Source organism: Taudactylus pleione, unplaced genomic scaffold (assembly GCF_031769625.1).
Source record: "Taudactylus pleione unplaced genomic scaffold, aTauple2 ptg000391l, whole genome shotgun sequence".
In the NCBI taxonomy this organism is placed as follows: Eukaryota; Metazoa; Chordata; class Amphibia; order Anura; family Myobatrachidae; genus Taudactylus; species Taudactylus pleione.
In genome coordinates, this window is record NW_028284792.1 from 7,536,828 (window position 1) to 7,608,916 (window position 72,089).

Consider the following 72,089-nt stretch of genomic DNA (forward strand, 5'->3'; position numbering starts at 1 on the left):
TGGAGTGAAGGTTTCCTGAGGATGGGTGAGAGAGGAGCGTGTTTAAAGTTTGAAGAGAAAATGGGAGTGGAGAGGGACATGTTTAAAAGGTAAGCTAGATGTTGGTAGAATGGGAGCAGATGAGGTGAGAGGGGATGAGGCCAGTGGAGCAGGTATAGGAGGAAGATGACAGAAGTGATGCTTTATGTTACAAAGCAACAGTTCCTACTTATTCTGGCAGCAGTACTTTGTCTAACACAAAGTCTCTATCCCTTCCTAGTCTTATCAGCTCCCTCAAACTTTGGTTCATCTTTCTCTCTTGGGATGGTCACATGGCAACTCCTCCAATGACGACTGACATCACTTTGATACTATTTTCAAATAGTTTTCACTATTTGAACTGCACTCTGTGCACCATAAAATGTCAGATTATTAGTTCTAATCCTATGCTCCAGTGCCTTGGTTTTAGTGTCTTAATATATTCTAACCCTGTCTTTATATATCCATTATTGTACCTGTGACCACTGCAACATTTGACTTATTATTTTTCATGATTCAGTATGTTACTTTTACATTAGTCTCTTCACAGTGCAGTTAGAGGGCCTAAGGGCTCCTGGTATCAATGACAATACCAACATGCAACAATTTCAGGTGAAGAACGGAGACTCCACACCTCAATACCGCTTTTGCCAAAAACTAAACTGGCAAACATAATAAACCTATATAGCCAGCTCATAACAGTATAATCTAAAGGAAAAAATGGATTCCACTGAGAACATCACTCTCAAGGATTTGCTCCAACACTTGATTTCCTTTAGGGAAAAGCAGCCGGCAACAGCGCATTCAGTGCATGTAGGGACTCTTACTACTGGAGGTGCAGAAGTCTAAGATGCTCCTCTACCAGACTACCTGCTGTGTCTCAGATTCTAATTCCTAAACATGACAAATCTTAAAACCTGTCAAGGGTTACCTGATCAGTGTTCCATACATTTAAAATTACTTCTATGAGTTTTGCATTTAAAAAAACTCAGTGACATTTATAATTTACTTTTTGTTTGGCCAAACCATGGCATAAGCATCTTCTCTTATATTGGAGTGTAATGATTCTCTTCTGTAAAACTACCAAGTCTCCTTGGAGGTTTTTCGACAAACATTTGACAAACCTGGTCAGGCTTCTTCAGTGGCTGCCAGTCAACTTCGGCTATGTCAGGATTCATTGTAGGATAATATGTTGTCCAATTTCAGTCTCTGGCTTCAGAAATCTAGAACAACAAAGGCTTAGTGACCATGTTAGGTCTTGCAGATAACTGAGAAACTTGGAACAAGGGTGTTGCCTTCTACAATTCATAGTTCTCTGTATTAAAGTTGACATTCGTTTTCATGAATGTACACAGGAAGTTGGCATGCTGCTAGGGTGTTCTAAACTATCTCTGGGGGAACGTGAGTCGACTCGCTAACCATCTTTGCTTGAACTGTGGTTCCCCAGCTCATGTAGTTGCTAAATGTCCTTTAAAACCCAGAGACTTCAGGACCTAGTTATTGAAAGGGAGACTACACTGGGTTCTTTATGTTGTTGCTCTTCCCAGGAACGTTCTCAGCATTTTTCCACATTAGTGTCTCTTGCTACCCTAAAAGTGGGTATTGAGCTTGAGACCTTTGTAGACTGCTGTAGAAAATTTTATCTCTGCTTCAGTGGTCTCTAAGTATGGTATACTCATATAATCACTCCTTCATTTGTATTAATCAGAATAGGGATCTAATGGATCTATCTATATCTGAAGAACAGGCCTGCTAACATGCAGACAGGAATTCTTCATTCTGAAACATCTCCTTTTAGTCAGTTCTACTTTGAATTGGCAGGAGAAATCTAAGCTTGTTGCACTGAATGCCATTGTTTTATTCTTAAGAGGGCACTTCCTGTAGAGACCATTTTGACCTCTAATACGGAATGAACAAAGATTATATCTGCCCAATCTGCTGCCTTTTTGGATGTATTCCATAAATGCCATGTACAAAGACTACCACCTTTTGGTAAAATAGGAAATGTGACTGTGCCATACAACTGGTACCAGACAAAACACCTCCCCGAGGCCAAGTCTCTTCTTGGATCTGTATCCCGGGTTTCAAGGAAAAAAAACTGTTGATACATATGGAGAAGACACACAGTGGTTACCACATAGACCTCCTGGTTTTCACTGCTGTGGGAAATGTGTTCTTTTACAGAAGCGCCATGATCATTGTGGTGGATCGCGCCAGAAATGTGCGCACGCATCGCGCTATGTGCCACAGTACGCAAATTTATTGAAAACCCTGTAGGCACTGAATGCTGCAGCAATGATATTGACATGGACACCGAGTATAGGGCCTGATTCAGACCCGCTCGCTAGATGCGATTGCTCGCATCCAGAGTATGCAAATTTGTCAAAGTGACGACATGGGAAGCGATCGCTCGCAAAGGCATAAGCACACCCACTTTGACTGTGGGAACAATCGCTCTGTGTATGCAGACACCCATTAGCGTATGTTGAGACACCCACTAGCGCACGTCATCTCCAGGAAGTGTATTAAAACATTGGTACATCGAGCACTATCGGTAGTGATCGCAGCGCTTGTGGTTGCCTTACCCCGCCGCAAGCACTGCGAGGACTTCAGTGTAAAAAACAGGCATGTAACGTGTACTATGACGCTGCCTGTTAATTATGCACGCTTTAAAAACGTTGTTGAAACACTGAGGTACGACTGTGTTCGCAACTCCACACCACCGTTATTAGTGTCCTGCCCCTGTTACCACCCACAAACGGCCTCTCCTGTCACTCATTTCACTGGGCTGTCTTTGCTGGGCGAGACAGCGGGCTGCAATCGCACAGAGTAGTTCACGCATGCACAGAACGAAGCGTGCACATGCGCGTTCGTAAACAATCAGGCCGCTTGCGAGCGCACAGCGCTAGCGAGTGGGTCTGAATTAGGTCCATAGAGTCATTCAAAAGGAAGGAGTGGAGTGAAGTTTGAAAAAAGTGTCCAGTTGTATAATAAATGGGTTTACCAGCTTGTATCAGGATGATTGCGGATCCTTGAATTAGTGATAGTATCACAATCAGTGAAGTTCCAACGCAAGGGATGTAGCCTCATAACAACCAGCGCTGGAAGTATTGCGCAAAATCTCAAATCCAATTCGGTGTTCCAATATAAGGTGCAGTGCTGGTATCCAGATGACAAATGCCAATAGCCAGGGGAAAAGACCACCAATGCATTTCGCTGCACAGGAGCAGCTTTTTCTATGGCGCATTCCCGATCACGGGAGGGCGTCTCCATTCTAACCTATGGAGAGGCTAATGCGTTTCTCCAATCGCGGGAGTACGTCTCGAGCTATGGACAACAATCAAGCTGGGCATATCTGTACATCTAAGAAAACTATAACAATACATATAAAGGATAAGGATTCATACACAATAACACACTTTATAAACTGTGACTCAACATATGTCATTTATTTGATCACTTGCGGGTGCAGCCTCCATTATGTGGGCCGCACCACAAGACCGCATAAGAGACGATTCATGGAACATTGTTGGAATATCCTTAATAAGGTCACTACACATACTCTTTCGTTACACTATCTTAAAGTGCACAATAGCAACCCTGAGTCATTGAATATAGTGGGCCTGGAATGAGTTCAGTCAACTGTAAGAGGTGGTAGGTTTAAAAATCTCTGCCGACACGAGGTCTTCTGGATGTTCAAATTGAACTCTTTACATCCATAGGGCCTCAATGAATCAATAGAATTGATTTAATTTCTTTGATCATAGTGGGCAATCTAGATCCCCATCACCTACATTCTGACCCCATATATGAATAGCATACATCATTTTGTTCCTGTTACGTAGAAATTCCTTTCTCTCATTATGAATGTATACAACAACACCTCAGTTGTATTCATTTTGATTATGCTTAATTGTGGTATGTACTCTGTGATTGTAAAGGCTGATTGAATTATGCTTTGATACATAGGATCTTGAATGAGTGTATAGATCAGTGTTGGCTAACCTTGACACTCCAGCCGTTATGGAACTACATAACCCAGCATGCACTGCTACAGTTTTGCTATTAGGGCATGTAAAACTGTGGCAGGGCATGCTGGGATATATAGTTCCACAACAGCTGGAGTGTCAAGGTTAGCCAACACTGGTATAGATTCTACATTGTATTTAACTACTAGATAACTATATACTGTATAATATTGCTATACATAGAATCTTTGAGTCTGAATATGTATACTTAATTCAATTTAGATAGTTTCTCAATATTTATATGAATTTTATAATAGTGTTTTATTAGTGTTAGGTATTCTCATATTAGAGACATCTTATTGGTCCTTTTTGTCCTGAGATCATTGAGTATTCTAATATGTCCTATTAGGATTGTTTTTTATAATTGTTGAAATTTGTGTTTCTATTGCAAAAAAGAAACCCATGTTCACATTATACTATATTTTAAAACTGAAGAAGATATATGCGGACACATGACATTGTTTACACCATGTGACCTCTTTTCCATTCTTTTCATATAAACACCCTGCAGCTGTCCTGTACGTGCAGCCTGACGTGATTGTTGACATCACGTGACAGACTACGACCAGTATGGCTCTCAATGGGCCAGATCGTGTCACGTGGTCGTTATATCTGTATTAGGATTTTCTCTGCACTTTGAAACTCTATGTTTCGATCCCCACAGTATATTATATATCTATATTAGACCCATAAGGGTCAATCCTATTCCGTGCGAAGGGTGCGACGTGCCATTGCAATGGCGTTAAAACGCTGGCAACGGACAGGCACATCGCACCCTTCGCAGGCCGACTTGACCCTGAATTCGCCAAACTTTGCTTGCTGCCCTATGGGGCTGCGAGCAAAATTTGTCGAATCCAGGCTGCCATAAAGTGCGGTCACTGCCACGATGACTCGCACTGGCGAGATCATCAAACGGAATAGGATTGACCCCATAGACCGTCACATAGTGGTTACATCATGTAATTTCCCACCATGCTTTGCCAGTACATACAGTATACTGTAGCTGTCTCATTTTGAATTCTGACGTGATTGTTTATATCACGTGATGATCCACGAACAGACTGGTTCCCAATAGGCCAAACAAAGTCACGTGGTCTCTACCCACATGTCAGATGCCGAGAACTGGCCCTAACAAATTGGTATGTGGTTCCCTTTGCTTTTATTCATTTTATATCCCAATTGCAATTATGATTGTGTGTGTGTGTGTGTGTATATATATAATATATATATATAATAAACTCTATTTTAGAATTAATAAATAGTATGAAATTGTATACAGCTTGGTTGATTGAATAACTAATTACATCACAGCTGCTGCTTGTTTACCTTCACTAAAAGGGTATATAAAGCCACCATTTTGGACTAAGGGGACTGTACTATTGAGGCAGTTGTGGGTTCTACACAACGAAACGCGTCTAGCACCCCATTAACATTGACTTTATCCACAGTGAGACCTCCTTTTGGACTTCCGGACCAGCAACATCAACCAGATTCCAGCAGCACCACTCCAACTCGACATCAATTGCAGTCATTGCAGCCTAAGGTTAGGATGTGACTGTGCACTTCAAGGCTGGTAATTCTATGCATAGCTGGACAATATCCCAGATTATTTATACTGAGGCCAATGACTGTACCTACAACCTAACAATTGCCATCTGGATTAGGACCTTTTAACCGGATACTACACAGGAACCTTCATTAATAATTTTTTGACATTATATTTAAATTTTTCTTTTTTTGTTTATTGTACTTTGTCCATTGCACTATATATTTGATACACGGTTTTATTTTCTACTTCAGGGTCCATAGGGTATCCACAGGATACCTTGGGGTAGAGGTGTGACGTCAGTCATCGGGCACCATAGAGTTAAGCTTTCAGCCTCCCAGGATGCACTAGGGTCCCCCTCCTATACCCCGGCCCGAGCCAAGGCACCTCAGTTTCGTTTGGTGCCCGGCCGGAGTTCGGTGCACTTGTTGGAGTGGGGGCTAGAAGAGCCCCTGAAGCTTTTTCTTCATGCAGCTGTGGCTGCACATCTGGATGAACAGCTTGGACAGTCAGTCCTGACGTCCATGCTGTCTTCCCTACACCCCCGCCGGTACCAGAACGCCGGTACCGATCCGGGGATGCTGGTGAGCATCTGGGGTCACAGCTAGCGGTGACCCCAGATGTTCCGGACCATGGCCGGATTGAAGGGGGACAGCGGGTAAGCAGCGGGGTCCCGCGGTGGGTCCCCGCTGTTACATGGTCCAGAGTCCCCAGGCAGGGGGCTCCCTGGGGACTGGCTGCAGCGTGGAGCCAGGTACTGAACCTGCGCTTCCACTACCCCCTGGGACAGCAGACCGCAGCAGAGCGGTAGTGCTGCGGCGTCCCGGGGGTTAAATGCATGCCAGGGGAGCGCGCCTTCCCTGTCTCACAGCCGGCGCCTCCCCCGCTGCACACAGCCGTCTCTGCACACTGCCAACTGGTCCTGTAACAGCGCTCCTCCCCCAGGCCAGCCTCCTCTCTGCTCCTCGGCGGCCATCTTTCCAACGCATGGTGAACACTGCTGGAAGCGCTGGACGGAAGCATCGTGGTCTGGGTCCCCCCGCATACCTCTCCTCCGATTTGGGTCAGGTCTGTGTATGCTGCGCTGTGTCCTACCAGGCCCTGTGTCTCCGTAGTTGAGTGATCAGCGCTGTTAGTGCAGGAATTGATTTTTTCTTTGCATTGTATATGACTGTGCTAGCGCTGCTGCCTGTAACTTTTCTTCTAACTGTCAGCTTTATTACTGTCCCTGTCCTTTCTGCTAAGCCCTTGCGGTGCGGTGCTGCAGGGTGGTCTCTCGCCTATTTAATTTATAATTGGTGAGAGGGGTCACATACTTGGTGCCATCATGTCTGAAAGTGATTTTCCTCTCCGCCTACAGTGTACTACGTGTAAAGTACCGTTAGCGGAGGGGGAGGGTAGCGCGGAAGGCCTCTGCCGGCAGTGTTTGTCTATGGCGCGGCCTATTACGGTTACAGCACCGGTACAGGAGCCGCCCTGGGCTTGTTTCGCTCAGGCGCTTACAACCTTAGTGGGCCAGTTAGCTCCGCAGCCCGCGTTTACGCCGATGGGTTTGTCCCAGCAGTCAGTGGTGTCGTCACCCATGCAGGGTTTCCCACGACAATTGGTGGTACCCCACAGTCTCCCTATTTCCCCGCTCCCGGTTTCTCAGGAGCCGGCGTGGGTTAACTCCCTGACGAGTTCTGTACAGCACTTGTCGGATGTGTTGCAAGGGGAGTCTGTGATGCGGCCACATAAACGGCCGGTGGCGTCTCTGTCGGTTCCTTATGAGGATGACGAGGGGACATCTGATGGGGAGATTCTGGATCCTTACGATCAGGAACCTCTCCATACTAAGGACGCTGACGCTAAGTCCAAGGTATATATTCCTGGACTTATTCGGGCAGTCCGCACAGCCTTGGTGATTGAGGACGAAGTTCCCCCAGCGGCTAAATCCAAGTATGCCTTTTTTAAAGATGTGAAGGGCGATGCCACAGTCTTTCCTCTTTCGGGTCAGTTAGTGGACCATTTAGAGGAGGCGTGGAAACAGCCTGGCAAAAGATACCAGCCGCAGAGGCGCCTGGCAGTGGCTTATCCGTTCGCGGATAATTATTTTGCAAAGTGGGAATCCCCTCCACAGGTGGATTCTCACGTGACCTATCTTGTCCGTAGCGCCACATTGCCGATGCCATCCATGTCCTCCCTTAAGGAGGCTACGGACCGCAAGGTGGAGATCTGCCTGAAGTCCGCTTATTCCCTTGCGGGGGGGCAGCACGGCCGGCTATGGCCATTTGCTGGGTTGCCAGAGCGATGGAGCGCTGGGCGGATTCATTAGAGGCGTCTTTTGATTCCGACTGTCCGGTCGAACAGGCGGAGTTGATTGGTAATCTCCGTGATTCGGCCACTTATATCAACGAGGCGGCCTTAGACATTAGTACTCTGGTGTCTAGAATTTCTTCAGCAGCGGTGGCTGCTCGTCGCACCTTGTGGCTGCGATCCTGGAAGGCGGACGCATATTCCAAGAAGGGTTTGGAGGCGTTGCCATTTACCGGAGAAGTTCTCTTCGGTCCGGATCTGGACAAGATTGTGGCCATGCTGGTGACAGCCAAATCGGCTTGTCTCCCGTCGGCCGCTGCTCCTTCTGGTTCTGGACCATCCTCCTTTCGGTTTTATAGGGCCCAGGGCAGGCCCAAACCACAGTCTTTTCCTCGACCGGCTGGCCCTAAGAAATCGGCCAAGCCCCGGAAGCAGGCATGGAGTACCAGACGTCCGGCCCCTAAGCCAGATGACAAGCCTGCGGCCTGACGGTCCGGGCCTCCTTTTGGGGGATCCCAAGGTGGGAGGCTGCCTGCTGCAGTTCGCCCAGTGTTGGTCGGTCACTACGACACACTTGGGTTCTCAAGGTGGTCTCCCACGGGTACGCCCTCTCTTTCCGGCGGCTCGATTCTTCACCACGGGTCTACCATCAGACCGGAACAAGGCTACGGAGCTGCGGAAGGTATTGCACACTATGCTCCAGGCTGGAGTTATAGTGCCTGTTCCATTCTCCCAGAGGGGCCAGGGTTTCTATTCAAATCTTTTTTTGGTACAGAAACCCAATGGGTCGTATCGTCCGATTCTCAACCTCAAAGCTCTCAACAAGTCTTTGCGGGTACCAAAGTTTCGGATGGAGACCCTACGGTCCATCATTCTGGCGCTGGAACCTGGGGACTACATGGTGTCATTGGACATACAGGACGCTTACCTGCATGTCCCTATTCTTTTGCGTCATCAACAGTTCCTCAGGTTTGTAATCCGCAGCGACCACTTCCAGTTTTGGGCGTTACCTTTTGGCCTGGCGACAGCACCACGTGTGTTCACCAAGGTGATGGCGGTCATGGCGGCTTCTCTGCGGCTGCAGGGAGTCCGCATGTTGCCGTACTTGGACGACCTTTTATTGGTGGCGGGATCTCCAGAGCTCCTTCTACGCCACTTGGACCTGACCATTGCGCTACTGCAACGGCACGGCTGGCTAATCAACTGGCAGAAGTCCACTCTAATCCCGTCTCGGCGGATTCTGCACCTCGAAGCCTTATTGGACTCGGAACAGCAAAGGATCTTCGTGACGGGGGAAAAGATCTCTGCTTTACAATCGAGGGTGCGCAGTTGTCTGCACAGCTGCCGGGTGTCTCTACACTCGGCGATGAGGTTACTGGGCTCCATGGTGTCGATGTTCGACATGGTGGAATATGCCCAGTTTCACTCCAGACCTCTGCAGCACCTGATCCTGTCCAAGTGGAACGGGCTGCCCCAGTCTTTGAAGTCTCAGACGATTGTGCTCACCCCGGAGGTTCGCCTGTCCCTTGCCTGGTGGTTACAGACGTCCCATCTCAGCAAGGGACGTCCGTTCTGGGTTCCAAATTGGGTCCTGTTGACAACGGACGCCAGTCTTCGGGGCTGGGGAGCAGTTTTGGGTCCACACTTGTTCCAGGGCAGGTGGACGCCGACAGAAGCGGAGCTTCCAATCAATATCTTGGAACTCCGTGCGGTCTTCAATGCTCTCCAGCAGGCACATCGGGTTCTCCAGGTTCGTCCGGTACAGGTCCAGTCGGACAACGCTACCACCGTGGCCTACATAAACAGGCAAGGAGGAACCCGAAGTCGGGCGGCTCTCGTGGAGGTCTCTCGGATCCTGGTATGGGCGGAGCACAATCTTCCGGCCATATCAGCGGTCTTCATTCCGGGAGTGCTAAATTGGGAAGCGAACTTTCTAAGTCGCCAGGACGTTCATCCGGGGGAATGGTCCCTGCACCCGGACGTTTTTCAACTGCTGGTGGACAGATGGGGTCTTCCAGAGATCGACCTCATGGCGTCTCGGCACAACAACAAGTTGCCGGTGTACAGGTCTCGCACAAGAGACAAAGGGGCGTCTCTGGTGGATGCTCTGTCCGTCCGGTGGACTTTCCGGTTCGCATACCTGTTTCCTCCGATTTCCCTTCTTCCACGGGTAATCCGGAAATTCAAACAGGAAGGAGGGATGCTCCTGTTGATAGCTCCCGCGTGGCCCAGACGGCACTGGTTCTCAGACCTTCAAGGTCTGTCCGTGGACAGTCCTCTGCGGTTGCCGCTACGACCGGACCTTCTGTCACAGGGTCCCTGTCTTCACCCGGACCTGACTCGGCTGTCTTTGACGGCGTGGCTGTTGAGACAGCCATGCTGAGGTCCAGGGGGTTTTCCAGCTCTGTGGTGCGTACCATGTTACGAGCTCGGAAGCCGTCTTCCGCGAGGATATACCATCGCTTGTGGCATACGTTCTTCCAGTGGTGTCGACCGAGAGGTTATGCACCGCGGGAATTTCGTCTGTCTCGGATACTCGCCTTCCTACAAGCGGGACTAGATCATGGGCTTCGCCTTGCTTCTTTGAAGGTACAAGTTTCAGCCCTGTCTGTCTGGTTTCACCGTAGGATTGCTACAATCCCGGATGTGTGCACCTTTATGCAAGGTGTTCTCCGCATTCAGCCGCCCTTTTGTTCCACCTGTGGCACCTTGGGATTTGGCTGTGGTCCTGAGGGCTCTCCAGGGACCGCCGTTTGAGCCACTGGACTCAGTGGATCTTAAATGGCTAACAGCTAAGACTGTTTACCTTCTGGCCATAGCTTCGGCCAGACGTGTTTCTGATTTAGGGGCTCTTTCTTGTAGACCCCCTTTCTTGGTTTTTTATGGGAACAGGGCAGTGCTCCGCACTTGGCCCGAGTTTCTTCCCAAAGTTGTTTCCCAGTTTCATGTTAACGAGGAAATCGTTGTTCCAGCCTTTAACTCACCTGGTATTTCAGTGGGTGAGGCCACTTTGGATGTTGTGCGGGCCTTAAGGACTTATGTTGACCGCACTTCTTCGTTTAGGAAGTCGGACGCCTTGTTTGTCCTCTATGGCTTCCGTAAAAAGGGTTGGCCTGCTTCAAAGCAAACTTTGGCAGCCTGGATCCGTATGGCTATTTCTGAAGCTTATCTTCATGAAGGCCTGCCGGTTCCTCCTTCTGTGAAGGCTCATTCCACTAGGTCTGTGGGTCCTTCGTGGGCAGCTCGACGTGTTGCCTCTGCAATCCAAATCTGCAAGGCTGCTACGTGGTCCTCTGTCCATACCTTCGTGAGGTATTACAGGTTTGACACCTTCGCCTCTCAGGATGCTTCCTTCGGGCGGCGGATTCTCCTTTCAGCAAAGGACGTCCCCACCCTTAAAGGATACTGCTTTGGGACATCCCCAAGGTATCCTGTGGATACCCTATGGACCCTGAAGTAGAAAATATGAGATATGGTAAGAACTTACCCTTGTTATCTCTATTTCTACGAAGTCCATAGGGTTCCACAGGACTCCCGCCCTGTCGCACCTGTGCTGCAGATGGGCTTTGCTCTGGTCACCGGTTTTTCCGTCTCCCTCTGGTGAGAATGTGATTCTTGTGTGTGTCCAGATCTTTTTTCTCTCTCTTCCTTCTCCTCCGGCCTATGGCTTGGTAACTAACTGAGGTGCCTTGGCTCGGGGGCGGGGTATAGGAGGGGGACCCTAGTGCATCCTGGGAGGCTGAAAGCTTATCTCTATGGTGCCCGATGACTGACGACACACCTATACCCCAAGGTATCCTGTGGAACCCTATGGACTTCGTAGAAATAGAGATAACAAGGGTACGTTCTTACCATATCTCATATTTTTATGCAGCAATCATTGAATATCTGCATTATTTCAACCCAAGCCGTTTACAATCATACTTTTATATATTTATAAGTGTATTGAATTTCAATTTTCATGTCATTTATTGATGCATATTGTTTTTGAATAAGGTGTTCAATTGACTAGATATAGTTTATAGATTTGCTCATCACTGCAGTAGCACGGTCTATCCCTTTATCCTTTCAATTCTGTATATGTCAGGAGGCTGACACCCTCCCTTGGACCATCGGCTCAATGACCGCGCCACTTTGAGCTTTGGTTTTTAATTATATATTCGGGCTACAGCTGAATACATCCAAAACTGAAATCATAAATTCATTATAAGCTGTGATAAAATGGGGGAGTCTGTCTTTATTTTGATTATAAATTCACTAACTGCATGACCATTAAGAGCTATTACGCTACTAAGGGAAGTAACTTCCCTTAGTATCTGAAATCACTGATCACTTAAAGGGTGCCCCAGTTTTTACCAAAAATAGACCTCCGTGGGATTTAAAACCAGATGTGAAACCTTGTTTAGTACAATTGTCAGTTATGAGTACTTTGTGATACCATTCAGGTTCAACAGTGAGTTAGTGATATTTAAGAGTTTTATTAACAACATTTTTATAGACCACTTAAGGCATCTTTCAGATGATCATGAATTTGCTTAATGTTTTCCTGGTCTACCACAGATAATTGGAATAATTTGGAGTTGCTAATTCAGGACAACAGATACACACAAATCAATTTACCAAAAGGACGTAGCCACGAACTGGGCTGCTACCATCTTTTTCAAAGCCACAAAAGTCTCAGAAGATTGTCTTTATACTATGCTGCTCATCTTTTTTGACTAAGGGCTTAATGATAAAAAGTAAAAGATGAGCTTTGCTCCAGAGAGATTCCCACTTACCTTGATGTCCTAATCTCCCTTTGCAACAAGGTGGATTTTTGTTTTCAGGAGCGGGTTTAGGAAAGGGATTCTGCACATAATTTTGGTTTCAAGCTTGCAATCTAGTTTCAAGATTTCTGTGACATCTCTTGAACCAAGTCAGTAAATTGACTCTACAACAATGGAAAAATCTAAAGTTCAAATAAACTATATCTTTATTATAGAACTAGCAGATTGTCTCATAAATCAGGAAACTGCAAAGCAGATACTAAAGGAGAGTCTATTCTAGGTTCACTTTGTCACTCTCCATCTTCAAAATCCTTACGTCAGGTTTCTATGATAGTATCCCTCATTACCATATTAAAACTATTCATCTCCATTACATTCTCATCCAGTTTATCTCCTGGTATTGATGGGAATAAGGTGTCTAAAGGTTCCATTCTCTCTAAAACAGAGCATACAAATAAGAGCCTCTTCATCAAGAGGCATTTATGTAATACCCAAAGCCACCAATCCAATTATTCTGGAGTTACCTTGGCATGAATTTAAGTGCCAAGCCTAGATTGGCAGATGGTATAGGTTTTGGGTCATTGCCAATGCTTAAGTGCTCCCATGCAGGTTGGTTATGGTTTGCTCTTTTTAGATCTAGTACCCAGTAAAATACCTTGTTGTGTAAATCCTTTACCAATACATAAGCCAAGTTGAGTATATTGCAGAGTCTTGAGTGTGGCTTATTTGCAAATCCTGCTTTCTGACAGGGGATAACTTTGTGTATAGATTTCAGTAGCTTCAACTCTAACACCAGGGCCAGACTGCCCATCTGGCACTTCTGGCAAATGGCCAGATGAGCCAGTCCAGCATTAAACCCTGCCCGAACAGCTCAGCTCCTGGCGCTCTGCTCAGCCAGGATACTGACAGAGGGGGGCGTGCCGCGAGGCCACCCCCCTGTGACTCGCGGCACGCCCCCTTGAGACGTAACCACATCCCTTTTGAGGCAAGGTCACACCATTTTGTGGGCGGAGCATGTGCAGGGGGATTGCCAGGGATCCGCAGCAGCCCAAGTCCGTCCCTGTCTAACACAATCATGTTGTTGATGAGGTCGCATCAAAGGAGACAAAATCTTCATGAAGACAAGCCTTTACAGTGCTTATAACCTTATTTGATTTAAATTAGAAGATGAGTCGAATACCAGATTCAATACTAGAGATGGTAACTATGAATACTTAACATCGCCCTTCGGCTTTTGAGGTTTTTCAAACTCATAAACGTAGATATCTCCAATGTAATTACTCGTATAGTGCTATTTTTCTCACCCAATCTCAGCTCACCAGGTCCATGTTCATAAGGTCCTCACTCACCTTAAGAAAAAACATATTTTCTGCAAACTGGAAAAATGCTTTTGAACAATTCTCTGTGCCATTATTGTGATATATTCTTTCCTGTTCCTTACTACAGTTGAAAGCAATAAAGTAAAAGTTAATAAAATCTGACCCCAACTAACCCACATGGAACCTACTCAAAGTTTTCTAGAATTCTCAAACTATCACAGGAAGTTTATTAAAGGATATTCTTCTTTGGCTTCTCCCATTATGGCCCTCATATGTATATTACCACTAGGATTTAGCTGTTATAGGCTAAAAAAGCCTTTAACATATTGAGACAAGCACTCCTTTCAGTTCCCATTCTGAATGAACCAAAAAAAACCCTACCATTTTTTGGAGAGGTGGATGTATCTTCATTTGAAGCTGGGGCAGTTCTGTCTCAATGTCAAGCATCTGGTAAAAGTATCTGTTTTATTTCCACAAAAAAAGTCAGAGTTTTTAGCAATTAAGCTGGCCTTGAAGAAGTGGAGGGTACCCCTTTAACCGTCTACACAGACAATACAAATCTTCTCTACTTGCAGTATGCCTAACTGCCCTGCTTCCAACAACAGAAAGGGAGATGCCCTTTCAAATCCCTTTGATTACACAGACATCATGAAACCTTCTGTAACTAAAAGGATAATAGAACCAAATAGTGCCAGGTTAGCTTCCACATTCCAGAATAATCACATTGCTCCTTCTGCTAAAAGTTGTTTACTTCCTCCAGCTTCACTTAAAACTCGTCAGGAGCTCATAGCTTCCATTTCTAATAACACTCTGGTGTCAAGAAACCATGGAGCATGTATCTAGGAATTTCTGCTGGTCTATTTTATGATATAACAGAATGCACAAGATCCCTCCACAGAAGCATATTTGTCTCATTCAGCCACTCCCTATTCTAGATAAATAATGGACACACTTGTCCATGGATTTTAATACTGATCTCCCTCTCTCTAATGAACACAACATGATTTGGGTCATTGCTGACCACTTCTCAAAAAATTCTAATTTCATACACTTCATATGGTTACCTTTTCTCTCTCTACCTTAGCAACACATAATGATATGTTCTTGTTTTCATGGTTGAATGCAGGGAATTGTCTGATCTGGACATTCATTTCACTTCCAGATTCTAGATTAGAAGGTTTTATGCACGTACATCAGGATTAGATCTCATTATTCGCTCAGTTCAGTTGATAGACTGAGAGGGTCGATCAAGATTTGGAAAAGTTCCTGTAATATCTCCACAACTCAATCTAATTATTATGAGCAATTTTCTCATAATACTCACTATCACAAGTCTTCTGCCATGACATCATTCTTCATTTCTTATAGAGTTCATACACAATTACTTCTTTGTTCCTTTCTTCTGAAGTCCCTCTTGTTAATTCTCTCCTTCGAGACTTTTGTTACTTGGACACAAAAATATACCCCTACAGCAATGAGCTATCCAAATAAAAACCACAAGTGCTGCATAATTAAATAATAATTGTATTAATAATAATTATAATAATTAGAATAGCATCAAAGAATTTTATTTATAAAATGTTAAAATATCAAAATTCTTGACATATGTTGACATTCGTATAACTAATTAATAGGAAAAAAAATGATAACTGGCAGTGTAAATCATATGAAGGACTGTTAGGCACACTATTGCTTCACTTGGAACCCTGGGCCTGATTCAGACCAGCTTGCGAGCGCACAGCGCTCACAAGCAGGTCGATGGTCCCCCACTGCGCATGCACATGCCGGAGCCGGCGCGTGTGAGCCCCGAAGCGAGAGAAATTCTCTCGCTCCGGGACTCACTACAAAAGGGGCTTGTTGATCGACAGCTCGACCCGTTTTGTAGGCGGGCCGGGGGGGTGGCTACACAAACTGAGGCGTTCCCGAAGGAACGCCTGCCATTTGTGGGCAGCCCTACTGACATCACTCGTGATGTCAGTAGGTGGATTTCCTGCTCTATTAAAGCAGGAAGTCCACTGGGGCTTGCGGCCACGAGATCCTACCACAAGGGTCTCGTCGCAAGCCCGATGGTCTTGACCATCGCGACCATCACGTGGCCGCTCGCATAAGCTGTGGGTGGTCACCCCCAGCTATGCGAACGGCCAGGAGGCCGTCTTTAAAAAAAAAAAAAGGACGCCCTGATTCAGAGCGAACGCTCTCAAAGAGCGTCCGGCTCTGAATCAGGCCCCTTGTTTGCAAAGACTTCCTGGTATGCGGTCAGAAACAATATGGAAAATTAAATAACCTGTGAGATGCAGGCATTGGCAAGATTCCAGCGAGTCAGCCTGTTTTTTTTTTTTAAAGTGGCAATAATTTAAAAGGCAAAACTAGTTTCATATTGCTTTTTTAAATTATTGCCGCTTTAAACAAATTGGAGTGGCTAGCTGGAATTGAGCCTATTCCTGCATCTTGCAGGCTCTTACCTTTCCCCCATTGAGGGGTTTACTTACTAAATTCAGGCAGTTCAAAATCCCCTATTATCAGAGTTTTTGCCAAGAGAATTTAAAGTAGCAATACTATGAATTGCAAAGAACAACTGCTTTTTGCTTAATAGTATTTGATCTAAATTCTGTGGACAAAAATGCTGATAATCTGCAGCTTTAGAACTCGACATTTTGTGCGGGCTGATGACTTTTTACTTTCTTACATTTGGTTTGGGACTGTCCACAGGTTCTACATTTTTGGACTCAAGTAATAGGAGTTATATTAGATACTGGAGTTACTAGGGCTGTATTTTTCAGCAAATGTGTATCTACTGGGCATAGCTGATGAAAATGGGCTGAATAGATACAATAACAATATGATATGAACTTATGCAGCCTGGCAAAAGTATGTATAGCCCGTAACCACACTTCCCACCATTTCATTATCAATTGATGGCACAACTATCTCCTCTAGCCCCAAAGTGCTCTGTCTTGGTGTTATGGTGCATATACACGGTCAGATTTTTCTTCAGATCTGAACGATAACGATTTAAAAAATCATTCATATCTGAAGGAAAATCTGACTATTCTGACATGTATGAACGATGTGCGTTCCCAATGGTCAGATAACGATATCTGACATCTGATGTGTTTGCAGTCAGATTTGGACGATTCCACTCATTTTAATGCAGTAAAAAATCGTTCATAGGCCCTGATTCAGAGCCGGACGCTCTGACAGAGCGCTCGCTCTGAATGAGGGCCGTCCTTCTGAATTTTTAGAGCGGCCTCCTGGCCGCTCGTATAGCTGTGGGTGACCACTCACAGCTATAGCGAGCGGCCAGGAAGATGGTCGCGATGGTCAAGACCATCGGGCTTGCGACGAGACCCTTGTGGTAGGGTCTCGTTCATCGCAAGCCCTGGAATACTTTTGGCTCTGTCAGAGCCGAAAGCACTCCCACTGACATCACTTGTGATGTCAGTGGGGCCGGCCCCAGACGGTAGGTCGTTCCCATGGGAACGCCTCCATCTGGCCAGCCACGCCCACCAAAGGGGGCGTGCTGTCACTCACCATCGACAGCACGCCCCCTTTGTAGCAAGACCCATAGCGACGGCTTGCCCGTCGCTATCCGGGTCCATCGTGCGCATGCGCACTGGCCCAACATCGACCTGCTTGCGAGCGGGTCTGAATTGGGCCCATAGTTCAATTCGTTGGTCAAATCGTTCATCTGACAAATCTGACCATGTGTATGCTCCATTATCCTGGACTCCTCCCCTTCCCATTCAAACAACATATCCATCTCTCGCAATACTGTCGTTTTCATCTTAAAAATATTTCCAAGATTAGACCCTTTCTTACCCAGGATTCCACTAAAACCCTCATACACTCATTGGTCATCTCCAGATTGGACTACTGTATCCTCCTCCTATCTGGCCTCCCCAACTCCCTTCTCTCCCCTCTCCAGTCTGTCCTCATTTTCCTCTCAAAACGCTCTGCATCTGTCTCCCCTTTCCTACAAACTCTCCACTGGCTCCCCTTCCTTTTCAGAACCCAATTTAAGGTTCTCACACTCACTTACAAAGTCCTCACCCATTCCTCTCCCATTTACATCTCTGATCTCATCCCCCTTCACTCTCCTGTCTGCCCTCTTCGTTCAACAAATTCACGCCGCCTCTCATCCCAATTGATTACTTCTTCCCACTCTCGCCTCCAAGATTTTGCCCGCACTGCTCCCCACATTTGGAACTCTCTCCCTCTTCCCATCAGACTATCCACCTCCTTCAAATGGGCTCTCAAGACCCACTATTTCATCAAAGCCTTCCAGCTCTCATCTTAACTTGCTGCTACATACTCCTTCCTCCCTCATCTGTGACACCTGTTTGTCTGCCCCTCCCATTTAGAATGTAAGCTCTTACGAGCAGGGCCCTCTACCCTCTTGTGCTTCTCCGTTCTCTACTTTCATCTACTTCTAAAGCTGCATACACACACAACGATTTTTTTAATGAACGATTTTAGTAAACGATTTTTTCCCTTGAAAAAATTAACTAAAATCGTTTACTAAAGTTGTTCATTTACTAAATGTCATGAACGATTTTTATGAACTACAAACGATTTTTGCATATTCCCTTAATGTAAATCGTTGAGTTGACAAGTCTGACTGAACGACAAACTACAAACGACAAACTACAAACGTGAACGCGCATGAACGATAATCGTTCATCGTTTGACTCAGAAAGTGAACGATTCTTGCCATCAATTATCGTTAAACGATATCGTTTAACGATAATCATTTAAAAAATCGTTGTGTGTGTATGCAGCTTTAAGGTGCATACACAAACAACGATTTTTTGAACTATCGTTAACGATATCGTTTAATCGTTGAAAAAATTGTTCGCTTTCTGAGTTAAAATGATGAACGATTATCGTTCATGCGCGTTCACGTTTGTAGTTCAGTCACACTGACCAACTCAACGATTTTCAGTAAGGGAATATGCAAAAATCGTTTGTAGTTTAAAAAAATCGTTCATTACATTTAGTAAATGACTGATTTTAGTAAATGATTTTCTTTCATTTTTCCCTTGAAAAAATTAACGAAAATCGTTTACTAAAATCGGCCATTTACTAAATCTTTGTGTGTGTATGCAGCTTCAAGGTGCCCATCCACTAAACAACTGCACAATTATGACATTGTAATCGTGCAGTTGTTTGTCAGGCTGTGATGAGCCTGCACTGAACGAGCAGTCATTCAGTGTAGGCTCATCAATCATCTGGAAACATGCTGAACCTGCTGAACGCATCGGTGGTCGTTTTAGACACTTTTGCAAATGATTGAACGACCGTTATCGTTCAACTTAATCGTCTAGTGGATGGGAACCTTTACTCCCCACTAGGGCACCTAATACTTGGTTGCTTTGCTCTGTTGCTTATCTGGGTGTTATGGTTGTGAATGTAGCAATGTGTATTATCCATGTCCTGTATTGTACTGTAAGTCACTGGTCAACCTATTTGTTTATGCAAAATGTTGGGAGTCGGGATCTTCGCGCTTCCAAAAAGGGGGTGTGGTCTGATGACATGCCCCCCATTTACATCTCCAAGATGCTGGGCAGCCTCGGGCTTCCCCCCCTACTCTGAATAGATGCTGTGCACATGCGCACAGCGTCTATTCTAGCTCTGCATAGACACTGCTCTGCATAGCAGAGCAGCATGTATGCTTCCCCCAACTTCCCCCCCACTGCGGGACAGTCCCAGAAAAACTGGACTGTCCCAGTTGGGAGGTATGGTTTATGAACTTTGTAAGGTGCTGCAGAACACTTGTGGCACTATATAAATGATAATAATAATAATTACAACAGTTGCAGCAGAATCCACCTCTGAATCAGACGCTAAACGACAGGAATTAAACTTGGTATGCGGTAAATAGAGGATATTGCAGCGCACAGGAAATGATGGACGCCCCGGGCCCTACTGCGTCCTGACAACAGCGTAACTAACGCGCCCACTCACTAGTAGTCACCTAAAGTAGTACACAACATAACTGTCATTTCCTTTCGGCAGTTATGAGAAGTTGTTGAACGTTGTTACGGCTTCTCTCGGATCTCGCGAGATAACAAAAAGCATGTGATGATGGCCGCCAATCACATGAGGGAGCCCCTTGCTCAGCCAATCATAGGAGACTGGGCGGTGAGTGCCGGGCGAACACGTTAGATTGTTCTGGAAGAGCCGGCCCCAGCCTCCTGTGATCGCGGCGTGTGCAGGGCTCGCTCATTGTCCGCCGCACACGAGATCTCCTGGGCGTCTCCCGAGCTCCCCGCTGCACCGCAATGTCTGCCGTCAAAGCGCTCAATCCCAAAGCCGAGGTCGCCCGGGCACAGGCGGCCCTCGCCGTCAACATCAGCGCGGCTCGTGGGCTCCAGGATGTCCTGAGGACCAACCTCGGGCCTAAGGGAACCATGAAGATGTAAGAGCACAATGTACCGTACTCCTGTAGTGTAACATGTGGTCCTGCCTACTCCCCACACAACGGCGCCCATTCATCCACGTGTGAGCTGGGGTCCCTGGGCGCTTCCTTATTTGGTAGCGGTCTCCATTCCCGTATATCCGCTCACATGGCGCTGTGATTGTGCGCCCATGTCTGTAGCATAGCATCGGGCTGTTGTGTGCTGGTTATATACATTACTCTGCTGCTCTCCTCTAGCCCTATATGCTGTGCATCCCTAATCCTCTGTGTGTCCCCGGCATAGGACGGGCAGCGCCATGTGCTGTATAACTAGGTCTTATGTTAGCAGATATTTTACCATACACCATATAACGATAGATCTTCCCCCTGCTGTATTTTTGCACCACTAAAGCCCATTTCCCCTTTCTTTCTGCCGTTCTCGCTGTCCTTATGATGAAGCCCTAGAACTTCATTCCACCTGTTGGGCTATTTACCCCCAGGTCAAGTTCTTACCTTCCTTCTCTTTCTAACCCAAATAACTACACCTGCTGCGCCTGTCACTGAATGACACTGTATTCTCTCCTGTTCTGATACAATAATCCATAGTAATGGGAAAGGAGAATAAATGGTGGAGGTGTCTAGAGTTGTCCTGTAGTGTAAAAAAACAAAACTTGTGTTATTACCACATCAGATACTATGGTTACCATGTAGGGGCTCCTCCATGTTAAACTCAAATCGCACATCTGCCAGGCCTCTTGTTTGCTTGATAGTCTGAAGATACTGCAATTGGAACTCGAAAGCCTTTCTGTGTTTGGGTGCAGGATGGCAAGTCCCTGATCTGTCCTAATTTATGCTGTTGTTTTGAACTAGTAGTATTATCATTTAATATTTACAAGCCACAATTTTAAAGGGAGTAGTTATGGTCATTGTCAGGCAATGGTATTACCCCAATATGATCATCAAATTGCTTAAAAGCATTATATGATGAATGGACATTTGCCTAGGATATCTGCCCAGCACATTATTCAGCTTCCTTTACCAGCCTGTGCCCTCATAATAAGCATTGCACACTAGCGTATACCTCCACAAACATTATGCTGTGCTTCTAGGAAAGTGTATTCACCAAAATAATAAAGAATTTGTATTTCACCAAATATTACCCTCCCCTTCATCCTTTTTGGCCTATTCCAATATTTCCCCTGTCAGAATGTGCTCAGACTCCACGTTGACCACAGTGCAACACCATGTATACTACTGCTGACTAAAGGTGCATATCCACTACACGAGTGTAGAACGACTGTACGATTACATTGTAATCGTTCATCATCCTGTGCAGTGGATAATGTGCCCACACTAAACAATATGTCGTTCAGTGCAGGCACCCTCCCTCATACCCGAACATACACAACCTGTCGATATTGACAGGATGGGCAGCATATTCAGACGATGACAGTTGCCAACAACAACCAGCGGGAGTGCACATCGCTGGTCGTTGCCGGCATATACACTGCATGATTAATGAACGATAACTATGTCGTAATCGTTTATCGTGTAGTGGATATGCACCTTAAGCTGTCCTTGCTCCTCTAGGAAGCCTCATGTCACCTGCTTCCCTCATGATTTAATCCATCAAAGGCAGAATTTATTGTTTGAATAAATGATTTCCCAACTTTTTGTATATCTTTCCAATAGGTTGGTCTCTGGTGCTGGAGATATCAAGCTTACCAAAGATGGCAACGTCTTACTACATGAAATGGTGAGTGTAGTGTGTGGAATGCTTTGGACCTTCGCTTGCTCTTGCAGTGATATACTTTGTTCTTTCAAGTTGTAGCCTGCTGTGTCAGAAAATAGAAGAATAAATGCATGAGAACATTTCTTGTGCTACAATAATCTATTAGATTAATTTTGAAGAAAAGTGGAAATACCAGTCCATTCACTTGTCATACAAGGTGCATTTGAGAGCTGACAAGATGTGTACACACGCAAAGTATATTGTACTATGATTTAAAATAAAAAAAGTTGCATGCACAAACAGTGGTTGGCAATGGCTTCACAACATTAATTGCATTTTTAACGATTTTCTCATCGGGTTTTACAGTCTTGAAAATGTAAAACTGAGGAAAAAAAGGGTTCGGTTTAGCGCACCCGGGGGGGGGGGGACTTGGGGTTAGGCACCCCCACCCCCCCCTCCCCCGGGAGAGTTAGGGTCAGGCTAGGGGGAGGGAGGGTTAGGGTTAGGCACTTACAGGGGGGATTAGGGTTGGGCACCCCTAAGGGGGGTTAGGTTAGTTATTATCTGAGAATGATCGGGATTTCCAGTGCTGTCGGGCTGCTGCTGCCGGGAATCGAACCGCCGGCCGCATGGCAGTATTTCATAACGATTCCCTCAGAAAATGTCTTATTTCAGCAGGTGTCATGAGTTAAATTCTCAACAGGGTGGAGTTTGTATGCTCTTACTGTGTTTGCATGGGTATACACACGCTGGAATCCGAACACTTGTCAGAGTCTTGGTGCTGGCATCCGGAAAGTAAGCATCAGGGTTAGGATTAGGCACTAAGGGGGAGGGTTAGGGTAAGGCACTGGGGAGGGGTAGGGAGAGGGGGAAGATTAGGATACTGACCGACAGGTGTCGATATTTTAATCCTGCTGGTGGGATGCCAGTGTGGATTTGACTGCCGGCTTTCTGTACCCATCCCCTTCTATGTAAATACAAAAAGGCACAACCACCGTGTTACCAATGCTGCCAAATAAGTTTCCTTATGTGCTCTGACAGTTTGTGGAAATAGAGCCTACTGACAGAATTACATGTGTGCAGCTTCCCATGTCACACTGATGTAATATTCTGTTTGTGTGACATAGGAAGCTGCACACATGTAATGTTCTATGTCACACTAACAGAATATTACATCAGTGTGACATAAGAAGCTGCACACGTAAAATATATTATGTCACTTTAAAACTTCAAAATATTACATGTGCAGCTTATTATGTTATACTAAGATGTTGTTGCATGTATGTAGCTTCCCATGTCACACTGACAGAATATTAAATTTGTGTAGTTTTATTTTACTCACTGACAGGGTTGTGACAACCTGTGGGAGGAGGGAAGGGTCGGTAGAATGATACAATCCCATGTCATGTAATGTTACAGACCTGTTGCTCTGACATATGATGTAACCCAGCACATACATGACATCAGGAGGTAGCATGCTGAGAGTAATTAGCATGTGTAGCGGTTGTATAGAAGCAACCAGTGCCTCTGCCAACTGGGAATCTACAAATGCCAGTGTAAGCTATCAGAGCATGCTGGCTCTAGTAGTTCTGCAGCAGCTGAGGGGGGAGTCCTAGGCAGTCCAGTGATACTGTACATTACACCACGGAGATCATTACCCGGTGTGGGATTGCTGGGCACGGTCAGGCTGAGCACCGCAATGCTTCCTCTCCCAATCATGATCATGTTGGCTGCGGGCACTAAGCTCCTAACTGACGGAATACAGGAGCTTCCAAGTTCCAGCCCACGCAAACTCAAGACAGCGACAGCCCCCAGCCGGCACTCTGCACCCGGCTCCACACATCCGGCGCTTCCAGCCCATGTGGGCTCTGCCGGGCAGCCACAAAGCTTCAGAGTCAGGATGGAGATCAGGCGCTTCCAGCCCACATGGACTCAAGACAGCCCCCACCCGGCATCACACTTTGCAATCACTGTTCATCATAGGGGGTGCTCACAGTGTAAGAAACATGTTAAAATAAAAAAAAAAAAAATTCATATAAATACAAACCAGTCATATAAAATAAATTGCTCTTAATTCCATAATATTTGTATAGATAGTATCTTCCAGTATTGGTAGTTCTTAATATAGATATATTTGTATAGTGCAAAGTTTAATGCATTTATTAAGCAAGCACTATTAGCCCGAATCCAGGAGTAGTGCACAGTCTTCATTCCTGATATAATTTAGCCACCAGCATAGTTTTAAGGGCAACATTGTCCTAGTATAATTACCCAGCTGTCCTCAGACTCCCCGTCCCTTCAGGGGTATGCTGGTCCGGTCCCTTTGAATTCCTTCTGTGGCTTTACTCGGCAGGCAGCGCTGACACCAGTCACGCTATTTTAGCAAGCAGGCTCAGTGAAAGTTTGCCCACTTTGTTCCTCGTCTCTTAGGATTATTATAATGCCGGTGAGTCCATTAGCATAGGAGTAGAAAGCAATCCATGAGGTGGCAGGTTGGTGCTATGTATATCCTTGACATGTTTCTCCATGCAAATTTGATGGCTTCTTCAGAAGGTAAGTATAAGAGCTGGCAGTCGATTTTTCCGTATACACTTATGACCTATCATGGACAGGTCCATCATTTAATATGAACCACGTGTTCATTCAACAATGAAAACCATGTGTGTTTCTGAAGTGGCTGACAGACCCATTTGCTATATCAACCAATTTGCATAAAAAAATATAAAATCTAATACATTAATATATATCAATTTAGAATAAAAGCATTTATTTAAATAAAAAAAGCAAACAAAAGACTGCAATACACAATATTAATTCATATTGTATCGGTCTCAAGTGCAAAAGTAGAGTTCAATAATTTTAATTCTACATCATGAATATATCTAAAACCAGGATGCTAAACAGCCTAATCTCTATGGCTCAGCTGCTAGAGACACTGATCACATCACCTTCCTGGGTTCGGATCCAAACAGGTTAGAATAATTTTTTCTATAACTATAATTTGTTCACTCTTATTTTAAATTTGATTTAAAAACTTAACCTTCAAGCCTAGTATAACATACTTCACTAAAGACTTTGTGCACTACTTCTGGATTCGGGCTAATTGTGCTTGCTTAATAAATGCATTAGACTTTGCACTATACAAATATAGCCCTATTAAGAACACTCGACACTGGAAGAGACTTTATAAAGTGGTGGATGTGACTTTCTATACAAATATTATGGTATTAAGAGCAATCTATTTTATGACTAGTTTGTATTTACGTGAAATAAATCATTTGTTTTTACTTTTAACACTTTGAGCGCCCCTTTTGATGAAAATTTCATTGAAGGTTTTTTTTTCCTTTTGAGTGATTATGGGCATTGCCTCTGTTTCTGCATAGAAATCGTGCCTGATTATATCTTTCTCAATGTTCTAACAGATATTGTACACCAGTATATAGATATAGATTCACCTCCATGATTTCTAAACAGATGCTCTTCTTGACCATTTTTATCCTGTTTGTTGTTTTCCACAAAATGCCGGGTATGACCCCAGATTTTGAACACTGTACCAATTTAGGTCAGACCCCTTTCAAACTGCGTTTTTGAATCTGGTTGGCCCCATTCACACTGGGCCTGTCTGCCCTGCAAAATTTGCGTGTCATTAGAAATTGATGTTTTTAGTCTCACAAAGATAAGGTCATAGAGTGGGAGGTGACTGATCACTGCAGTGCATCAATCATGGTCGATTAGTTACCACTGTAAATCCCAGTGTTCCCGTGTGTGTGTGTGTGTGTGTGTATATATATATATATATATATATATATATATATATATATATATATATATATATATATAATTTTTTTTATTTCTCCTCCCCTAATTGCCAGCAGCTCCTTCACCTCGGCATTCCGTCCATGTAGCCATGCCTGGAGGTCACATAATCTCTGAACACACCTAGCTCCAAACAGGCTTAGTGTGACCTGAGTCTAATATCCCAGGTCGTGCCCTTCACGCTGCACAGGGACCTTGCTGGGTTCGACCCTGGTAGCTACCAGGTCTGGATTCCTGGGTAACTCGACCCAAGTAATTTCTCTCAGATCCTTTAACACCAAACCTCAACGTGCATTATTCGGGTTAAGTTTTGTGAACATGTCCAATTCAGCTACAGGCTTTGGTCTTGACTGGAGCAAACCACCCTCACCCATGCTGCATTAGTCACCAGATACATGCTTTCAGCACTGGTACTATGAGTTTTGTGATGACAGAATTATACTTGGAAAAGTAGTTGCTGATATCCCAGACTCCACAATTGTTGTTAGTTTGAAAGAACTCACCTTTTGGAAAGTGGATATTATTTCAACTGAAACTATATTGCTATAACCATCTCCTGTTTTGTCATTTGATTTCTAAATTTGACAAATATTTTGTGGTCTTTTCTTCTGCTGATTTGTAGAAATTGTTGTAACACAGGAGGGATCACACAGATGCATGGATGAATTCTGCATTGTCATGCTGTTGACATTGGAGTCAGACACCATGCTAAAGTAACTCAAATTTGTATTTTTAAAAATGATGTATTCATTTGATATCATCATTTTAAATACCTTTGCACACATCCAGGCAAAGCAGCCTAGAGAAAAAACGGGCGTAACAAAAATAAAAAAGAGAAATTTGCCCATGGTAGCCATCCAGCCACCTTCAAATACCCAATGGCTAAGTCGTTGTCCCATGCAGAATTCTCTGTTCTGTAAGTGTTTCTAAACAGTTGGTGTCTACAGATTAAGACCTCTGTGATTTTGATAGATTTAAAGAAGAAAAAAATATCGCAGGGCCTTTCCATATACAGGTGACTTAAGACTAATCACCAAGTGGAAGTAATGTGTATAACATGTCCCTATTGTGCATAGTACTTTTTCTTTGTTCTAATGTTATCCTGTACACATACGGCTGGTTTGATGAACTGTCAGTGTCTCGGCTGCACGATTAGAAAATGGTGCAAATTTGAATAAGACTTGTTTTTAAACCCCCATCTGTTGCCCCATACAGTTCAGCTAATTTTTATTTTTCCAGAAAATTTCACCAAGAATAATTTTGTCTATATGCTTATCAAAATATGTTTTCATTTTAGCATATAGTGGTGTATGTAACTTGAGATTTTCATATTACAATGAAGAATAGTCATAAAATGCTCTTATTAATGGTTTGCACCATTATATGTATTTTTTTTAATTATTATTATTTAGATTGTTTGCTTTTTTATGTTGACCTTGTTTTGCTTTTAATCTAGCACAGTGGTTCCCAAACTGTGCAGTGGCACTCTGGGGTGCCTCAGGACACTTACAAGGGTGCCTCAGGTTGGTGGTCCAGTACCAAATAAAATAATCTTTAGTCAGTGTGATAAGCAAATCCAGTGCTAATGGCTGGCAATCAAAATATATGTGGACAAAAAGAAGTGCAGCCCTGTCAACCTCCATGTAACTGATCCTAAGGGTGACATAAGCACAATTTACTACAATTAATTTTTGCTGAATTTCCCAACTTTTGGCCAAGGGGTGCCTTGGAAAAAATGCCGGCATTCTAGGGCGCCATGATTTGAAAAAGTTTGGCAACCCCTGATCTAACATATTTGCTTAGTACTGACTCTTCCCTATAAACTTAATGCAGGTTCAATAGAGCAGTGGTGGTGATGAGGCTCTAGAGGCCAGCTTAGGAGCATTATATAAGCTGCAATGGTTTCCTGACATTACACAGGAATGAATGGTGCGGTGTTAAAAACAGCGTCTGGAGTTCTGTAGCATTACACTCTACTGTACAAAGGCACAGCACTGTGGGGTGGACACTTTTTAAGAATAACTTGAAATACAGGGTCAGTTTGGACCAACGTCTCCAAATGTTTACACAATACATTAATTTGAAGGCTCTCAATGTCCATACCACACCTGCTGCGTTTTGTTTATAGCAGTTTTTCAGATTTATGGTGACACGGAAAATCCACTTGACCTATCCATTCTTGCTTCAATTTGCTTTAGTGTAGTGTGTTCTGTATAACCTAGACCAGTCTCTGTGCTGCTCTAAAAAGCCATACTGTGGTTTTTGCAGTGATGCAAAGTACTGCCACATAACTGACTACTCTGACAACCCACTCCCTGTTCTATACACCATCATAATCCTGTCAGCTTTTCATTCTTATGACAGGAAATTCCATAGGGGAAGCTCTTTCACAACTCTGATATAGGTGTGAAAGGGGCCTAGCCAAGCAGGTTTGGCACAGTTGGATGCATTGGGTACCTGCATTATTGATGTATCACCTGCAAAAAAAACCATTTTTTATGTCTATCCAAATGGCTTTAATTGTACGAGACATGTTCTGTTTGTAGTGCATGTGTTAATTGTGTGAGCTACAGTAACGATACTGCCTTTGAACCTCTATACACCCCTGCCTATACCTTCTGATATCCTGCCTATAAACCTCTAAGGATAACGCTATTTTGCGTACGCAGTTATACAGTAAATAGACTCCAGACCTAGAACCTGTGGTTCCAAAGCACAAAGTATTATTCAAGTAAAAGTACAGTTACACGCTAGTTATAAGTACAATTTAGCGCAAAGGAATTGTGCAGACCCAAGTACAGTTATACATACGCAGCGCTCTGGACTAGATGTAGGCATCGGCAAGAAACCCCTCGTCAATCAGCATTCTGTACGAAGACTAGAAACCCAGGGTCAGAGCACACATATTTATACCCCCCCCCCCCCCCCCAGAGATAGACAACACAATAGAGAAGTTTGTTGCTAATACCGTTGGTCCTAAAGGCGAGGGCATATGTTACAAGGCATCTAACAGGTTGGTTCAAATAGACACAGTCCAGCCTCTAACAACTGGTGGTCTCTGGTTTCCCGCCTCATGCAAATCCTAACAGTTGGTCATATAATGTACATTTTGTTGCTTGAAGTCTCTGCGGTCCATAAGTTGAGAATGCATGTTGCGATCTCTACATCGATGTTACCGGAATACTGTTGAGAGAGTACGCATCGGTACAATACCAAACATGGCTTACTTATCACGTATAAAACCTTAGTTACAAAATAATATTTATTTTATAGCAGTTATAGTAAATGTGCATACTTGAATCTTATACCTTAAAGCTTATGGAACCTTGTATGTGAATATGTAATGTGTGAGTATGTGGGGTTTGATGTAAAGACGCTAGTTAACTTGGGGCAGATGCGTGTGCATGAAGCTAATATTCGGCGTTTTCATACAGGATCTTATGCATTCGCTAATATGCGACTAGTTAACTGCGCAATTGTGTGTATTAATGTGTGTATGAGAAATGGTGTAAGATGCAATCGCATGATGCTAATAGTAATATCGCCACATGTACTAAAGGGTGAGTTTATCTAAAATGGTGCTTGGGCGGCCGTTTGCAAAATGGCGTCTTGCGATTTCATTTCCAAGATGGTGTCTTGCGGCCAGTCGCAAGATGGCGTCGCTGAGTTTCAATTTTAAACTGATCTTGTCTCAGCCAATAATCCAGCTTCGACAACAGCATTCCAAAAGAATGTATAATCTGTGTTCCTAATAGTGGTTTACAATGATCATGGTGTGTGTGTGTTTTTTTTTTTTTTTTTTTTTCTATTCTGCATTTTAGCAAATTCAACACCCAACAGCCTCTTTGATTGCTAAAGTAGCCACTGCCCAGGATGACATTACTGGAGATGGAACCACCTCAAACGTGCTAATAATTGGGGAACTGTTGAAGCAAGCTGATCGCTACATCTCTGAGGTATGCTGCAATCAAACCAGTTGATGCTCAGATAGGCATTGGAATGGGCAAAATCGTAGTAATAGTAACAAATGAATGAGGTGTACTGCTCAGTCTCTCTTCTAATGTTTCTTTGTGTTATTAGGGCCTTCATCCAAGAATTGTCACAGAAGGGTTTGACGAAGCAAAAGTTAAAGCACTTAAAGTCTTGGATGAGGTCAAAGTGTCTAAAGAAATGGACAGAGAGACACTTATTAACGTGGCCAGGACTTCACTGCGTACCAAAGTTCATGCTGCGCTTGCTGATGTATTAACTGAGGTAAATATCAGTTTGTGCACAACCAAAAGTGGTGGTCAGTAGCTATGTAAGGCAGAGGTTCCCAAACTCTGCCATTACATTCTTAAGGATATCCATGCTTGAGCACAAGTGACCTGATTTAGTACCTTAGTTAATTTGAGTTAACCATCTAGACAAGGGATGGGGAACCTCAGGCCCAGGGGCTGTATGAGTCCCCGGAGTAATTTGTTCTGGCCCTCCAGGGCTTTTTCTGATAGCCTCATCTGGATAGCAGGGTACCTATAATGGCACCTGGAGGCCAGAATCTATGCAGCAGTGCCGCTTGGAGCGTCCTTAGGATGCTTCAGATGGTCACACCGCTGCCCTTACAGCTCCCCGCAGCATCATTAGGATGCTTCAGGTATTGCTGTAATCGCTGGCGATTGTAGCCCCGTCCCTGTGTGGCATCACACGGAGGGGGCGTGGCCTGCACCGGGTCCGCGAATAATGTTATTTCTACTTCAGGGTCCATAGGGTATCCACAGGATACCTTGGGGTATAGTTGATGACGTCAGGCATCGGGCACCTTAGAGTTAAGTTTCAGCCTCCCAGGATGCACTAGGGTCCCCCTCCTATACCCCGCCCCCGAGCCAAGGCATCTCAGTGTAGTTTGGTGCCCGGCCGGAGTCGGATGCACCTGTTAGAGGGGGGCCATGAAGAGCCCCTGAAGTTTCTTAGATGCAGCTGTGGCTGCACATCTGGAAGTACAGCATGGACAGTCAGTCCTGACGTCCATGCTGTCTTCCCTACACCCCCGCCGGTACCAGAACGCTGGTACCGATCCGGGGATGCTGGTAGGCATCTGGGGTCACAGCTAGCAGTGACCCCAGATGTTTAGGACCATGGCCGGAATCAAGGGGGACAACAGGTAAGCAGTGGGGTCCCGCGGTGGGTCCCCGCTGATACATGGTCCAGAGTCCCCAGGCAGGGGGCTCCCTGGGCACTGGCTGCAGCGTGGAGCCAGGTACTAACCTGTGCTTCCACTACCCCCCTAGGACAGCAGGGGTTAAATGCATGCCAGGGGAGCGCGCCTTCCCTGTCTCACAGCCGGCGCCTCCCCCGCTGCCTACGGCCCTCTCTGCTCTAGCTGAGTGGTCCTGTGTCAGCGCTCCTCCCCCAGGCCGGCCTCCTCTCTGCTCCTCGGTGGCCATCTTTGGAAGAAGCATGGTGAGCGCTGCTGGACGCTGATGAACGGTGGCATCGCGGTCTGGGTCCCCCTGCATACCTCTCCTCCGTTGGATTAAGGTCTGTGTATGCAGCGCTGTGTCCTACCAGGCTCTGAGTCTGCGTAGTTGAGGATCAGCGCTGATAGTGCAGGAATTGATTTCTTTGCATTGTATGAGACCTATGCTAGCGTCTGCTGCTTGTACTTTCATTTTCTTCTGTCAGCATTTAACTGTCCCTGATCTTTCTGCTAAAGCCCTTGCGGTGCGGTTTTTGCAGGGTGGTCTCACACTATACTAACAAGTATCAGTGAGAGGGGTCACATACTTACCATTATGTCTGAAAGTGACTTTCCTCTCCAGCTTTTATGTACTACATGCAAGGTACCTATAGCGGAGGGGGACGGTAGCGCGGAGGGGCTATGTCGGTAGTGTTATTCATTGACGCGGCCAATTACGGTCACTGCTCCGGTACAGGAGCCGCCCTGGGCTTGTTTTGCCAAAGCGCTTACAACCCTCGTGGGCCAGTTAGCTCCGCAGCCTGCCTTCACTCAGATGGGATTGTCCCAGCAGTCAGTGGTGTCGTCACCCATGCAGGGTTTCCCGAGACAATTGATGGTACCCCACAGTCTCCCTATTTCCCCTCCTCAGGTCTCTCACGAGCCTGCGTGGGTTAATTCATTAACAAACTCTGTAAGCAGTTGTCAGAAGTGTTGCAAGGGGAGTCTGTGATGCGGTCTCACAAGTGGCCGGGGGCGTCTGTCTGCTCCTTATGAGGATGACGACGGGACGTCCGATGATGGGGAGATTCTGGATCTTTCTGACCAGGAACCTCCCCGTCCTAAAGAGTCGGACGCTAAGTCTAAGGTTTATATACCTGGCCTTATTCGTGCAGTCCGTACTGCTTTAGTTATTGAGGATGAGGAGCCTCCGGTATCAGAGTCCAAATATGCCTTTTTCAAGGATGTTAAAGGAGATGCCACAGTGTTTCCTCTTTCGGGGCAATTAGTTGACCACCTAGAGGAAGCGTGGAAACAGCCAGGCAAACTGTTTCAGCCTCAAAGGCGTTTAGCAGTGGCGTATCCGTTTGCGGACAATTATTTTGTCAAGTGGGAATCTCCGCCACAGGTGGATTCCCATGTGACACGCCTGGTCCGAAGTGCTACGTTGCCCATGTCCTCCTTAAAGGATGCCACGGACCGTAAGGTGGAAATCTGCCTAAAGTCCGTTTATTCCCTTGCGGGGGGGGGGGGGGGCAGCTAGGCCGGCTATGGCCATTTTGTTGGGTTGCCAGAGCTATGGAGCGCTGGGCGGATACGTTAGAGGCGTCCTTCGATTCCGACTGTTCGGCTGAACAGACAGAATTGATAGGCAATCTCAGGGATTCGGCCACTTACATTAATGAAGCGGCTTTGGATATCAGTACCCTGACCTCACGGATTTCTTCGGATGCTGTGGCTGCTCGTCGCACGTTATGGTTGCGATCTTGGAAGGCGGACGCTGATTCCAAAAAGGGCCTGGAAGCCTTGCCCTTTAACGGAGAAGTCCTATTTGGTCCAGATCTGGACAAAATCGTAGCCACTCTGGCGGCAGCCAAATCTGCATGTCTTCCATCTACTGCAGTTCCGTCCAGCTCAAGTACGTCGTCCTTTCGGCCTTACAGGGCCCAGGGTAGGCCTAAAGCACAATCTTTTCCCCGACAGGCTGGCCCAATAAAATCGGCCAAGCCCCGGAAGCAGGCCTGGAGTACCAGGCGTCCGGCTCCTAAGCCAGATGACAAGCCTGCGGCCTGACGGTCCGGGCCTCCCTTTGGGTGATCCCAAAGTGGGAGGCCGCCTGCTGCAGTTCGCCCGGTGTTGGTCGGTCACCACGACGGACACTTGGGTTCTCGAGGTGGTTTCTCACGGGTACGCCCTCTCCTTCCGGCACAGACCTCCCGTCTCGATTTTTCACCACGGGCCTACCATCAGACCGGAACAAAGCCTCGGAACTGCGGAAAGTTTTGCGCACTATGCTCCATGCTGGAGTTATAGTGCCGGTTCCATTCTCCCAGAAGGGCCAGGGTTTCTATTCCAATCTCTTTTTGGTGCAGAAACCCAATGGGTCGTATCGTCCGATACTCAACCTCAAAGCTCTCAAGTCTTTGCGGGTGCCGAAGTTTCGGATGGAGACCCTACGGTCCATTATTCTGGCGCTGGAACCTGGGGACTATATGGTGTCGTTGGACATACAGGACGCTTACATGCATGCCCCTATTCTTTCGCGCCATCAACAGTTCCTCTGGTTTGCAATCCGCAACGACCACTTTCAGTTCTGGGCGTTGCCTTTTGGCCTGGCAACAGCACCGCGTGTTTTCACCAAGGTGATGGCGGTCATGGCGGCTTCCCTGCGGCTGCAGGGAGTCCGCATGTTACCATACTTGGACACCTTCTCTTGGTGGCAGGATCTCCAGAGCTCCTTCTGCGTCACTTGGACCTGGCCATTGCGGTACTGCAACGGCACGGCTGGTTGATAAACTGGCAGAAGTCCACACTGATCCCGTCTCAGCGGATTCTGCACCTCGGAGCATTATTGGACTCCGGACAGCAGAGGATCTTTGTGACGGGGGAAAAGATCTCTGCCTTGCAGTCGAGGGTGCGCAGTTGTCTGCAGAGCCGCCGGGTGTCTCTGCACTCGGCAATGAGGTTAATGGGCTCCATGATGTCTGTATTCGACATGGTGGAATATGCCCAGTTTCACTCCAGACTTCTGCAGCACCTGTTCCTGTCCAAATGGAATGGACTGCCTCAGTCTCTAAAATCCCAGACGATAGTGCTCACTCCGGAGGCTCGCCTGTCCCTTGCCTGGTGGTTGCAGACAACCCATCTCAACAAGGGTCGTCCGTTCTGGGTGGCGAATTGGGTCCTGTTAACAACGGACGCCAGTCTTCGGGGCTGGGGAGCAGTTTCAGGTCCTCACTTGTTCCAGGGCAGGTGGACTCCGGCAGAAGCAGAGCTTCCAATAAGCATCTTGGAACTCTGAATGGTTTTCAAAGCTCTCCAGCAGGCACATCGGGTTCTCCAGGGTCACCCAGTGCAGGTCCAGTCTGACAACGCTACCACCATGGCCTACATAAACCGGCAAGGAGGAACCCGAAGTCGGGCGGCTCTCGTAGAGGTGTCTCGGATCCTGGTATGGGCGGAGCGCAATCTTCCGGCCACATCAGCTGTCTTCATCCCGGGAGTGCTAAACTGGGAGGCGGACTTTCTCAGTCGCCAGGACGTTCATCCGGGGGAATGGTCCCTGCACCCGGACGTTTTTCAACTGCTGGTGGACAGGTGGGGTCTTCCAGATATCGACCTCATGGCGTCCCGGCACAACAACAAGTTACCGGTGTACGGGTCTCGCACAAGAGATGAAGAGGTGTCTCTGGTGGATGCTCTGTCCGTCCGGTGGACGTTCCGGTTTGCTTATATCTTTCCTCCGATTTCCCTTCTTCCACGGGTAATCCGGAAATTCAAACAGGAAGGAGGGACGCTCCTGTTGATAGCTCCCGCATGGCCCAGACAGCACAGGTTCTCAGACCTTCAGGGTCTGTCCGTGGACAGTCCTCTGCGGTTACTGCTCCGACCGGACCTTCTGTCACAGGGTCCTTGTCTTCACCCGGACCTGACTCGGCTGTCTTTGACGGCGTGGCTGTTGAGACGGCCATGTTAAGGTCCAGGGGGTTTTCCAGCTCTGTAGTGTGAACCATGCTAAGAGCTCGGAAACCGTCTTCCGCGAGAATATACCATCGCGTGTGGCATACGTTCTTCCAGTGGTGTCGACCGAGAGGTTATGCACCGCAGGAGTTTCGTCTGTCTCCTGTACTCTCCTTCCTACAAGCGGGACTAGACCATGGGCTTCGCCTTGCTTCTTTGAAGGTTCAGGTTTCTGCCCTGTCTGGTTTCACCGTAGGATTGCTACAATCCCTGATGTACGCACCTTTATGCAGGGCGTTCTGCGAATTCAGCCGCCTTTTGTTCCACCTGTTGCGCCTTGGGACTTGGCTGTGGTCATGAGGGCTCTCCAAGGACTGCCGTTTGAACCACTGGGCTCAGTGGATCTTAAATGGCTAACAGCTAAGACTGTTTTCCTTCTGGCCATCGCTTCGGCTAGACGTGTTTCTGATTTAGGGGCTCTCTTGTAGACCCCCTTTCTTGATTTTTCATTTTTCATGGGAACAGGGCAGTGCTACGCACTCGTCCTGAATTTCTTCCCAAAGTTGTTTCCCAGTTTCATGTTATTGAGGAAATCGTTGTTCCAGCTTTTAACTCACCTGGACTTTCAGTGGGTGAGGCCACTTTGGATGTTGTGCGGGCCTTAAGGACTTGTGTTGACTGCACTTCTTCGTTTAGGGAGTCGGACGCCTTGTTTGTCCTCTATGGCTTCTGTAAAAAGGGTTGGCCTGCTTCAAAGCAAACTTTGGCAGCCTGGATCCGTATGGCTATTTCTGAATCTTCATGAAGGCCTGCCGGTTCCTCCTTCTGTGAAGGCTCATTCCACTAGGTCTGTGGGTCCTTCGTGGGCAGCTCGACGTGGTGCCTCTGCATTCCAGATCTGCAAGGCTGCTACGTGGTCCTCTGTCCATACCTTTGTGAGGTATTATGCGTTTGACACCTTTGCATCTCAGGATGCTTCCTTCGGGCGGCGGATTCTCCTTTCAGCACAGGAGCGTCCCCAGCCTTAAAGGATACTGCTTTGGGACATCCCCAAGGTATCCTGTGGATACCCTATGGACCCTGAAGTAGAAAATGAGATATGGTAAGAACTTACCCTTGTTATCTCTATTTCTACGAAGTCCATAGGGTTCCACAGGACTCCCGCCCTGTCGCACCTGTGCTGCAGATGGGCTTTACTCTGGTCACCGTTTTTTCCGTCTCCCTCTGGTGAGAATGTGATTCTTGTGTGTGTCCAGATCTTTCTTCTCTCTTCCTTCTCCTCCTCCGGCCTATGGCTTGGTACCTAACTGAGATGCCTTGGCTCGGGGGCGGGGTATAGGAGGGGGACCCTAGTGCAGCCTGGGAGGCTGAAACTTAACTCTATGGTGCCCGATGCCTGACGTCATCACCTATACCCCAAGGTATCCTGTGGAACCCTATGGGCTTCGTAGAAATAGAGATAACAAGGGTAAGTTCTTACCATATCTCATATTATATATTAACATGGCCCTTGGCAGAAAAAAAGTTTCCCCACCCCTGATCTAGACTCAAGCATGGCTATCCATAAAACCTGGACTGTAATGGCGGTGTTTTGGAAGGTCTTGTATAAGGGATTGGGATTCATAGTACACCATATAAATAGCTCCAGTTTTCTTTCAAAGGTACTGATTGGCTGAGGAATATGTAAGTGTTCTACGCAAAGTATTGTAAATAAACAGTTTGAGGAAAGAGAAATTTGAAACCAAAAAATATTATTGTTCATAAGTCAATGGAAGGCGGCACACATACCAGTTTTACAGGGAACTTTGCTGCTCTGTTTACAGCTGTGAATGCCTGACAAACGGCTCTCTGCAGACATATAGGGACTCTGCCAGTTACCTCACAAGCAGCAGCTGAGTGCTCTGTTGTGGCCAGGAAACTGTCACTGCACACTCTCCTCCTTCACTATCCCTATGTTAAGCTGGCCATCCACTTTACAATTTTCTGTCAGATATCTGTCCAATCTAGCTGGTTGGAATGAGCAAATGACAGTTGATCATATGGTTTTAAACACTGAAAAAAGGACAAAAAAAACCTGTTCAAATTGCTTAAATTTGTGCATTTTAACCAATTTGTCTGAAGAACCATTTTTGGCTGTTTTCCAGTGTTTGTGAGCAAATGGACGATTGTCATTTGCTCCCATACATTACCAGGTTTTCATTCCAACCAGCCAGATTGGACAGATATCTGACAGAAAATTGTATGGTGGATGCCCAGCTTTAGCCGATACAAAAAGGGGTGGTTAAATATGAAAGAATAGTTAATTTGGTTTATTTTAAAACTTTTTTTTTTTTCCTCTTATCAATTTGGCTGTGGTTGTATCTGTGTGACCATTTCTTTCCTGATGAAAACACACTATCCAAAGGCCATGCCTTTCCACCTGCTTCTTTTTAAATAGCAAACCACCCTGGGCTCACAATCTGGCACGTACAGTGCAGGGGCCAGTCCAAGCTTCTTCCCCACTAAAGACAATGCTATACTCTGCATCCACATACCTACCCTACAAAAGTATGCTTCCTGTGGTATTACAGTCCTGGGAAGGGTCTACTTCATACATCACTTCCCAGGGGGAAGATGAGTGCTTTGTTGACTTGGACCTGCAGTTATCCTCCCTGATTGAGGAGGATCCTATTATTATACAGGGACTTGAGGCTTTAGTCCGACCAACTAGATAGGTGCTCTACATTCAGGATAGAGAAGAGCTAGTGTCTCCATATATATAGCTATTTAATAGAAAAAAACAATTTTTTACCTTACTCCCAGTTGGAGGATATGTTGTGCTTGGGGGTCCAACCTCCTTTTTGTACCACCAGTGGTTCTCTGAGATTGGAAAGAGAATATGTGGTTATCTCCTGCCCGATGTTCTTCCTTATTTTCCATAAGGATAGAGCTGTACTGAGAACAACACGGTCCTTTCAATCAAAGGTGATATCCAACATTTACATGAAACAGGAGATAGTGGTTCAACTATGGGCCAGGTGTGTCTACAGGACAGTACTAGATCGGTGGGGCTTCATGCATCAAGCCTCTCCTGAGCTGCTGTGCAAGGCAGCTACCTAGTCTTCCATGCTCACCTTTGTATCCAAGGATGCCAATTCTGGGCTTGAGGTGCTGTGCACTGCCCTGGAGAGCTCCCGCTCTCTCATCGCGTTCTTGGGGTGTTTGCAGTGAATGACCAACGATGTGCGCTCCTGCGGGTCGTTAACGATTATATAATATAAAGTACTTGCGGTAATGTGCGCCTTCAGGGGTACTTTGTAGAAGTTCACAATGCTCAATATAAAGTTTTCTCCTTTTCCAAATGGATATGTTGATTTTCCTCCATCCATGGAGATGTATAAAGAATATGTAATAGTAAGAAAATATAAAAAAGGGTATATATAGTGAAATAGCATTTATTTAGATTAAAAACATATCTGTAAATATTCGACTGTAAGGCAAACAAAACAGCGTACCAGGATAATGTGGGGTGCCAATTATACACACCCAAAAATCGCATATAGGTATAGTCGCCTCCCAGGTTTAGGGTACTGGAACACCAATGGCTGTGTGAAAAGCACCTCCTCCACAAATAAAGCCTGGATAACCCTCTGTCTGCACACCACTGACGCGTTTCTGCTCTCCAGGAGCCTTTTTCAAGGTGTGTGGTCATAGTAAATGTATCCACTTAATATACCCTCATGTGCATAGTGATTGGTGTTGGAGACCTTATCTACAATTAACCAATATATCTCCCCTATATGGGTTTTAAATATATGGCCCTTCCCTTTAAAATGTCTCCTATTACCTACCTTCCATAAGAGAATCCTTCTCAAATACTTTAGGTAAAGCCTAGAAAATATAAAAAAATGCTGTGTGCGTTCAACACTGTGGACCGGACCGGAAGAGGCAACAAGATCTACCCACTGCATTCTTCCTAGCACTATTGTGTGCTGCACATATACGTGTGCACACGCTGTTGCACTGATTAACACTGGTCCCGGCTCCTGTCCGCCGCACCGGAAGTGGTCATATTTCTACTTCCTGCCTGTATCCCCATAGAGCACAAGCTTTGGGTCGTTAACTGTGTTTTGTCATCTGTACATGCAGGCCAATCTGACTATATCATCAAGAATTGCCTGTTGAGAGATATGGCAGGATGACTTCAGCGTGCTGCCATGGAACAGTTAATGGAAGTTTTTTTTTTTCTCAATTTTAGAAAACCTTTACCTTTTTGATGGGTAATGGTGTATGTATGTCACATGGAGCAGATTCATTTTGATGTACACTCTGATGTCTAAAGGCACCCATACACTAGCCAACATATTGCCGCATCCAGCGATGGGATTGGAAACGCTGGTCAGAAATGCCGACCAGCGGCCATTGATGATCTGATGAGGATCGGTGAAATTATACATGTTAAATTTCACAGATTTGCAAATGACTATCAATTTTATTATGATCAGCGAATCATTGAAATTCAACCCGGCATCTCATGATCGCAGGTTTGTGACAATCCGTTGCTTGTGTGTGGGGACCATTAGATGACTAGGCTTTCCATATTATCCCTTTAATTTGGGACATGTGAATTACAGTTTCTGTGGCTGATTAAAACCAAAGTGAAATTGATTCTTGAAGTCAGCCAGCCACAGAATCTGTGTAATTCATGTGTCCCGCATTAAAGGGATGATATGGTAAGTCTAAAGATGACTGTCCCCACACACCGTTCTTTAGTTCAGGTATCTCTAAAGTTGCTGACGTAAAGATTTAAAATGAATAAATTGAAGAAGAAAACCAGACACTGCTTTTATATAGAAAGTTTTAGTGAAGAAACAGCCAATTTGTTATAGGTGCATTGTCTATTGCACAGGTTCTCAATCTGTCCTCAGGACTCCCAAAAGTGCATATTTTCCAGGTCTCCTCAAAGAATCGCAAGTTAAATTAGCGCCACCTGTGGATCTTTTAATGTGTGTCGGTGAGTAATGAGCACAACTGTGCACCTGCTGGGTGACCTGGAAAACGTGACCTGTTTGGGGTTCTGAGTAACAGTTTGAGAACCACTGGTCTATTGATAAACCCATACATGGCTTAATCTGAGCTTCAATGCATTTTCCTTTTCAGGCTGTTGTGGATTCTGTTTTGGCATTAAGGCAAGCAAATGATACAATTGATTTGCACATGGTTGAAATTATGGAAATGAAACATAAAACTGAAAGTGACACAACGTAAGTATCACTAGTGTACGTTACAGTACAATCATACTCTGATATCAACAGACGCTAGACTGGTTTGTAAATCTTTGTAGTTGGATCACTTGCAAACCTGATTTAAATAGATGAGGTGCAGCCCCCAGTGCGAAGGGATTAATTTAGACTTGCTCCACGTGACTCTTCTCCAGAATAGTTGGGTATATAAAAAATTTTGGCGGCACTTAACGTAGATATCTGTTCACCCCTTCCTGAGGCTTGAACAGAAATCCGCAGTAAGTGGGGCTTTCTGCCCTTATGGTTGCCGCTGCAAACCTGTTATCCGATACCTCTGGGCACTTATCACCGGACCTATGGGTTAATGCGCTTTAGCCGGAAAAGGGCTTGTAATTGAATAACTAGGGGCTATTATAAACCCTTTCCTTTGCGCTTATGGCCCATAGTCAAAAAAATGAAAATTTGCCTCCGTATGAATGCATTTTTGTTTATGTGGTCGGGAATTTAGATTGTAAGTTCCATTAGTGCAAGGGCTCATATTAAATAATTCTTATTGTACAATCCTCTTAAATCTGAACTCTTAAATATTCATGTACTGAGGAAGGAAGGTTTTAGCTAAGGCCGATCAGATTATATGAAGTATTTTGGTAGAAGCCCTAGTATTTTAGCTGTGTATTATGTAATGTGAAGACACTAATTTGCCTCATTTGTTGGCTATTACTTGGACACTAGTTGGCATGGATGAATTCTGCATTACCTTGTGGTGGTTTTTGCAGTCAGACACCATGCTAAATTAAATCTCTCTTGTGCTTTTCTTGGACGCTCTTTCATGGGAGCGTGTAGGTACAATTGAGTACAATTTTCCTTATTCTTTGAGGAAGTGACACTAGCATTGAAGTATTCTACCCAAAATTAGATGGATTATCTTCAAACCAACACTTAAATGTTACTTACCTGAATTTGGCAGCTGCACTGAACATGCTCCCCTCAATCCTTCAGGCAGTCTATGGTTAATAAACATTGCTGCCTGTCTGAGAAAATACACTCTACAAGGAGCAATATTAAGCTGGGTAGACACTTTGGCAATGAATCGGTCTCCTGACTGTCACAGTGGCTGAATGGTAAGCTATACACACTTGCCAAGAGGCCGCTCGATGGGTCTGGGCTGAAATCGCAACTGGGCGGGCATTACAGTTGAGATGTCTGTGTCGGCAGTCTCCTGCAGCAAGAGTACGGTCAGTCGGCGGGTTGCCCGTACACACAGCCAGATGCACAGATATATTGGCATCAGCTGTGCTGCAGGGCTGACCTGATCAATGTCGTTCAGACATATAGGGTGTACACACCTGTCAATGCACTCACAATATATCGCTTGTCGATAGCACGAGTGATATATTGCCAAGTGTGTACCTAACTCGTGCCACACCCTAAAGTGCGTGTTCTTAGAAGTGGAGAATTTGCCCATAGCAACTAAACAGATTCTAGCTATTATAAATAAGTAGAATCTGGTTGCTATGGGCAACATCACCACGTCAAAAAAATCCACACTTAAGTAAATTTACCTCCCAGTCTTGCTTCCTACAGGCAATGTGTGTTAATGGTCTGCAGCAAGTGGGTACATGGTAGACTTTGAGGAGCAGCCAGATATCCTGAACGCTGGGTCCTATGTCATTAGCCTCCACAGAGGAATGTTAGTTGTGATGTTTAATTGTAGGTGGAATTATTCTTTAATGTACTCTTCTCCTGAACACATTATTCTGTCGTCTTAGGCTAATTAGAGGGCTTGTGCTTGATCATGGTGCTCGTCATCCAGACATGAAAAAGAGAGTAGAAGATGCCTTTATTCTTACTTGCAATGTGTCACTGGAATATGAGAAAACGTAAGTACATTACTCAATGTGGTTTCTGGAGTTACAAGTGGCTTTTTGTATGAAAGACCCACATGTAATGGAAAATTGATAAAAAATTTGAATTATGTTTTAAGTGATTGTCATTGAAGAATGTTTATGGAAAATGCACTTTCTTTGGGCTGAAATGTCTAATATATAATGTGATAATTCCTGGTTACCGCTGCACTAGCACCTACTATAATATTAACTAATCTGCTCCTACCCATAGCCTGAAGCCTATTTGGACATAGTTTCCTAAACCACAATGTATAAATATATTTTTCTAATCTGCTTTAGCTCGTCCTCGACAATTATTTCATGTGCTGTTAGTTTTTCTTTGGTTTTTTATCCCCTCGTTTTATAGACTGGTATGTTCTCTTGGTCATGCACAGCTGTATACATGCGGAGACAAAACTACTTGCTATGTTCTGATTTATGAAATCCTGTTTTCTTATTTTGCAGAGAAGTGAATTCTGGCTTCTTCTACAAAAGTGCAGATGAACGTGAAAAACTGGTGAAAGCAGAGAGAAAATTTATTGAGGAAAGGGTAAAAAAAATTGTAGCCCTCAAGCAGAAGGTGTGTGGGGATTCTGGCAAAGGTTTCATTGTGATTAACCAAAAGGTAAGCTAGCACAATAAGTCCTTTGTACCTTAGACATGCACAGAGAACACCCAAGTGTGACTTTTGTAGCATCCTTGGCTTTAAGTCTGTGCTAGATAGATTGCTGTCCTTTTCCTCTGCATCTGGTGAGCATTCTCATTCACCTGCCTGTATTCAGAAGGACCGTACATGCTCATATTTGTTAGTGAAGTATTGGTTATAAAGTTGTTCCTATTGTATCCCAAATATTTTTTAATCATCATAAACCTGACAGTTATTCCCTCACCTCTGAATTTTATTGGTGGGTTTTCAAGATATTTATTGCAAGCTACCCAGCTCTTCCAAGATGAAACTGCTGAAAACTTAATGTTTATTTGCTTGCTATGTACTGTTTAGATATGCCTACTCACTGTAACACGCAATTATCTTTTTAACCTGTTTGACACCTGTTCAGTTATTGGGGAGGTGTGTTAACACCTTGTTTCAAAGATGCCAATGTGTGTATGGGGAGGGGGGCAAGCTATTTTAGCCGTGACCCTGGCAGATTTAGTGAATGCTGTAAAAAGTAGTAGCCTCCACAATACACATCAGACAGATAGATCGATCTATCTGTTTTTAGAGATGTGCTTCCGTATTCACAAAAGTAGATTCACAGAGGACTACAGGTGATATGGTGCACAATTTGGCCAGACCGTATCATTTATCTCATAAATTCATAGGAAAATGTTCGATACTCCAGGGGGTATATTTACTACAGTGCAGGCTTTTAGAAGTGGAGATGTTGCCCATAGCAACAATCAGATTCTAGCTATTGCCTTTTAGAAGGTGCTCCACTTCTAAAAACCCGCACTTTAATAAATATATATTCTCTAGACTCCTAAGATAATTAGTGCTTATAAATATGAGCTAATATTCTGAAATTCATATTAAACATAACTTATTAGGCCCAAGTATAAAAATGTTTCTAAAACACACTAAAATAAGCAGAATATTAAGTGAGGCTGTGTGGAAAATAAAGTAGTGATTTAAAATTGAGGAATTAATTGTGCCTGCTAATTTGGTAACTTAAGACCTATTACGTTCATGAGAGGTATGTGATTATTCTAAAGCTGATGGGTAAAAACTAATGCAATTGTAGCTCAATATCCATATAAGTGAATAACAGGTAAATATTGAATGACACTATGAAGATCCGCAGTAAAATCTGTAGGGGCTTAATCCTATTCATTGCGAGTTGGGTCTTGCGAGCTGTTCTCACAAGTGAAATCACACTGCGAATTACATTTGCATTCCAATTCCAAACCCACCATTTAATTTTCAGAGAGGTTTTTTTCATGCGCATCCCCTGAGCAGATGAGAAAGTAGGGAAAATATTTATTGTAAATGTTAGGACCCCTGTTATAGCATAATTTGGCCAATAGTCATGTCAGCTTCATTTTTATGATAAGGTCCATAATAGATTAAATTATGTGGGACAGATATAGTGGAGAACGAATGTATTGATGGGAGGGGGGGTTTAGAACTTGCAGATAAGGTAAGGGTTTGTTCTAACTTTTTACAAACGTGTATAAAAACACTACCACAAACTGCAGTTTCTAATTGGATCTCTCATATCTCTGTTGCACATACATTCGTATGATGTGTGAGTTTCATGAAAGAAATCTCCTTCAAAAACTCGCAACTAATAGAATTGAGCCCTGAGTGTCTGTTTTACTTGTAATTAAGTAATTAAACTGCACAGTGTGCTTTTTTGGAAAAATGGTTTTCACAGCTCAAAAAGGTCATACAGAGACTTAATAAATTCATGTAACACAGTTTAAAGCACATATATACTATTGTACTGTATAAAAAAAACACTGTTTACCAGTGCTGCAATATAGATACTAGCAGAGTATACTGATTGTGCCATGTATACTATTGATTTACCTGTGCTTTCCCCCACTATTTCTTATAGGGAATTGACCCATATTCCTTGGATGCCCTCGCTAAAGAAGGGATTGTAGCCCTACGTAGAGCAAAGAGAAGAAATATGGAGAGGTGAGTTGAAGGATTTTCTTATTTTCTACTTCAGGGTCCATAGGGGGTCCACAGGGTTGACCTTGGGGGTATAGGTTGGGAACCAAATCCGGGCACCACGCAGTTAAAGCTTTTAGCTCCCAGGATGCACATGGGTCCACTCTCCCTATAACCCCACCGCCAAACCAGAGGCACCTCAGTTTAAGTTGGTGCCCGGCCGGAGTCGGGTCACCGTTTAGTGCAGTGGGGAGCTGATTAGCAGCCCCTAAGCTTTATTTTTTTCTAAAGGCCAAAGTTGTTTTTTTTTTTTATATTTTTACTTTGGATTCTTCAGAGCGGCAGCGTCAGACTGTCCATGGGACGTCTAAGCTGCCGCTCCGTCACCCCGCTGGCGCTGAGATGCCAGTACAGATCTGGGGATCTCAGCGGAACCCCAGAGTCTGTACTAGCCGGACTCTGCGGGCGCCCAGGACTGCTGCCGGATCCACGGGGAGCAGGTAAGGCGCGGGTCACCGCTTGGGGACAGACCGGAGGTGCCGGCAGTGGCGGCGGGCTCCCCATACCCCGTGTGTCCACTAGACCACCAGGGACTTAGTGTTCGGTGCAGGGAGCCGGCGTCCCGGGGGGTTAATAGCCGGCCAGGGGAGGCAGCCTTCCCTGTTACAGCGGTTCCAACCCTCAGCTCAGCGCGCCTTTCAGTATCTATAGTCTGGCGTCGCTGAGCTGCTTCCTCCGCGGGCCACGCTTCTTCTGAGGTCTCCAGCGGCCATTTTCTTGTGGTGCAGCAGAAATCTCTGGAGATGGCGGTGAGTCCAGTCCACCTGCGTACCTCACCATCAGGTCAGTGTACACAGCGCTGTAGCCTTCCCAGACACTGAATCTAGGTAAGTTGCATGCAGTGTAATAGTGCAGTATATTATATGACATGTTTTTGTATATATGTGTATATCTGCATTGTATGTGACTTATGCTAGTGCTGACTGTCTGTAGTTTATTCTCTCACCTGTCAGTGTATATCTATCCCTTTTCCTTATCTGCCCTAATACAGCTGTACTTGGGGTGGTTCTGAGACCTCACATTTATATACTTGTTAATATTTGTGAGGTTTGTCACATACGGTTGCGTGCTGCATGTTGCCATATTTTGAGTGGAACTGTGTGTTACATGCGCTGAAAATGGGTTCCTGCAGCTAATTTTTAGTATCAGTCAGGACCAGTATAGCGCTGCTTGATCGCAAGGCTTGGTCAGATAGGTCTGACCAGGAGATAGAGCGTTATACTGCACCCATTTTTACTATCCTGCAAGCCATGTGCTGCAGGTGTTAGTGCGGAGGATTTAACTCTTAAAGGGTTCTGTATGTGGCGTCATCGGGTGCCGGTTTGTTTTCTCGGGATCCTCTTAATTGCGGGTCGCCGGGCGGGCCCCATTGTTGTACCTCACTTGGGGTTACTTCACCATACTGCCCTTTTTCATCTCAGGGTATCTTGCAGTTTCTTGCACTCTTCCCCTGTGACACAGACTATCGCTCCCTGCAGGGGTTTTTCGAGTATATGAGTTCTCCCTGGTGTCACAATAGTCTGTCATGCCCCTTGCAGGGATTACCACAACAGCCACCCTGGGTGGATGTCGTTTTTCTACGAAACGCAAATTGGCGTGGTTGACGCCCTGTGGTTACTTCCCAGTTGGCTCTGCCGTGAACTGGATACTGTTTTGGGCTCTTTCCCTCTTACACGGGGGCGAGCCTATTTCAAGTATTATTATCCCTGCTTTAGGGCTGGTGGCAGGTCCATTCTGGTTAGAGTGAATGTTGACCTGCACCTGTATCATACACCCTCAGTATTACGTGCTTTCTGGTTCCCTGTTGCTGACTAGCGGGGGGATCGCATGGCGGGACTCTGGCTGTTGCCAGTTATGAGGTATTACAACAGTGTTTGGCCTCCTGTCCCAAATTCCCTGAGGGTCATCACGAGCCCCTCATGGGGTGGATGGGCGTGTTACTCGTCGGATTACAGACGTTACTACGCATCCCATTCCTGCGTGGTCGGATTCTTCTGATCCGTAGGTGGTAACTCTGCCTGAAATCAGTATACTCGCTTTCAGGGGTTGTTACCCATCCTACCATGGCTATAGCATGGTTGGTTAATACTATTGCATACTGAGCTGATGCATTTGTAATGTTTTTTTCCCCACCAACACGTCTGGGGTTCAAATGTATTTGGTCGCTCACGTAATATATGCAGTTGTCATAGGTGGACATGCCTATATTGGATACCAGTCTCCTAACTTTCAGAGTTCCGGCTGCGACGGTATCCTCCGTAATACCCTATGGCTGCGCTCTGGGAATGCAGAGGTGCAGATACCATCTATAGGGTAGATCTTGTTGGGTCCTGACCTTGACAGTGGCAGTACAAATTTCCCGCCTTCAGTTATGCCCACTACAGGGCCTCAGACTAAGTCTATTAAGTCTTTTTGTCCTCTGGGTCAGCCTAAAGGTCTGTTTCTTCAACCGAGCAGGCCTGGACTGCCAGCCGATATTGCTTCTGAACCTACGGATATATCGTCAGCATGACGAGACAGCCCTACCACTGGGAGATGGCGATTTTCTCAGTTCGCCCGGTACTAGTGTCTAGTTGCCGCGGCTACGTGGGTAGGAGGGTACGCCCTCTCTTTGCTCAGGCGGCCTATTTCCATGTGATGGTACGCAGGCCCTTATTCGGACCCGAACAGGGCCTTACGAATCCAGAAAGCTATACAGTTGTTGCGGTAAGCGGAGCTAATTGGGCCTTCCCCACTTTCTCAGCGAGGGACTGGTTGTTCTGCTTTCTTTCTGGTGCGGTGGCTGGTCCTCTTTGGCCTATTCTCTGTCTCAATTCCCTGAACCAGTTCCTAAAGCTACCTGGGCTCAGGAGGCAATCCCTATGCTCCATCATACTATGTTTGGAACCTGGGGACTTTATGGTATCACTGGATATACAGGACGCGTGCCTACAGGTACTTACAGAGACCTTGCCTCAGCATGGACTGAGGTTTGCTGTATCACAGCACTTACGGTTTTTCGGGCTCTGCCTGTTGGGACTGTTCTCAGCCCCACGGGGGTTTACCAGCGTTTTGAATTTTCTGACAGTTCTCCTGTACCTGGATGGCCTCTTAGCAGGATCACCGGGGTACTTTACAGCCGGGTCAGGTTGACTGTGGCTTCTTCAGGGTGCAGACGTTTAATGAATGGGGAAAAAGTCCTCCCTGCATCCCTCTCTGGGTATTCTTCACCTAGGAGCCCTGCTGTATTCTCAGAATCTGAGAATTCTTCTGGCGTAAGACGGCATCTCCACTCTTCCATTAGGAGTACATGGATATCTGCGCAGTCGACATATGTCTTTACACTCTGGGATGCATGGTCCACTATTCAGTGTCTGCCTTTGGAAGGGTGGAATGGGCTTAGTTCCATTCCAGGCCTTTCCATAATTGGCTTATCTCCAGATGGAACAAGTTTTTTCTGTCTGATCACTGTTCAAACGATGATGCTCTCCCCAGAGGCAAGTCGGTCCCTTTTCGGGTGACTATGACCATCTCGTCCAGGGTATTCTTTGCTAAGGACAGTGTCTGGTTCGCATCCATTTCAGTGCAGTTGGATGTCTGTCGATTCCACCCTGTCAATTAACTTGTTGGAACTTTAGCCTGTCTTGGGCCTTCACTCTGGCATAGCCCTTGTTTCCCGGTGAACCTGATAAAGTTCAGTCCGACAGGGTCAGAACAGTGGCTTCCTTTTTAGCAATACTGTTCGTTGGGTGGCAATGTCAGGTATGTCATACATTCGGACATTGTCTGAGGGTCTCCTCCCGACCATCTCGGCAGTGTTCATTTCAGGTGCTCTCCATTGGGAAGCGGGAGTCCTCAGCCGTCACGACGTGCATCCCGGGGACTAGTCTCTTCCCCAAGAGAGGTTTCATCTCCTGGTGAGCAGGGGGGGGGGGGCCCTCCTGAGGTGACACTCATGGCCTTCTGACTATCACACTATGGTGTTACAGTCCAACTCTGGGGATTCTGAAGCAACCTTCAGTGACTCTTTGTCGGTGAAGTGGTTCTTCCAATTTGCGTACCTGTGTTCTCCAGTCTCCATTCTTCCTCGAGGGAAGTGTTTCAATCAAGACAGAGATGCTTTCCTGCTGGTGGCTCCTGATTGCCCCAGATGTCAGGGGTACTTGGTTTTTCGGAGTCTCTCCATCGATACTCCATTCCTGATGCTTCACTGCCCAGACCTGTTGTCTCAGGGTCCGGGGGTTTACCTTGGACCTGGGTCGTTTGTCTTTGACTGCGTCCCTACAGTGGTCTAGCGGCTTCCCTGGCTTTGTCATCGTTGGAATGATTAGAGCACATGTATCAGCTTTTGCTGGGACCTACCACAAACTGTGGCAGCCATAATTCTTATGGTATTATACCTGTCGATACGATCCTCTGGTGTCCAGGATTTCCAGATATTCTGGCATTCCTTCCGGCTGGCTTGGGTTTCACCCTCGGCCTGGCCTTCCTGACAGTGCGGATCTCTACACTGTCAGTATGATTAAGATATGGAATTGCTCCACTCTGGTATCCAGTTCATCAGGAGTGTTTTTCTGGATTATGCTTCCATTTATCCTCCCTAGGGGCTCCTTGGGAGTTAGTAGTGGTTCTTCGTTAACTCCGGGGAAAGTTAATGGAACCGCTGGTTGTGATAGCCATTACATGGTCTATTGCTTTGGCTTTCTCTCTTTCTCTCAGGGAGTTTATATCAACCAGGTGAGTGTCGGAATTGGGAGCGTTCTCATGTGGCTCCCTCTTCTGGAGGGCATCTTGTCAGGGTATGAGTTGCTCTCACCCTGTGTTTCTTCTTAGTGATTTTTAGGTTCCATATTATTCTGGAACTTATGGTGCGGCCATTCAGTCCCCAGTCCTCTCGGCTGGTGTGGCCTCATTGACTGTGGTCCGGCCTCTGTGGCTTTATGTGATCCATTCAAGTTCCTGACGGAAATCGGACTCCTTATTGGTGGTCTGAGATTTCGGGTTTTAACAGGAAAGGATGGCCGGCCTATGGCCATATGTTGGCTGGACGGCCTCGTATGTCTTCTTCAGGGGCCTACCCATGGGTAGGCCTTTCTGTTGTTGCTGCTTGTTTTTTCTCGGGCCATGTAACCCTCGTGGGTGGCTCGCTGTGGCGCCTTGGCTGTTTTGCCTTGCTAGGTGGCCACGTGGTCTTCTGTCCACACCTTTTTAAGGTTCTAGGCATTGGTTTCCTTTGCCTCTCAGGATGCTTCCTTTTGGGCGGCGGATTCTCCTCTCAGCACAGGAGCGTCCCTTCCCTTGGTTGAACTGCTTTGGGACATCCCCAAGGTCAACCCTGTGGACCCCCTATGGACCCTGAAGTAGAAAACAAGAGCTATGGTAAGAACTTACCTTTGTTATCTCTGTTTCTACGAAGTCCATAGGGTCCACAGGGCGCCCGCCCTGACGCACCTGGCTTCAAATGGGCTGTGTGACTGGTCACCGGTTTTCCGTCTCCCATTTCTGTGAGTATGGTTATCGAGTGTTCCAGTTTTCTCTCTTTTTCTCCTCTCCTCCTCCGGCCTTTGGCTACTTACAAACTGAGGTGCCTCTGGCTTGGGGGTGGGGTTATAGGGAGAGTGGACCCAAGTGCATCCTGGGAGCTAAAAGCTTTAACTGCGTGGTGCCCGGATTTGGTTCCCAACCTATACCCCCAAGGTCAACCCTGTGGACCCTATGGACTTCGTAGAAACAGAGATAACAAAGGTAAGTTCTTACCATATCTCTTGTTTTTTGCACTGTTATGTCGTCTGTGTCTCTCTCTCTCTCTCTCTCTCTCTCTCTCTCTCTCTCTCTCTCTCTCTCTCTCTCTCTCTCTCTCTCTCTCTCTCTCTCTCTCTCATATTCATATATATATATATATATATATATATATTTATTATGTGTGTGTGTTTATATATAGATGGTCTTGACCATTATTTCCTTTTTGCCAGGTTAACCTTGGCATGTGGTGGCAGTGCTATGAATTCAGTGGATGACCTTACCCCTGAGTGCTTGGGACATGCTGGTCTTGTCTATGAATACACAATGGTAAGTTTTCTGTGTGCTGCTTTGTTTATTTTATTTTTTTTATGTACTATTGCCTTTTTCGTTTTCTAGACATTGTATTTTCATTGTGTCCTCCATTTAAATAACATTTAAGGGTGAAGAGAAGTTCACTTTCATAGAAGAATGTGAAAATCCACGTTCTGTCACACTGCTGGTCAAAGGGCCAAATAAACATACGCTAACACAAATTAAAGATGCCATAAGAGATGGGCTGCGTGCAGTGAAAAATTCCATAGACGATGGTAAGTATCTTACATAATTACATTTACATTTAATTCTAAAAATATCTCAACAGATCGAAGACACACTTTCACCTCTATACTTTCTGCTCATAACATACACTTGGTGAGTGCGTGCACCTAATATAAATGGTCATAGCTGTCTTCTTTCTCTTGCGAACAGGCTCTGTTGTTCCCGGTGCTGGCGCATTAGAAGTGGCAATAGCAGATGCTCTTGTCAAACACAAACCTAATGTGAAGGGCCGAGCCCAGCTGGGTGTGCAGGCGTTTGCTGATGCTCTCCTAATCATTCCCAAGGTATTGATGTGTGGAGTAAATTTTAAATAGTTTGTGTGGAGTTGAGGTCTCTGTGTACGTGTTATCATTGGAATTCTGAAGTTACCCATTTAAGTCTACAATTAGTATCTTGTAGTTCCCTGTTCTTTTAATATTTAAATAACATGGAAAGGCTTTATTAGAGCTTGTAGTCCAAACCTCTTCTGATTATAATGGGGGATGCATACCTGAATATGCAGCTGCTGATCAAGAGATGATTCCATAGTAGTAACTGTAGTTGGCCAACTGTCTTTAGCAGTCAGATTGCAGCAACTACTGCAGGTTACCTGCTGGTTTAGTGTTGTAGAGTGCTATACATACCTGTCCTGCAGCAGGTATACAACTTGGGTCAGTCCACTGAACTGAAGGTGTCACGCTTCATCAGAATGGCAATGACCTGTTGCTAAAGTTCAGAATGCTACATGGGATATGGAGTGCTTCCTTTTTTACTTGGTACAATTGTGTGTAGCTTTGTTTTCATATATTGTATGTGTTTTTTCATGATTACACTTGTGGTTAATCACGAATACCTAAAAATTGGAAATCTGTAAATCGGTAGTTCTCAACTCCAACAGGTCATGCGTTGTGGCTTTCTTTAATCATGCACAGATGATTTCATCTATTTTGCTGGGACAGTAATTATCCCACCTGTTTCCACTGACCGAAATCCTCAGAACATGACCTGGGGATTGAGGTTGAGAACCACTGCTGTAAATGGCACCACAATGGTTCCATAGCATAATGGAAAGAACATGGAGCAAAACTATAGTACAAAGGTGATCATGTAGGATGGGAACAGACTGCATAAATATGAATATATCAGAGTGGTAGGGCCATGGTGAGACCGTATAGCATACAGTGGAGAAAACAATACCCGTTTTTACACCAGAGCTAAAACCTTGGTTATTGCAGGGTTAACCTGGCTAGCTCCTTGGTGTAAAAGGGAACAGGGTTTGATTCCCTGGTGGAGTGACGCAGTATTCCAACCCAGTTAATTTGAAAGGTTTAACATGGGAATGACCTATGAAACTCTGCAGTGTAAACTGCGCGATGTGACCTAGAGCGCGCCGCATGTTTGGCCGGCTTCAATGGCGCTTGGAGATGACATCCTCTCCAATCGTCCACTTCCATGCCGGTAGACTCGGCTCCGGTGTTAACGGTGCCGACTCGGGAATATCATGGGTCGGCGCCAGCTAAATTCTGGGTCTGATATGGCTTGGAACCCTGTTCCAACCTCTAGGTCAGACCCGGAATTTTGGTATAAAAGCGGTATTCGTGTCTTGCTCAAAGACTTGGCACTTTTTGTGGATAATCTCCATTATATAGTAAATTGGTGAATTCACACTTCTAGGTAAACCTTAATTCACAGGTGGCTGATGGCTTTATTTTCAGGTCACCACATTCTGTTGTGAAGCCGCATATCCACTACACAATATAAATGGACGATTGACCGATAATGACATCCTTATTATTCAATCGTACAGTGAATATGCCGGCAACGACCAGCGATGACCGCTCCGTCTGGTCGTTGTCGCCATCTGTCATTGCCTCAACATACTGCCCAACCTGACAATATCGTCAGGTTGTGCATATTCGGGGATGAGGGAGGGTCCCTTGCACTGAACGACATAGCGTTCAGTGTGGGCACAATATCCACTTAGCGTTAGCCGCGAGGAGGGTTAGGTTTTGGGAGGGGGGGGGTTAGGCACCCCCAGGGGGGAGTGTTAAGATTAGGAACCACTGGGGTGGTAGGGTTAAGTACTAAGTGGGGTGACTTTGGTTTAGACACTAACCTGGAGGGTTGGGCTACAAAAAGGGAGGGTTAGGGGGTGAAGGGATGCCTCTGGCTGTATTCTGACAGCCCAGCAGCCGGCATTGCATTCCGATTCCGTTTGTGATTGTGTCAGTGCAAATCTTCATTATATGTATCTAGGTAGAAATAAGGTGGATGCCTTACACCCACAAATCTTTTAGTATAGAGGTAACTATTTGTTTCCAACTTTTTACGTTCTCTTGTTTCTTCATCATGAAGGTTCTCGCCCAGAACTCTGGATATGACCCCCAAGAGACTCTAGTGAAACTTCAAACAGAATATGCAGAAACAGGCCAGCTGATTGGTGTTGACTTAAATACAGGTATCTCTTGCACTTTTAAGTTGCAGCTCTGTTTTAGAGAATCGTATAGCTTGTTAGCACTTTATTGAATATGCTACAGAATGTGTTTTCAAGTCTTGATTTTTTTTTTAAATTGTATGCAAACTTTGAATATCATTATTTTTAACCCTTCCAGAGCTATTTGCTGATATTTTTGGCGCATGTAGCCTACACCATAAATCTAATCGCATGGCATTTTCATTTGTAATCTGCTGACATTTTGGACCAAGGTTGCCACCCAAAAAAAATCTTATTTCACCTGCTTTGCACAAACATCCAAGTGTCCTCCATTGCTCACTTTGCTAGTTCTGTGCTGTATAAAGGTCCTTTTGTTTTTCATCTCAACTGGAAGATGAGGTTCTTTTACAAATAGCATGGTACAGGACTGTGATGTACAATGAGAAAAATTGCAGCAATTCCGCAATTCTTTGTAATTGAGTCCCTTAAATTCCATGCCTCATTCCATGAGTAGATGTGAGCTTAGTTCTGTGTAAAGTACTCCAATCCAATATAAAGAGTGATGAAAATTCTATGAAAGCTAATGTTGTGTGCGTTTTGTAAATTAAGTATTTTATTTGGCTGCACTTAATATGCTTTGTGTAATGGCAAATTTATATATCTATTCCAAGGTGAACCAATGGTCTCGTCAGAGGCAGGTGTCTGGGACAATTACTGTGTTAAGAAGCAGCTTCTTCATTCCTGGTAATTGGTGCTTTTTTTGTTTTCTTTGGCTTCCATCGGTGTTGAGGACAAATAGGACTGGTCCTCACCGCTAAATTCAAAGTAAAGAAATTTCAAAGCATTCTGGAAAAAAGTAGAATTTGTACTGAATTTGACAATCCTTAAAAGTGCCAAAATAGGGGTGAGAAAAGCCTCAGGGAATTGGGTAAAAGCTTCTTCAAATATAAGGGTGCTACTGCCATCTTGTTTAAACTCCTCTAAATCAAGTCTGATAACCCCATCAATTGGAAGTGCGCACAATTTGTCAGTCAGCACGAAGGTTTATGTTAGCATCCCTTTCACTAGGGGTGATGGACTTAAATAGAGCAGCGCTGAATCCACAGAACTTTATTATACAAATCAATATAGCCACTTGCTTGGTGAAAGTTCCTCCTTACAGCAATTGTATAGAATCAAAGTACAGGTTGAGTCTCACATATCCAGATATTCCGAAATATGGAATATTTTTAGAATGACTGAGATAGTGACACCTTTTGCTTTTTGATGGTTCAATGTACACACACTTTATTTAAGGCTCAAAGTTGTTAAAAATATTGTATAAAATGACCTTCAGGCTCTGTGTATAAGGTGTATATGAAACATAAATTAATTTCATGTATGTACACAAACTTTGTGTAACAAAATAGGCTATGTGTATAAGGTGTATATAAAGCATTAATGCATTCTGTGCTTAGGTTTGTGTCCCTTTCCCAAGATATTTCAAAATATCGAATATTCTGATATCCAAAATACCCCTGGTCCCAAGCATTTTGGATATGGGAGACTCAACCTGTATAAAGTTTTAGGTTTACATTTTCTCCTTCATCCACTAGGGGACACTGGAGCTCAAGACACTGAGACTGGTAGAATGGAGCCTGGCACTTTACTTTAGATTATAAGTGTTGCTGGCTCCTTCCCCTCAATACCCTATCATTCCCAGTTTTAGAAATGTGCCTGATGGAGCCAGTGGCACAGGCTTTCTCCAGCCTTTGTTTGTTCTATTTTCTTTTCTTTATTAATAATGTCTGGACATTGAGGACAGTCAGGCTGCAGCAGTCTGCCTGCCACTAGGGAGCCGCCGGAAAGGGATCTGCCACGGCTTACAGCGCCCAGGGTCTGAGTCCCTGGGGCTCTCAGAAGTGCATATGCAGGGGAATCATCGGGACCCACCACAACTTACTGTGGCTTTTGTCTGTGTCCCCAAAACGCCCCCACCTAGCAAACACACGGTCGGCAGCAATGGTGAGTATCTCTAACCATCCGTGACTAGCAGGTGTGGTGGGGCTGCTAGGTATCGCCCCCAGTGCAGCAGTTGACGACAGACTTATCAGCGGCTGTGGGTGTTGACCTGCCCCTTACTAGTGAACAGAGGTTTCCTTTGGTATAGCGCTTGAATTGTTAGCACTGACTTGCAGCCACTGCTTCAACAGTCTGGGCTGGAGGCTGGACGGTGGTGGGTGCCCAGTCAGCACTGCATTCTCTCTGCCAGTTAAAACACTGGCAATCCGGGAATTGGTCTGAATGGTTCTCAAGCCACGGAAGGTGACAGTTAACCTTTGTATTCACCTCCTTGGGAAGATGGTGGCCTCCTTTTGAGTTGCCAAACATCCAGTTCGGCAGGTTTCACTTCAGACCGTTCCAGTTGGATCTTCAGTCTCTGTGGTCTGGGTTACACCTCCAGATGCAGTGTCTCCATGGACCAGCATTTCTCTACTCTGGTGGCTTCAGACCGACCATCTTTGTGGGCTATGGACGCCAGTTTCCGTGATTGGGGGGCAGTGGTATTGGACAGCCAATTTCATGGCCGCTGGTCACGTCACGAGGCGCTCCTAGCAATCAATGTTCTGGAGCTTGGGGCAGTTTACAGTGCACTTCTGACTGCGTCTCCCCTTCTGATGGATTGCCCATTCTGGTGCAGTTGGACAACGCCACGGCCATGGCGTACATCAATCAGCTGGGGGGGGGATGCGAAGTTGCAATGTCATGCGTGAAGCCAGCTGCATCTTGGTGTGCAGAGAAGCACATCGAGGCAGTCTCCGCTGTATTCATTCCAGGAGTGGAAAATAGGTGGTCGCCAGGATCTCCATCCCATGGAATGGGTTCTACATCCTGAGGTATTCCACAAACTGATTAATCGTTGGGGCAGGCCTCAGGTCTCATGGACTCTTGGCACAAACTGCCAAGGTACTGCTCCAGGATGTGGGATCCTGCAGCAGAGGCGATGAATGCTCCATATCGTGGTGGTACCATCTAGTGTACCTGTTTCCTCCCTTTCCTCTCCTGTCATGTGTGCTCACACATCAAGTGTGTGAGTCCACCACAGTTATCCTGGTGGCTCCTGATTGGCCTCATCGAGCATGGTACTTGGACCTTCTGCTACTCCTCGCAGATGGTGCGTGGCGGTTATCTCTACGCTCTGATCTTCCGCGGGATCAGTTTGTGTACCTCGCTTTACAGCGGCTGCGTTTAACTGAGTGGCTGAGACCCCGCAATCGTAAGATGTAGGGGTATTCCGGAAGCGGTGGTTTCCACTATTCGTGCTCAAAAGCCAGTGATGTCTGCCCATTACCAATGTATGTGGAAGTTGTACATGGTGTGGTTTGAAGGATGTAGTCTTTCTCAGTCTGCTTCTCTTCAAAGCCCGATTGGATGCTGGACTTCGCCTTGGATAGTTGAATATAAAATTGTCTGCTTTATTCATCTTTTAGGGTCGTTTGGCCTTGTTTCCAGAGGTTCAGGCGTCCCTTCAGGGAATTCTTCAGGTCCAACCGCCTTGTACCACCTATGTCTCCTTGGGACCTCAACCTTTTTTTGACTTTTGTTGGTGGATCTCAAGTACCTATCCTGGTAGACTTTGGCATTGGCTCGGATTGTGTCCGAGCTTGGGGCATTATCTTGCCGCTGTCCCTACCTTCTCGTCTATGATGATCAGGTGGAGCTTCGCACACGACCTGCTTTTCTGCCGAAGGTCGTTTCTGCCTTCCACATCAATCAGCCGATTGTGGTACCTGTCTTGTACGATGACTCCGGGTCTTCCCACTACTTGGATGTAATTCAGGCTCTCAAAATCTATGTTGCTCGAACATCGGCATTTGTGCAAATCTGATGCCCTCTATGATGCTCCACGGCGGGGCTGCCCTGTGTCCAAGCAGACATTGGCCAAATGGAGCCGCTTGGCTATTCACCACAAACCAAAATTGGAACCCAAGACAGCAAATGTGTCAAAACTGTAAAACCGAGCCGATGTGTGCACCAAGTAGCCACACGGCAGAGCTGCGACGCAAAAGCACCTCTGCGCAGAGCCCAAAATGTTCCCACCGAGCCTGTAAAGCGCACAGAGATGGAAACAGGTGGAAGACTAGCGGCTTGTGCTACTTGGTGCACGCATTTGCTCGGTTTTAGTTTTGAGTTTGTTTTGACACATTTTGCTGTCTTGGTTTCCAGTTTTGGCCGCCGGGTTTTACCACCTGAGAGGGAAGCTTTGGGACATCCCCGGTGTCTTGAGCTCCAATGACCCCTAGTGGGCGAACGAGAAAACAGGATTTGGTGCTTATTGATAAATCAATTTCTCAGATTCCACAGGAGACATTGAACGCCTGCCCAGCGTTGCTTTACCTGCGGTTGTGTGACTGCATGTTTGTCTGCTGTGTGTTTCTATAAACCAGTAAAAATGAAAGCGAAGAGAGAATAAATTCTTGGACCCTTTTTGTGTAGGTTCCTCCTTCCTGTTTTCTTTCTCTGTCTTGCTCTCAGTCTCTTCTCTGGCTCAGGTTCTCTAACTGGGGCTGATGGGGTATAGAGGGAGAGGAGAAAGACACTTTTAATGCAATTTAAAGTGCCAGGCTCAACTCTTCCATTGTTTGTACCCCAGTGTCTTGACCTCCAGTTTCCCTTTTCAAATCTCACCAAAAAGTACCAAAATCCTGTGTCTTTTGTCAGGTGCATTGCGTAATGTTTTAAAATTGTCTGCAAGGGGTATAAATAAAGGTTTTAACTAAAGCAGATTTCAGTGTGTGCAGATCTTCAACATTAGGGTTGAAGAATCTGAATTGAGGAGCCGGGCTAGCAAAACAGTTTATTCAGACTTCATACAGGATTGCCCCTAATCTAGACAAAATGCCGCAACATCTTCTATTCCATTCTTGGTTTTTTTTTTCTGTAAGTATATCCTGGCCCCATATGCCTAAAATCTTTTTACAGGGCAAATTACTACTACTACTTTTTATTAAACTCTGTGGAGAGTGCTAGACACCTAAAGTTCATGAAGAAAGTCCATACCAGCAAACTCTTATGAATCTCTTAAAGTTGTTTATCCTTTCTGAGAGCCTAAATTTTATTTCTTTCTTTTCAGCACGGTTATCGCAAGCAATATCCTTCTGGTGGATGAGATTATGAGAGCAGGAATGTCTTCTCTGAAAGGATGAATTTAGTAGCTTCATATTTCAGATTGGTTATGCATTTACTCAGACCTTTAATTTGATTTGCTCCAACATTAGTTCCAGTGAACTTCTTTGACTTTAAAAACAATAGCACCTAACGAAATTAATTTGATCAAACATTTAAAATGTATTTATTTCAGTTTTTTTTTTATGGCACTGAAGTGTACAAGTTGGCTCTCCAGTCTTTGTACTCAATAAATATAAGTGGAATATTCACTACTTGTATGCTTTTACTTAACATTTCCTTCAGGTTTCTTGCATTTTGGTTGAGCTTCTAATTTGGTGTATGAGCTATCAGTTTGGGATGAAAGGCAGAATGGTAACTGCCACTCAATAGCATAGTGGTGGTTTTTTTTTTTGTTTGTTTTTTTAATTTGGTTGATGTGGGAATTATAAAATCATGCAGTGGACAAATCAATTGGAGAAGAATCTGAAGAAATTCTGTGTCAGGGCACTCTGGTGAGAGACACTATTGGGCTGTTTTCTTGTACATTTAACAGTTGTAGTCTGTGTATGACTAAATAGTTGGTCACTGGGTTTTACTGATATCAATAAAGGGAACTTAACTGTCCAAAACATCGTAATATATACTGTATGTATACCTGGTGATTGGCTATGAGCTAAGACAGCAGTTTGCAATCAATGTGGGATTACTACCAGTGTGATGTCTAGTTTTATTCCACACTTCGTGCTTTGTTCTGTTGCCTGATTATATGCATATTCCTTCCTAAATGAAATCAATAATTCTTAGGAATAGTATGATCATTAGGAGTACTCGGACAGTCTGAATATATGTATCCTTTCTATATTCCGTGACTGCAATAGTCAGTTGCAACTGGGAAGGATATGGTTTATAAAAAATTAAACCATAATAGATACTGCTGAACTTCCCAAGTATAAATAGTTAGAGGATCATCATTTTAGCTATACCATACTTCTTATGGGGAATCTGAGTCGTATCAATTAAATGAATGCTTCACTTATCTGGCCTTGTTTCCCTGATTACTCAAGTGTAGGCCAGGAGATATTCTGTCACATTAGAAGGGTTTATCACTTAAAGATCATGGATCTAAGGTATGTTGGGATAAGACCTCTTCAGATTCACTGCCACATTACCCAGGCTATGAGCATGGAATGAAGCCTCTTTGTAACAGCTGTAGTGAACACCTTGGGCCAAATTTTGTAGTTCTTAATTTTGCAAAAGTGCAGATTTTATTGCAATTTTGCTGTAGGATTTAACGCGTCAAAACGAAGATTAGAGGTAGATTTTAGTATAGAGGTGTACTTTAGTCCAAATTAATTCACTGAGAAGCCCTGTACCAATATGAAAAGCAGAAAGTCCAAGTGATTTGTGGGAGAAGATGTACAGATACTCGGAGGAACATTTGGATAGGTAGAAATTAAACATATGAAGGTTGTGAATTATGAAGGATGTGAAGCAGAATAGGGTGATTAACGTTGTTAAAAGCCACACAAAGGTCCATAAGAATTGAGACCTTGGGGTGTAGGTGGTGGTTGAGAACCAGGCACCACGCAGTTAAAGCGTTCAGGTTCCAGGATGCATTGGTCCAACCCCCTATACCCCGAGCCACCTCAGTTTAGTCAGTGCCTGGCCGAAGTTGGGTCACCTTTATGCAGTGGGCTGCTTAGGCAACCCAAAAAGCTTTTGTTTCTACTTCAGGGACCACAGGGTTGACCTTGGGGTATAGCTGGATCTGTATCCACGGGCACCACGCAGTTAAAGCTTTAGCTCCCAGGATGCACTAGGTCCATCCTCTTCGATACCGCGAGCCACAGGCACCTCTGTTTTAGTTGGTGGCTGGCCGGAGTCTGGTCATCGTTAGCGCAGGGGGGCTGATAAGCAGCCCCTAAGCTTATTTTATTATGAGTTTTTTAAATTTTATTTTTACTACTCTTCAGAGCGGCAGCGTCGGACTGTCGATTGGACATCCAAGCTGCTGCTCCTATACCCCGCTGGCGTTACGACGTCAGTACAGATCTGGGGATCGTGGCGGGACCCCAGAGTCTGTACTAGCCGGCGTCCTGGGGGTTAAATGCTAGCCAGGGCAGGCAGCCTTCTCTTGTCTAGCGGCTCCTCAGCTCAGCGCGCCTTTTCCGGTCAAGTCTGGCGACGCTGAGCTGCGCTTCCTCATTCTGCCACTCCTCTGAGGTCTCCGGTGGCCATCTTTCCTGGAACATCACAGATCTCTCGGGCAGCGTGCGGACCGGTCCCCCCTGTGTACCTCTCCCCTGCTAGGACAGCGTACACAGCACTATAGACCTCCCAGACACTGAATCTGGGCAGGTTGAATGTAGTGAAAAGGTGCAGTGAGTATTAACTTTCTGCATTGTATGTGACTTTTGCTAGTGCTTGACTGTCTGTGCTTTCTACTTACTGTCAGTCTATACCCATTCCTTCTCCTATGACCCTGGCAGGTGTGTTGGGGAAAGGCTTTTCTCAGACCTTACTTCTATAAATTCATGTATTTGTGAGGTTTGGTCACATAGTTGCACATGGTACCATATCTGTGGGACCTGTGAGAGATTTTATATTATGTCTGACGATGACGTTGAGCGCTCCGCGGCTCCCACTCTGTTCTCCTGCAGATGCTGCGTTGCAGGGGTAAATAAGGAGGATTTATCACAGGATGGGATATGTGTGAGGTGCCATCAGTTACCTGGTCCTTCTAACCCCCCAACTATGGGACAAGACCCTCCTTGGGCGGTATTTTCTCAGGTGCTGGCCTCCATCGCGGATCGCCTCGTGATCCCAGCTACTCTCCCCCATATGGGGTTACCCCAACCAGCCAACCTCCCCTCCCAGGGTATGCCGCATTTGTTGCATTCTCCACCTGGGCCTCAGACTGTTAGTCCCTATACGGGGTTACAAGTGGACTCTGATTCGGATTTCCATGCCCGGGAAGTAGAGACTAAATCTTCTATTAATGTGCCAGCTTTGGTTAGGGTGGTTCGATCGATTCTTGATATTGAGACTGACACTCCAGCCCCTAAATCCAAATACCCAAATTTCAAACAGGCAAAGGTGACTTCGCCAGTTTTTCCCTCTATCTGACCACATGGCGGAGGCCTGGCAGTCGCCTAGTAAGAGGTTCCAGCCGCAGAAACGTTTAGCGTCTAGTTATCAGTTTCCTGCGGGTCATTGCAAAAAGTGGGAAACTCCGCCTGGCAGTTACCATGTTATTGCTTAATCAAGATTGCTATCTTGCCTATGCCCTCCATTTCATCCTTAAAGGTTCCCATGGACAGGAAAGTCGAGATTTGCTTGAAGTCAATCTATTCTCTCTTAGGGGCTGTGGCACATCCGTCCATGGCCATCTCCTGGGTAGCTAAAGCCATTGAAAGCTGGGCCAATGTACTAGAAGATACCTTTAATGAGGAGGCTCCTGAAGTTCAGAGAGCTTTAGTGGGACAGATGAGAGATGCCGCTTTATATATTGGTGAGGCGGCTTTGGATGCCAGTCTTCTGACTTCAGAGTCTCTGCCGCAGCGGTGTCTGCTCGCCGTTCTTTGTGGTTATGTTCTTGTAGGGCGGATGCGGACTCAAAGAAGGGCCTGGAGGCCTTACCCTTTAATGGGGAGATATTGTTTTGCCCATACCTGGACAAAATTGTAGATACCCTGGCAAATTCTAAGTCAGCTTTTCTACTATCGGCAGCTGCGCCTTCTAAGGCTAGGATCTCTGCATTTCGGTCCTTTCGTTCTCGGGGAAAGTCCAAGGGGCAGTCCTTCCCGAGGCAGTGAGCAACAAAGGCTGGCCCTAAACCTAAGAAGCAAGCGTGGAATGCTAGACGCCCTGCTTCCAAGCCGGAGGATAAACCTTCTGCCCGATGGGACGGGCCTTCCTCTGGGGGATCCCAGAGTGGGAGGCCGACTTCAATTCGCCCAGTGCTGGTACAACACCAACACTGATGCTTGGGTTCGAGAAGTGGTCTCTCAGGGTTACGCCCTCTCCTATCGTCACAGACCTACCAAACAGTTCTTCTGCATGGGTCCTTCTCAGGACAAGACCAAGGTCTTGCAGATTCAGGAAGCCATAGAGTCCTTGCTGAAAGCAGGGGTCATTGTTCCCATTCCGCTTTCTCAATGCGGGACGGGTTACTACTCTACTGTTTCTGGTGCAGAAACCCAATGGGTCTCATTGGCCTATCAATTTAAAGTTGCTGAATAAGTTCCTCAGAGTACCCAAATTTAGGATGGAAACTTTGCGTTCCATCATTCTGGCTATGGAACCTGGGGATTACATGGTCTCCCTGGACATCCAGGACCCCTAGCTCCATGTTCCTATAGCGCCTTCACACCAACGGTATTTGAGGTTAGCTATACGACAACACTACCAGTTTCAGGCTCTGCCCTTTGGCCTCTCCACGGCTCCAAGGGCATTTGCCAAAGTTATGGTGGTTATGATTGCCCATCTACGGAGCCAGGGTATACGGCTTCTGCCGTATCTGGACGACCTCCTATTGCTGGCAAGCTCTCCGGAGGTATTTCTACAGCATCTGCACCTGACTATCGCTTGTCTGAAAGCGCATGGGTGGCTGATAAATTGGAAAAAGTCCTCCCTGATTCCATCACAACGGATGGTTCATTTGGGAGCCCTGCTGGATTCTCATCAGCAAAAGATCTTTCTGACTCCAGGAAAGACTTCCTCCTTACAACTGCGGGTGCGCAGTTGCCGAGTGTCTGTTCACTCGGCAATGAGGGTTCTAGGGTCTATGGTGTCGACATTCGACATGGTGGAGTTTGCCTAATTCCATTCCAGGCCGCTGCAGGGGCAGATTCTATCAAAATGGATCGGGTTACCACACCGGATCAGGACTGGTGTTATCTCCAGGGGTGCGTCTGTCTTGGTGGCTTCAGACATCCCATCTCACCGGGGGTCGCCGCTTTTGGATCCCGGACTGGGTTCTTCTCACAACAGATGCCAGTCTCCGGGGTTGGGGTGCAGTGACGGGTCCACTTTCAGTTTAGGGCCGTTGGACAGCGGAAGAAGCAATTCTCCCGATCAACATTCTGGAACTTTGGGCAGTGTACAGGGCCTTCCAGTTATCAGGTTATGCTCTCCAAGAAAGAAGCTGTGAAGGTTCAGTGAGACAACGCCACCACTGTGGCGTACATCAACCATCAAGGGGGCACTCGCAGTCTAGCAGCAATGACGGAGGTGTCATGCATTCTGTCTTGGGCGGACTGCCATCTTCCAGCCATCTCGGCAGTCTTCATTCCAGGAGTCCTCAATTGCGAGGCGAACTACCTCAGCCGTCACGACGTGCATCCCGCGGAATGGTCGCTTCACCCAGAGGGGTTTCAACTACTCATGGACAAGTGGGGACTGCCGGACATGGACCTCATGGCCTCCCGTCACAATCACAAGTTGCCCGTGTACGGGTCCAGGACAAGAGATGCCGACGCAAGCCTGGTGGATGCGCTGTCGGTGCAATGGACCTTCCAGTTGGCGTATCTGTTCCCTCCGATATATCCCTACTACCTCGGGTCCTTCAGAAATTCAAACTGGTGGCTCTAGCTTGGCCTAGATGTCCTTGGTACGCGGATCTGCAGTCTCTCGTCGAGGCTCCGTCCCCTTCTGCCTCAACGTCCGGACCTGTTGTCTCAGGGTCCTTGCCTTCACCCGGATCTGGGTCGTCTGTCTTTGAATGCGTGGCTCTTGAGACATCCATCTTAAAGTCCTGGGGTTTCTCTAGCTCGGTCATCGGCACGCCAGGATTTACCACAGGGTGTGACACCTATTTTCAGTGGTGTGAGACGAGAAACTACGATCCTCAAGTGTTTCGTGTTTCTAGGATTTTGGCGTTCCTTCAGTCTGGTTTGGACCTCGGCTTACGCCTAGCTTCTTTGAAACTTCATGTGTCTGCACTATCTGTGTGGTTACAGTGCAGGATTGCTCCAGTACCAGAAATTTGCACCTTTTTTCAGGGTGTTCTCAGGATTCAGCCTTCCTTTGTTCCCCCGGTGGCTATGTGGGATTTGGCTGTGGTGCTTCGGGCCCTTCAGGGTCCTCCATTCGTACCACACGAGTCGGTGGAACTCAAGTGGTTGTCTCTTAATTGCTTCAGCCAGGAGGGTGTTGGAAATTGGGGGCGCTTTCCTGTTGTCCTCCTTTTCTGATCTTTCCCCAGGACAGGGCGGTACTTCGCACTCGTCTGGGTTTTCATCCTAAGGTGGTTTCTAAATTCTACATTAGTCAGGAAATTTTTTGTGCCTGCTTTTCAGTCACCTGACCTTTCGGCTGGTGATGCCTCCTTGCATGTGGTCCGAGCTCTTCAAGTTTATGTGGACTGGCCTAGTTCAATTAGGAAGTCAGATTCCTTGTTTGTCCTCCTTTTTTGGTTTTCACAGGAGGGGTTGGCCTGCCAACAAATCACCGTTGGCTAAATGGCTTTGTGTGGCTATTTCTGAAACTTATACATGGGAGGGCTTGCCCGTTCCAGCCTCTGTTGAGGCTTAAAAAAAGGAAAGGCAGTCGCAGGACAATGAGGTAATAGTCATTGTCCTTTTTTTAGTATATATATTTTTCCATTTGAGAGTGACTCCCTCATACAGTCGCACTGATATTGAAGGTATTCTTGCAAACTCTTAAGCGCCAAGGTTTATTTCTGTTTATTCTCTCTGTTGAGGCTTATTCTGCTTGGTCTGTGGGTCCCTCGTGGGCTGCTAGCTGTGGCGCCTCGCTGTTCAGATGTGTAAGTCGGCCACATGGTCTTCCATCCAGACCTTTCTAAGGTTCTATGCCTTTGACACCTTCGCCTCTCAGGATGCTTCGTTTGGGTGCCGGATTCTCCTTTCAGCAGAGGAGGGTCCGCGCCCTTAGTTGGACTGCTTTGGGACATCCCCAAGGTCAACCCTGTGGACCCCCTATGGACCCTGAAGTAGAAAACAAAAGGTTAAGTTCTTACCATATCTCGTTATCTGTTTCTACAAAGTCCATAGGGTCCAGAGGGCGCCCGCCCTGACGCGCCTGGCTTCATATGGGTTTTCAGTTTCCCTTCCTGAGTATGGTTGTGTGTTCCAGTCTTCCTTCTGTTTTTCCTCCTCCTGCCTCGGCTACTTAGCAACTGAGGTGCCTGTGGCTCGGGGGTGGGGTATAGAGGAGGATGGACCCAGTGCATCCTGGGAGCTAAAGCTTTAACTGCGTGGTGCCCATGGTTCCAGCTATACCCCAAGGTCAACCCTGTGGACCTTATGAACTTCGTAGAAACAGATAATACGGGTAAGTTCTTACCATATCTCGTTTTATTTTTGTTAGTACTTAGCGTGCAGCAGCAGACTGTCCACAGGACGTCTGCGCTGCCGCTCTGTCACCCCTCCGGGCGCCTCAACGCCAGCTATGGCTCGGGATTTCCGCGGGGATCCCAGGGTCCTCGCTAGCTGGCCCCCACGGACGGACCCAGACTGCAGCCCGGTCTCGGGACAGGCCGGAGGCGCTGAGAGTGAACATAGGCTTTGTCCACAGTGATCCACTAGACCATCAGGGTACATATGAAGCTGGAATCCAGAATTCCGGTGGCATGGGGAGGTCAGCTTTCCCCAGTAAAGTGGCCCCTCAGCTCAGGGCACCATTCCTCTGAGGTCTTGCTTCCCTGAGCTGCTCTCTGACCACGCCCCTCAGAGTCCTTCAGCGGCCATTTTATCCAGGCTCATACACTGCTCTTTCAGGGAAACGCTGGGTCCGGTACCCTACATACCTCTCCCTTTAGTCAGGTTATGTAGCGCTATAGCCTACCAGATGTTGGGTCTGACCCCAGAATCTGTGTAGTTGATTGTAGTGCCATTATTGTGTTGCATTTCTTCAGGGTCCATAGGCTCCACAGGGAGACTTTGGGAGTGTAGGTGATGGACCTGGAATTTGGGCACCACACAGTTAAGAGCTTTCAGCTCCCCGGATGCATTTGGTCCACTCTCCCTATACCCCGAGCCAGAGGCACCCCAGTTTTGTTGGTGCCTGGCTGGAGTCTGGTCACCATTACACAGGGGGCTGCTTAGGCAGCCCTTTTAAGCTAGTTATTTTTATTTATTTTGGTTTAATTTTACTTCAACTAGAGCGCACAGCAGACTGTCTGTGGGATGTCTGCGCTGCCTCTCAGTCACTCCTCCGGTGCTGCGACGCCGGTACTGAGCTGGGGATCTCGGCGGGGCAATCGGGGTGTGCTAGCCAAGGCCCCTTGGAGGACCTAGATTGCAGCCAGACTAGGGACCAGTAAGGAGGGTCACTGGTTGCGGTGATCCACGCATTAAGCCAGTCAATAACTCCGGTCTCGGGCTCTAGCCACCGCGATCCACTAGACCAGCAGGAACAATCTGTGTGGGAAGCAGCCTCCCGGAGGTTTATCAGACAGGGGAGACAGCTTCCCCATTTCAAGCGGCTCCTCAGCTCAGGGCCTCTTTCCTCTGAGATCTGGCTTCTCTGAGTTGTTCTTCTCTGGCCACGCCCCCTTTGAGGTCTGTGGCAGCCATTTTCTTCAAGTGGTCTGGCCCTCTACATACCTCTCCCTTGGGTTAGTGTATGTAGCGCTATAGCCTACCAGACAGTCTGTGTAGTTGATTGTAGTGGCAATTTGCAGTGTGAAATCTGCATTGTATGTGACTTATGCTAGCGCTGCCTGTCTTTTTTTTTTTTTTTTTTCTTCCAAAACTGTCAGCATACATCTATACTTTTCCTCTAATCTGCCCTAATACAGGTGTAGTTAGGGTGGTTCTTATACCTCACATATATAAAAAGATATTTGTGAGGTCTGTCACATACTGTTGTGTGCTGCACTGTGCCATATTTAGGCAAAGGCTCTTGCAGCTTACCCAAGCATCAGACAGGACCAGTGTTTCGCATATTTAGGCAGTTGTAGTTTATCCAAGCATTGATCAGGACTAGTGTTTTGCTCTGACTAGTATCCTATATACTTGTGATTGCATCATACCCAGTGCCATATTGTGTCAGACATGGCCTGATAAGGGTAACGAACACACTTCTGCACCCATTCTGCTATCTTGCAGGTTATGTGCTGCAGGTTTAAGTGAGGAGGATTTAGTTTGGGAGGGATTGTGTGTGAGGGGTTATAATCCTCCATGCACCTCAAACACCCCAACAATGGTACAAGAACCCCCTTAGGCTGCCTTTTCACAGGTCCTGGCCTCCATTGCGGGCCGCTTGTCGGTCCCAGCTGTTTTTCCCCAGATTCGGTTACCTCAGCAGACCATCATGCCCTCTCTACCTCAGATTATGCAGACTCCTCCTGTACCTCAGCAGTCTGTCATTCCCTTACAGGGACTACCACAGGCTATGCATCGACCATGGGTAGATGTTTTCTCTACTTCAGTGCAGAGCCTGGAGCCTTCCTCTACTGCCCTTCACACCATGTTGCAGGCTGAGAAACCCCTGAAGCCAGCTAAGCATCCTGTGTTGTCATCTCAGTCCACACAACTCTGAGTCTGAGATGTCATCTGATGACTGAGAGATTGCTGATGCCTCTGACCTAGTCTCCGCCTCTTGCAGAGGGGAGTCGGGGTTAAATATTAATATTTCTGCCTTGGTGCGTGCTGTCAGATCCATATTGGTAGAGGATGACGAGCCAGCCCCTTAATCCAAACACCCTCAGTTTAAATGGGTCAAGGTGACTTCGGCAGTGTTCCCTCTCAGATCAGCTAGTAGATCACATGGCTGCTGCCTGGTAAGAGGTATCCGCCTTAAAAGTGTTTGCCTCATGTTACCCATTTCCTGAGGCTCATTGTAAAAAATGGGAATCGCCACCTGCGGTGGATTATCATGTTACACGTTTATTAAAAAGTGCTATACGATCTATGCCTTCCATTTCTTCCTTTAAAGGATTTTATAGATAGGAAGGTGGAAACTTGCCTGAAATCGATATACGCTCTTTCAGGAGCTGTTGTTCGCCCGTTCATGGCTATCTCATGGGTAGCTAAAGCTATAGAGAGCTGGGCCAATGCACTTGAGGACTCCTTCCCCTCAGAAGCTCCAGAGAATCAGGTGTCATTGGTTGGCCACATTAGTGATGCGGCTGCATATATAGGTGAGGCTGCTCTGGATGCCAGTCTACTGACCTCCAGAGTCTCTGCCACGTCTGTTCGCTGTTCCCTGTGGCTGTGCTCTTGGAGGGCGGATGGTGATTCTAAGAAAGGCCTGGAAGCCTTACCATACAATGGGGAGATCTAGTTTGGTCCAAACCTGGACAAGATTGTTGACACTAGCAGCATAGAAATCTGCGTTTCTGTCTTCAGCATCTACCCCTTCAAAGTCTCGAACCTCTTCCTTTCGGTCCTTTCATCCCCAAGGAAAACCCAGAGGACAGTCCTTTCCTAGACAGCTGCCAAGAAGACCGCCAAGCCTAAGAAACAGGCCTGGAACACAAGACGCCCTGCTTCCAAACCAGAGGATAAACCATCTGAGGGATCTCCGAGTGGGAGGGCAACTTCTTCAGGTCGCCCAGTGCTGGTGTCAAACCACCAAGGACGCTTGGATAAGAAGTGGCCTCTCACGGGTACGCCTTCTCATTCCTTCGAAGACCTCGCCAGTTTTTCTGCACATGCCCTTCTTCAGACAAGAACAAGGCCTTACAGATCCAGAAAGCCATACAGTCCTTGCTGCAGGCGGGTAATTGTGCCAGCCCCACTATCCCAGCGAGGGACTGGTTCTACTTTCTGGTGCAGAATCCGAATGGATCTCATTGGCCTATCTTCAACCTCAAATCCCTGAACAAATTCCTCAGGGTGCCCAGGTTCAGGTTGGAAATCCTACACTCAATCATACTGGCTATGGAACTTTCTACTTCAGGGTCCATAGGGTATCCACAGGATACCTTGGGGTATAGGTGTGACGTCAGTCGCAGGGCACCAAAGAGTTAAGCTTTCAGCCTCCCAGGATGCACTAGGTCCCCCTCCTATACCCCGCCCCCGGGCCAAGGCACCTCAGTTTAGTTTGGTGCCCGGCCGGAGTCGGGTGCACCTGTTGGAGTGGGGGCTAGAAGAGCCCCTGAAGCTTTTTCTTCATGCAGCTGTGGCTGCACATCTGGATGAACAGCATGGACAGTCAGTCCTGACGTCCATGCTGTCTTCCCTACACCCCGCCGGTACCAGAACGCCGGTACTGATCCGGGGATGCTGGTGGGCGTCTGGGGTCACAGCTAGCGGTGACCCCAGATGCTCCGGACCATGGCCGGATTCAAGGGGGACAGAGGTAAGCAGCGGGGTCCCGCGGTGGGTCCCCGCTGATCACATGGTCCTAAGTCCCCAGGCAGGGGGCTCCCTGGGGACTGGCTGCAGCGTGGAGCCAGGCGACCAACCTGCGCTTCCACTACCCCCTGGGACAGCGGACCGCAGCAGAGTGGTAGCGCTGCGGCGTCCCAGGGGTTAAATGCATGCCAGGGGAGCGCGCCTTCCCTGTCTCACAGCCGGCGCCTCCCCCGCTGCACACAGCCCTCTCTGCACTGTGCTGACTGGTCCTGTGTCAGCGCTCCTCCCCCAGGCCAGCTTCTCTCTGCTCCTCGGCGGCCATCTTCTCTGCAACGCATGGTGAACGCTGCTGGAAGTCTGGAAGGAAGCATCGTGGTCTGGGTCCCCCCGCATACCTCTCCTCCGCTGTGGCTCAGGTCTGTGTATGCAGCGCTGTGTCCTACCAGGCCCTGTGTCTGTGTAGTTGAGTGATCAGCGCTGTTAGTGCAGGAATTGTTATTTCTCTGCATTGTATGTGACTGTGCTAGCGCTGCCTGTAACTTTTCTTCTCTAAACTGTCAGCTTTATTACTGCCCCTGTTCTTTCTGCTAAAGCCCTTGCGGTGCGGTGCTGCAGGGTGGTCTCTCGCCTATTTAATACTTAATTGGTGAGAGAGGTCACATACGTGGTGCCATCATGTCTGAAAGTGATTTTCCCCTCCGGCTACAGTGTACCACGTGCAAAGTACCGTTAGCGGAGGGGGAGGGTAGCGCGGAGGGCCTTTGCCGGCAGTGTTTGTCCATGGCGCGGCCTATTACGGTTACAGCACCGGTACAGGAGCCGCCCTGGGCTTGTTTCGCTCAGGCGTTAACAGCTTTAGTGGGCCAGTTAGCTCCGCAGCCCGCGTTTACTCCGATGGGTTTGTCCCAGCAGTCTGTGGTGTCGTCACCCATGCAGGGGTTCCCACGACAATTGGTGGTACCCCACAGTCTCCCTATTTCCCCGCTCCCGGGTTCTCAGGAGCCAGCGTGGGTTAACTCCCTGACGAGTTCTGTACAGCACTTGTCGGATGTGTTGCAAGGGGAGTCTGTGATGCGGCCTCATAAAAGGCCGGTGGCGTCTCTGTCCGCTCCTTATGAGGATGACGAAGGGACGTCTGATGATGGGGAGATTCTGGATCCTTACGATCAGGAACCTTTCCATACTAAGGACGCTGATGCTAAGTCCAAAGTATATATTCCTGGACTTATTCGGGCGGTCCGCACAGCCTTGGTGATTGAGGACGAAGTTCCCCCAGCGGCTAAATCCAAGTATGCCTTTTTCAAAGATGTGAAGGGCGATGCCACAGTCTTTCCTCTTTCGGGTCAGTTGGTGGACCATTTAGAGGAGGCGTGGAAACAACCTGGCATAAGATACCAGCCGCAGAGACGCCTGGCGGTGGCTTATCCGTTCGCGGATAATTATTTTGCTAAGTGTGAATCCCCTCCACAGGTGGATTCTCACGTGACCCGTCTTGTCCGTAGTGCCACATTGCCGATGCCATCCATGTCCTCCCTTAAGGATGCTACGGACCGCAAGGTAGAAATCTGCCTGAAGTCCGCTTATTCCCTTGCAGGGGGGGCAGCACGGCCGGCTATGGCCATTTGCTGGGTTGCCAGAGCGATGGAGCGCTGGGCGGATTCATTAGAGGCTTCTTTTGAATCCGACTGTCCGGCCAAACAGGCGGAGTTGATTGGCAATCTCCGTGATTCGGCCACCTACATCAACGAGGCGGCTCTAGACATTAGTACTCTGGTGTCTAGAATTTCTTCAGCAGCGGCAGCTGCTCGTCGCACCTTGTGGCTGCGATCCTGGAAGGCGGACGCAGATCCAAGAAAGGTCTGGAAGCGTTGCCGTTTACCGGAGAAGTTCTCTTCGGTCCGGATCTGGATAAGATTGTGGCCACGCTGGCGGCAGCCAAATCTGCTTGTCTCCCGTCGGCCGCTGCTCCTTCTGGTTCTGGACCATCGTCCTTTCGGTCATCTAGGGCCCAGGGCAGGCCCAAACCACAGTCGTTTCCTCGACAGGCTGGCCCTAAGAAATCGGTCAAGCCCCGGAAACAGGCATGGAGTACCAGACGTCCGGCCCCCAAGCCAGATGACAAGCCT

General features: G+C 46.4%; 1 protein-coding gene and 3 non-coding genes across 4 annotated transcripts; all 4 read left to right on the top strand.

The window, feature by feature from the left end:
• Positions 1–20,071: 20,071 nt before the first annotated feature.
• On the top strand, positions 20,072–58,965 carry CCT6A (chaperonin containing TCP1 subunit 6A). Its single transcript, XM_088445933.1, has 14 exons — positions 20,072–20,390; positions 22,062–22,125; positions 29,739–29,873; positions 29,998–30,171; positions 40,172–40,275; positions 42,024–42,134; positions 42,606–42,765; positions 44,699–44,781; positions 50,769–50,865; positions 50,978–51,125; positions 51,286–51,419; positions 53,470–53,572; positions 54,220–54,292; positions 58,662–58,965. Exons 1-14 carry the CDS (start codon positions 20,254–20,256, stop codon positions 58,732–58,734), a joined length of 1,596 nt encoding a protein of 531 aa, XP_088302059.1. The 5' UTR covers positions 20,072–20,253; the 3' UTR covers positions 58,735–58,965.
• Positions 26,573–26,702, top strand: LOC148507556 (small nucleolar RNA SNORA15). The gene has a single exon (XR_015869715.1). It is a non-coding gene; the product is annotated as a small nucleolar RNA SNORA15 (small nucleolar RNA).
• On the top strand, positions 40,990–41,115 carry LOC148507557 (small nucleolar RNA SNORA15). Its single transcript, XR_015869714.1, has one exon. It is a non-coding gene; the product is annotated as a small nucleolar RNA SNORA15 (small nucleolar RNA).
• On the top strand, positions 42,801–42,937 carry LOC148507558 (small nucleolar RNA SNORA22). The gene has a single exon (XR_015869708.1). It is a non-coding gene; the product is annotated as a small nucleolar RNA SNORA22 (small nucleolar RNA).
• Positions 58,966–72,089: the final 13,124 nt, after the last annotated feature.

Bases quoted from the DNA above. Each gene is read 5' to 3' on its own strand.
- CCT6A (XM_088445933.1), top strand. From the start codon at position 20,254: ATGTCTGCCGTCAAAGCGCTCAATCCCAAAGCCGAGGTCGCCCGGGCA. The intron at 22,126-29,738 runs GTGAGTGTAGTG...TCTGCATTTTAG, and splicing joins ACGTCTTACTACATGAAATG to CAAATTCAACACCCAACAGC. The intron at 54,293-58,661 runs GTAATTGGTGCT...CTTTCTTTTCAG, and splicing joins AAGCAGCTTCTTCATTCCTG to CACGGTTATCGCAAGCAATA.